Source organism: Panthera pardus, unplaced genomic scaffold (genome assembly GCF_024362965.1).
Source record: "Panthera pardus isolate Hobbes unplaced genomic scaffold, ASM2436296v1 HiC_scaffold_17, whole genome shotgun sequence".
Lineage (NCBI taxonomy): Eukaryota > Metazoa > Chordata > Mammalia > Carnivora > Felidae > Panthera > Panthera pardus.
In genome coordinates this window covers 118,959,605-119,029,772 of record NW_026526732.1, presented here as the reverse complement: position 1 = coordinate 119,029,772, position 70,168 = coordinate 118,959,605, and the positions used below count along the sequence as shown (strand labels likewise).

Here is a 70,168-nt window from a genome sequence, read left to right as displayed (position 1 = left end):
AAACGGTCGCAGCATGACCTAATGGGTTTTTGCCGTTAACATTTTATTAAGGAATATTTCAAATTTGTGTATACGAAAGTAGAAAGAATAGTCTAATGGACCTCTGGCCACAACAATTGTCCCCTTGAGGCCAGTTTCACTGGACATGTTCTTCCAACCACTCCCTGCACACTCCCACCCCCCTTATTCTGAAACAAATCCAAGAATCTAACCTCATCTAGAAATATTTCATACGCATCTCTAAAGGATTAGGATTCTTTTTTTAAAAATAAGGTACAAACAGAGAGGGAGGCAAACCAGAAGAGACTCATAAATACAGAGAACACACTGAGGGTTGCTGGAGGGGAGGAGGGTGGGGGATGGGCTAGATGGGGGATGGGCCTTAAGTTGGGCACTTGTCGGGATGAGCGCTGGGTGTCATAGGTCAGAGACGAATCACTGGGTTCTACTCCTGAAGCCCAGACTACACTGTATGTTAACCCACTTGAATTTAAATACATAAATTAAAAAAAAAAAAATACAACCACTGTTCTGTTATCACATCTAACCGGGAGACAGAAAATCCTTAATATGTTCAAATATCCAGTCAGTGTCCAAATTTGCCCATTACCTCATAACTATTTTTCTTTGTCGTATTTAACATACATTTTGTTTTAGTCTGGATCAAAATTAGACCCATACATTACGACAGGTTGTCATGTCTCTTAAGTCTCTTTGTAAAGTTCTCTTTATCTCTCTGGCAGGTGTGTGTGAGGTTTTTTTGTTTTTTATTGTTTTGTTTTTTTAAGGGAAACTATTTCTCCACTGTCTGGAAAGACTGGAATTTTTCCACAGTCTAGATTTTGCTGTCTATGTCCGCTTGACATTGTTCAACATTTTATTCCATCGCCCTAACAGGCAGCCCTACTTTTATCCCTCCTTGGAAAAGGAGGTAGATGAGGTGAAGGAAAGATCTAGAACTGGCCCTCAAGGACAGCAGATTATATTGAATATGTTCTCCCTTTGAAAAGACAGCTGTCCCTGGTGTTGGGAGGTGTTTCACTTCTTTTTTTTTTTTTCACCACGACTCTGGCAGCCTACGGGGTCACTCTCTAATTTGTCTGGACGGTTGGAAGGATGGCAGTAAATTCCAGAACACAAGCAAACCTGCCTATTTATTTTCCAGAGTGTTAAATATAAACACTCAGACCTTGAGTTTCAAGCAATCAGCATTTGCCCATACAATGTGCACTTTTCTTTGCAATACCATTTGTTTATTTTAAATAACCTATTCGGACTCGCTCACCCGACCCCCACCCCTGCTGGCCATTAACCCAGCTACAGGAAAAAAAAAAAAAGGACAAGAAAAACTGAGATACTTAGTCCATTGCCACATGAGTCCGTTTAGGCTACTTTACAGAATCTCAATGCAAACAACCTGCAACATTGACCCTGAAATGACACAACACAGAAGGCACACCCTCCTGTACCAGGCGTCCCCTCAATTTCCCCTCAATTTCCAAATGGTTTCATTAAAAAGAAATGGGCCAGAATTGTTGAGAAGGAGATGCTGGTCTGTTTCCCTATTTGGGATTTGGTTCAGACCCATGGGCCACACCCTTTAACAATGAGCTGATAGAACATTGACATCCAAAAATTCGGACTGTTGTCCAAACACCCTAGATTTCCTATCCTATTGTGGACCTGTTATCAGTTCAGTTCTATAAAATTCTAGGGAGCTATTTTTTCCTCTCTCCTGAAGCAAGGTCTGGCCATTGAGAGCCTGAAGAGGCATCTGGAAGAGGAGCTTCTCGGAGCACTTCCTAGAAGCTTTTGTTCTGCCCACATCGTGCAGGCTTAACTAAGTCCTCTCCAAGGACCCCATCCTGGGGGCTTCTGTGTCGCCCCATAGGACATGGCTCTTTTTCACCGCCTTCCTCAACACACAGGGTCTCTATTCTCTCTCCTCACTGGGTTGCACTTGGGCTATGGAGTCTTGGTTAGTCAAAGGAAAATAATAGCAGGTCAAGGAACCTGCCCTCATTGTGTTACTTCTAAAACACAAGGCATCTCTTGAATTAGAACACGAGAAAGGGGTGCCTGGGTGGCTCCAGTCGGTTGGGCGGCCGACTTCGGCTCAGGTCATGATCTCACTGGTCGTGGGTTCGAGCCCCACGTCAGGCTCTGTGCTGGCAGCTCGGAGCCTGGAGCCTGCTTCGGATTCGGTGTCTCCCTCTCTCTCTACCCCTCCCCTGCTCATGCTCTGTCTCTCTCTGTCTCTCAATAATAAAAAACGTTAAAGAATTTTTTTTTCAAAATTAAAAAAAAATAATAATAACGCAAGAGAAATGAAAAGAAATGGATTTCTACCAGGATCCAGCTCCTCAGGGGAAGCTGGCTCTGTGAGGAATGTGAGCCCTACCCCAGCCTACCATTGTGCTGGGGACTCATGACCTTTGTGCTCAAGGCCTCCACTCCAGGCAAAATGTACTAACTCAGTACAGTGGTGAATAGCGGTCATGTTCTGAGATTTTATTTTTTTAATGTTTATGTATTTTTGAGAGAGAGAGAGAGAGAGAGAGTGCGCATGTGTAAGTGGGGGAGGGGCAGAGAGAGAGAGACAGGGAGACACAGAATCCGAAGCAGGCTCCAGGCTCTGAGCTGTCAGCACAGAGCCCAACACGGGGCTCGAACTCACCAACCGCGAGAACCTGACCTGAGCTGAAGTCAGACACTTCACCAACCCAGCCACCCAAACACCCTGATGTTCTGAGATTTTAAAAACCTGGAATGAAATTCTACTTCTGCCATTCATGGCCTTTCCGACTTTGGGCAACGTTGCCTCTCAAAATCTCCATGTTCTCACCTGCAAATAAGGAAATTGAGATGTATACTTTACATATATGTAAAAAAAACCTATAGTTTGGGGGATAAACATGAAATAGCAAATCCAGCCTACATCAGTAATATTAGATCCGAAATTTCCTCCCTTCCCCCACTCCCAAAAGGTAATAAAGAAAACTATTTATGAGTCCATAAGATGAATTAGTCTGCCATAGCTTTTCCAAGTGTAGCAGAGCAGAAATGCAACAAATAATAGGTTTGTTGAGCAGGGAGAGGCTGGGGCGCGGAACTGTAGGATCAACCCTCCCTGAGTCTATGGGGATTTTTAACTTAGAGGATGACAAGAAGGGACTACAATGACAAAAACAGAGAGAAAGCCATAGAAAGTGAGGCAGGCAGGGGTGCCTGGGTGGGTCAGTCGGTGAAGCGTCCGACTTCGGCTCAGGTCATGATCTTTCCAGTCCATGAGTTTGAGCCCCGCATCGGGCTCTGTGCTGACAGCTCGGAGCCTGGACCCCGGCTTCGGATTCTGCGTCCCCACGTCTCTCCGCCCCTCCCTCACTCGTGTTCTGTGTTGCTCTGTCTCTCAAAAATAAATAAATGTTAATTTTTTTTTTTTTTTTTTTAAACAGAAAGTGAGGCAGGTAAACTTCAAAGGCAAACATCCTCTGTGTTTTCCAAGCTACTGGCCCCTGCTAGTCTTGGTTCCGTCCCTTAGGTCTGCCTTTCGGGAGACGTTCAAAACTACACACGAGTGAGGAAGAAAAAAATACTCTGGTTGATGTATTATTGCCATTTTGAAGACAATTTAAGATAGAGGTTTCAAAGCTTTCAGCTAGTTTTCCTAGGCCAATGAATCTTTTATATATAACAAGTGAGAACATCAAAATATTATAGGATGAATTGGAACAGCTAGACCTGGTTTCTCTGGGGAAAACAAGCTAGCTCTTCCAAACGATCCAGCCAAACATCTTCGAGAATGAGTCATTCCACCCTGAGAGTACGTAAAGTTGCACCCCTCAGGCAAGTACAGGAGAAGGGAATTAACCTAAATTTATTTCCGTGGAAGTAGAAATATGTTGGAATCCAGTTTTACTGAAATGCTTGAAATACGCCACTTAGTGTGGGTAGTCTCCTTAGAGCTATAGATTGGCTTTATAAAACATCCCACTCTTTATTTTTTATTTTATTTTTTTTTAAGTTTTTTATTTAGACTCCAGTTAGTTAACGCACAGTATAATATTATTTTCAGGTGTACAAGACAGTGATTCAACACTTCCAAACAGCACCCTGTGCCCATCGCAAGTGCCCTCCCCAGTTCCCATCACCTGTTTCACTCGTCTCCCTACCCACCTGCCCTGCGGTAACCATCAGTTTATTCTCTATAGTTAAGAGTCTTGTTTCTTGGTTTGCCTCTCCCTCGCTCATTTTTTTCTCATTTGTTTTGTTTCTTAAATTCCACATGTGAGTGAAATCACACGGTATTTGTCTTTCTCTGAGTAACTTGTTTCACTTAGCATAGTACTCTCTAGCTTCGTCCATGTTGCTGTAAATGGCAAGATTTTGTTCTTTTTTACAGCTGAGTGATATTCCATTAGATATAGATATAGATATAGATATAGATATAGATATAGATATAGATATAGATGATATAGATATAGATGTAGATTCTTTTTCCATTCATCACTCAATGGACACTTGGGCTGTTTCCATAACTGGTGAATGTAAATAATGCTGCTATAAACATCAGGGTGCATGTATCCCTTTGAATTAGTATTTTTGTATTCTTTGGGTAAATATCTAGTAGCATGATTGCTGGGTCTAGGGTGGTTTTAGTTTTAACTTTTTGAGGAAACTCCATACTGTTTTCCACAGTGGATGTACCAGTTTGCACTCCCACCAACAACACATGAAGGTTCCTTTTTCTCCATATCCTCACCAACCCCTATTTTTCCTTGTGTTGTTGATTTTAGCCATTCTGACAGGTGTCAGATGATATGTCATTTTAGTTTTGATTTGCATTTCCGTGATGATGAGTCATGTTGAGCATCTTTTCATGTGTCTCTTGGCCATCTTAATGTCTTCTTTGGAGAAATGTCTGCTCAAGTCTTCTGCCCACTTTTCAATGGCAATCCTCATCTCTGGGTGTTGAGTCGTATCAGTTCTTCATGCATTTTGGATACTAACCTTTTAACAGATAATGTCATTTGCGCTTTTTAGCTGAGGACTCTTCTGTCCATAAACAACTTGTTCAAGGTCAATAGGTCAGCAGGTAGCTTAACCATGAGTCCACCTGTAGCCTGCCAGTTCCAAAATCCGTGCTCTTTATATTGCATTGCTCTGCCTGGCCGTGACAACCAATGAACAGCATATGAAAAAGTGCTCAGTAGGCACCTCCATTCTTTCGTCACAACTTGTAATGCAGCTCGTCATTTTAGTGACTGGTCCCCACCATCATTTAAGGGTCAGAGGTTCTAAAAGCATCCCCTGCGAGGGTAGAGTTAGAGAGGGACACAGCAGTTTCTGAAAGTAATACACACACTCACACACTCACATTTAAATACACAATAAATAGAACACGCATAGGATTCAAGATTCAAGGCTATATGGGAAAGTAAACTATCTAATAGTTCTATATTAAATGGGGAGATAAGTATTATAGGAGTAAACTACATCTAAAAGGTCTATGTTAAAGAGGGTACAGGGGCACCTGGGTGGCTCAGTCAGTTGAGCATCCAACTTCGGCACAGGTCATGATCTCACAGTTCATGAGTTCAAGTCCCAAACTGGGTTCTCTGCTCTCAATACAGAGCTTGCTTTGCATCCTCTGACCCCCTTTCTCTCTGCCCCTCTCCCGCTTGCATTTCTCTCTCTCTCTCTCTCTCTCTCTCTCTCTTTCTCAAAAATAAGCAAAACATTTTAAAAAATAAAGAGGGGACAAGTATCATAGGTCCTCCCTCCCCAAATAGTAAGTAGATATAGTGAGAGAACTGAAATTACAGAAACAGAAGATTGGGAGAAAGAAGTGAAATCGGGAAGAGTTGTTGCATCCGTAAGCAGAGAACAGAAGCCTGGTTAGCAAATTCCAGCTGAGCGTTTTGCACACAGCAGGTACTCAGCAAACCTCCGTAGAATGACTGATTCAACTTGGTCATCCGATTAGCAGTCTTAGTTTACCATGCATGCAATTGACTTGGCCACAGCGGTTGTTTTTTTAGAAGAAAGTTGGCTGACCTGAATGTATACTACTGTGGTCTAGTTAAGGCAACAAATAAGAATAGTAGGTGGAGCCTGCCTGTCAGTGTAGGGTGTTCCGTGTCCCCATTCCTGAGGTGAACTGGAGTCTTTATCAGAGCCCTGAGCCAAGTCCATCCAAAGACATAGCTCAGGACACATCGAGAAGTGTTTTTCAGAGCCTGGCTGCCCGCACCACCAAAGTAAGGAATGAATGTGAAAAATAACCTGTAGATCTTCAAAATCTATCCAGGGTTCTTGTCTGGGAATTGGCATTCTAGGATGGGCTGACCGCCAGAAAGACAAGATCTAGTGCGTCTACTCCTTGGGACACCAGTGCTTGTAGACTACTGTTGTCCTCATTTTTTTTCTTTTTTCTTTTGCAGAACTTTTTTTTTAACTTTATTTTTTCTTTTTAAAAATTTACATCCAAATTAGTTAGTATATAGTGAAGCAATGATTTCAGCAGATTCCTTAATGCCCCTTCCCCATTTAACCCATCCCCCCCTCCCACCACCCCTCCAGCAACCCTCAGTTTGTTCTCCATATTTGTGAGTCTCTTTTGTTTTGTCCCCTTCCCTGTTTTTATGTTATTTTTGTTTCCCTTCCCTTATGTTCATCTGTTTTGTCTCGTAAAGTCCTCACATGAGTGAAGTCATATGAGTTTTGTCTTTCTCTAACTAATTTCACTTACATAATACCCTCCAGTTCCATCCATGTAGCTGCAAATGGCAAGATTTCATTCTTTTTGATTGCCGAGTAATACTCCAATATTCTTCTTTATCCATTCATCCATCGATGGACATTTGGGCTCTTTCCATACTTTGGCTATTGTGGATAGTGGTGCTATAAACATGGGGGGGCATGTGTCCCTTCAAAACAGCACACCGGTATCCCCTTGGATAAATGCCTAGTAGTGCAATTGCTGGGTCGTAGGGTAGTTCTATTTTTAGCTTTTTGGGAAACCTTCATCCTGTTTCCTAGAGTGGCTGCACCAGCTTGCATTCCCACCAACAATGCAAAAGAGATCCTCTTTCTCCACATCCTCGCCAACATCTGTTGTTGCCTGAGTTGTTAATGTTAGCCATTCTGACAGGTGTAAGGTGGTATCTCATTGTGATTTTGATTTGTATTTCCCTGATGATGAGTGATGTTGAGCATTTTTTCATGTGTCGGTTGGCCATCTGGATGTCTTCTTTGGAGAAGTGTCTATTCATGTCTTTTGCCCATTTCTTCACTGGATTATTTGTTTTTGGGGTGTTGAATTTGATAAGTTCTTTGTAGATTTTGGATACTAACCCTTTATCTGACATGTCATTTGCAAATATCTTCTCCCATTCTGTCGGTTGCCTTTTAGTTTTGCTGATTGTTTCCTTCGCTGTGCAGAAGCTTTTTATTGTGATGAGGTCCCAGTAGTTCATTTTTGCTTTTGTTTCCCTTGCCTCCGGAGATGTGTTGAGTAAGAAATTGCTGCACCCAAGATCAAAGAGGTTTTTGCCTGCTTTCTCCTCAAGGATTTTGATGGCTTCCTGTCTTACATTGAGGACTTTCATCCACTTTGAGTTTATTTTTGTGTCTGGTGTAAGAAAGTGGTCCAGGTTATTCTTCTGCATGTCGCTGTCCAGTTGTCCCAGCACCACTTGCTGAAGAGATCTTCTTTACTCCATTGGATATTCTTTCTTGCTTTGTGAAAGATTAGTTGGCCATACGTTTGTGGGTCCATTTCTGGGTTCTCTATTCTATTCCATCGATCTGAGTTTCTGTTCTTGTGCCAGTTCCATACTGTCTTGATGATTACAGCTTTGTGGTGTAGCTTGAAGTCTGGGATTGTGATGTCTTCTGCTTTGGTTTTCTTCTTCAAAATTGCTTTGGCTATTCGGGGTTTTTCCTGGTTCCATACAAATGTTAGGATTATTTGTTCTAGCTCTGTGAAGAATGATGGTGTTACTTTGATAGGGATCGCGTTGAATATGTAGATTGTTTTGGGTAGTATTGACATTTTAACAATATTTTTTCTTCCTATCCAGGAGCATGGAATCTTTTTCCATTACTTTGTGTTTTCTTCAATTTCTTTCATCAGCTTTCTATGGTTTTCAGTGTATAGATTTTTCACCTCTTTGGTTAGATTTATTCCTAGGTATTTTATGGTTTTTTGTGCAACTGTAAATGGGATCGATTCCTTGATTTCTCTTTCTGTCGCTTCATTGTTGGTGTATAGGAATGCAACCGATTTCTGTGCATTGATATTATATCCTGCAACTTTGATGAATTCATAGATCAGTTCTAGCAGTTTTTTGGTGGAATCTTTTGGGTTTTCCATATAGAGTATCATGTCATCTGCGAAGAGTGAAAGTTTGACCTCCTCCTGGCTGATTTGGATGCCTTTTATTTCTTCGTGTTGTCTGATTGCAGAGCTAAGACTTCTAATACTATGTTGAATAACAATGGCGAGAGTGGACATCCCTGTCTTGTTCCTGACCTTAGGGGGAAAGCTCTCAGTTTTTCCCCATTGAGGATGATATTAGCATTGGGTTGCTCATATATGGCTTTTATCATCTCGAGGTATGATCCTTCTCTCTCTACTTTCTTGAGGGTTTTTATCAAGAAAGGATGTTGTATTTTGTCAAATGCTTTCTCTACATCTATTGGGAGGATCATATGGTTCTTGTCCTTTCTTTTACTGATGTGATGAATCATGTTAATTGTTTTGTGGATATTGAACCAGCACTGCATCCCAGGTATAAATCCCACTTGGTCGTGGTGAATCATTTTTTTAATGTATTGTTGGATCCGGTTGGCTAATATCCTGTTGAGGATTTTTGCATCCATGTTTATCAGGGAAATTGGTCTATAGTTCTCCTTTTTAGTGGGGTCTCTGTCTGGTTTTGGAATCAGGGTAATGCTGGGTTCATAGAAAGAGTTTGGAAATTTTCCTTCCATTATTATTTTTTTGGAACAGTTTCAAGAGAATAGGTGTTAACTCTTCCTTAAATGTTTGGTAGAAGTCCCCTGGAAAGCCATCTGGCCCTGGACTCTTGTTTTTTGGCAGATTTTTTTTATTACTAATTCGATTTCCTTACTGGTTACGGGCCTGTTCAAATTTTCTATTTCTCCCTGTTTCAGTTTTGGTAGTGTATATGTTTCTAGGAATTTGTCCATTTCTTCCAGATTGGCATATTCCATTTTATTGGCATAAAATTGCTTATAATATTCTCTTATTATTGTTTTATTTCTGTTGTGTTGGTTGTGATTTCTCCTCTTTCATTCTTGATTTTACTTATTTCGGTCTTTTCCTTTTTCTTCTTGATCAAACTGGCTAGTGGTTTATCAATTTTGTTAATTCTTTCAAAGAACCAGCTTCTGGTTTCATTGATGCAAAACTTATTTTTTAAGCAAGAGATGCTTTCCAAACACGTTTTTTTTCTTAAATTAAAAAAAAAGGTATATACTATAAGAAATCTAATCTATATGCTTGTTTACTTTACTCATCAAACTGATGCCTGGTTGATGGCAGTTGATACTCCACCATCTTCTCATTAAAAACAGGAAATTCTATTTTTCTCACGGTACACAAATTAAAACTTGAAGACATTTGAATTTGGTTTGAAATGTGTTTACCTAAACTTTCAAGTTAGGTCTAAACTAAAATAAGCATTCTGTAAGGCTTGCTTTCAATCTCATGCTTGGTCTTCAGAGCTCCTTGACATACACAATACACCTTTTACTGAAAATCTGGGAAAAGGTGCTACTGAAACCACAAAGAAACAGTCAACTTCCTTTGGGTTCTGCCAATTAACTCTTTAAGACCCTACAAGGGTAATTTGAAGACTAGTTGTCATTCCTGTCGTAAAAACTGGTTGGAACTTTTACCACCACCTAGAGGCCATTGAACTGAACTGCAAAAACAAGGAAAAAAATGTTTATTAAAGTGGCTGTGAACTCCCAGCCTTATCATTTTTTTTTCCATTACTGAATGTTATCGACAAAATATTAGATTCTTGGAAGAAACAAATGATTCGCAGAAAGTAAGTAGTTTCCAATCTCCCACAGAATGGAGAAGACCACCTGGAAAAATAGGTTCTGAGCACGTTCGTGACTTGAATTAAAGTTGTCATGTCCTGTACCAGCAACTATGTTTTGAAGATGTGCGTTCAACATCTGCTCCAAAGTGGCAGTCCTCAATACCATCGTCTCACATCCTAGTGGAGGATAGCTTGGGAGACAAACAGAAATGAGTATGTTGGGATTCAACCTTTTTATGGCTGTAGACTCCTACCACATCATTCTTTATAGGCGAGAACCTAGATCAGGTCCATTCTTGATGTATTTAGGCAAGAGCAGAAGGTGAGGCACAATGCAGATTTAATGTTTCCCATGATTTTATTTCCTTGAAAAAAAAAACCTATTTTTAACGGTTTAGGGAGCAGATAAAAAACCTTCCATCTGAGATCTTCTCTCCCATCTGAGACTTTTGAGGGGAGGAAAAGAAAAAAAAGGAATAAGTTTCTTCTGTGAGCTACTTTAAGAGAATTGTGTCATCTACGATTTATTCTTTGCCTCTGACTCAGGGTTTCGGTTCGTTTTGCATCTGCACAGGCATTAGTCTTAGCTAAGGTTGCTGGCGACTCTGGAGTCACCTCAGGTTTACTGGGGGTTTGATCCCCATCCTCTCTGTGGAACACTGGCAAAAAAATTGTTCTGAGCCATTGGATACCAAGATTCTTCCCACAATCAGATAGGCCTTCTTTGTTTAAGTTCGTTTACTTATTTATTTTAGTAATCTTCACACTCCGCACAGGGCTTGACCTCAAGACCCCAAGATCAAGAGTTGTACACTCTTCAAACCGAGCCAGCCAGGTATCCCTCAGATAAAACTTCTGATGGAGGTTCTGGAATTGACTCCTCTCTGCATTTGAGTTTTAGAATCTGTGGCTTATGGAAAAGACTGTTTTTTAAGCTGTAGGAAATGTCACCAGTCCATAAGTACTTAATAAATAACCATTAGGATCCTCTATGGAGACCAGAGAATCCTGTGGACACCTATCCTCTCTCTCTCTCTCTCTCTCTCGCTCTCTCTCTCTCTAGCCTTCTCTTATTTGTCTGTATCTTCTTGGAAAGAGCTTGTATACATGTCTGGTCCTTCAGATTTTGCACCTGCTGCCCAAGAGATGGGCCCCTGGATCACCTAGCTCTGAGAGCCAATGGGGCTTGCATTCATGAGTCCCTCAGGACTGTAGCAAAGAAGCAAGCAGTTATTAATGGGCACAAGAACAACTCCCCTCCCACATGGCTATAAACCTGGGCCAAGTATAGATAGAACAAGCAAAAATATCCATCTCCAAATTTCTCCTTGGCAGGGGCCTGATTACATATTTTCTTAGATACTGTCTATGGGCTTGGGTTCCAATAATTTTGCACATAGGTACTCACTATGCGCATAGGCTATGTAGAGAGTGAGAATGTAGAGGGCACCTTTGGGACACTGATGGGTCTTGGCATACCCTCAACTACTGGGAAGTACCAAGAACAAAGAAGGCAGTTTGAACAATCACTATCTTGAAAGTGAGACAACCAAGAGCTCAGACCAGGCTAATTGCCAGGGTTCATCTCCTACACAAGACCAAACTGTCAGGACCAGAAGAGATAACTGTTTTCTCTAATGCACAAAACCAATGGAGAGTTAAAGAAAATGAAGAAACAGAGGAATATGTTCCAAATAAAGAACATGACAAAACTCCAGAACAGACCTTAATGAAACATAGATGAGTGATAGACAATTCAAAATAATAATCATAAGGTGCTCACTAAGCTCCAGAGAACAAGGTATGGACAAAGTGAGATTACAACCAAGAGATATAAAATATAAAAATGTACCAAACACTAACCGAATAAGTCAATCATAGAAAGACAAATACCATATGATCTCACTCACGTGGAATTTAAGAAACAAAACAAATAAGCAAAGAAAAAAAGGGGAGAGACAAACCAAGAAATAGATTCTTAACAATAGAGAACAAACTGATGGTTACCAGAGGGGAGGTGGATGGAGGAATGAGTGCAATAGGGGATGGGGATTAAAAAGTATGTTTATCATGATGAAAAATAAAATAAAATAAAATTGATTTTAAAATGTACCAAATGGAAATCTCAGAGCTGATTTATAGAAAAACTCAACAGAGGGGTGCTTGGGTGGCTCAGTTGGTTAAGCATCTGATTTCAGCTCAGGTCATGATCTCACAGTTTGTGGGGTTGAGCCCCATGTTGGGATCTGTGCTGACAGCTCAGAGCCTGGAGACTGCTTCGGATTCTGTGTCTCCCTCTCTCTCTGCCCCTCCCCCATTCATGCTCTGTCTCTCAAAAATAAGTCAAACATTAAGAAATTTTAAAAAATCAATAGAGAGTTTCAACATCAGACTAGATCAAGCAAAGAAAGTATCACTGAACTTGAATACAGGGCAGTGGGATTCATCTACTCAAAGGAGAGGAAAAGAGAGTTAAAACAGCTTAAGGGGTTTATGACACATTATCAACCAGACAAATATATATATTATAGGGGTCCCAAAGAAGAAGAGAGAAAGAGGTAGAAAGTTTATTCAAAGATATAATAGTTGAAAACTTCCCTAGCCTGGGGGAAAGAAACAGATATTCAAATCCAGGAAGCCCAGAGGGTTCCAAATAAAATGAATCCTAACAGACCCACACAAAGACACATTAAGAGTAAATTTGCAAAAATGTGTTACATATATGGGAACCCCCATAAAAATGTCAGCAGAGTGTTCAACAGAAACTTCACAAACCAGAAGGGAGTGGCATGATATATTCAAAGTGCTGAAAGAAAATAGTTGCCAGCCAAGAGTACTCTATCCAGTAAAGTTGTCCCTCAGAATTGAAGGAGAGATAAAGAGTTTTTCAGAGAAGCAAAATCTGAAGCTTGTCACCGTTAGAGCAGTCTGACGATAAATGTTATGGGGGGGGGCGGTTAAGCTGAAACAAAAAGATACAAATTTTAACAAGAAAATACACAAAAGGATAAATCTCACTGGTAAAAGCTAATATATACTGTGTGTCAATTACATCTCAATAGAACTAAGGAAAAAGTAAATATATGATTAAATTCAGAATATTCTAATGTAATGGTGGTGGGTAAATCACTTATAACTCCAATGTGAAGGTTAAAAGACAAGAGAATTAAAAAATAACTATAACTACAATAATTTGTTAATGGATACACCATGTAAAAAGATGTATGTTGTGACCTCAAAGCTATAAAATGAAGGTGGGAATGTATAAATGTAGAGTTCTGTATTCATTTGAAGTCAAGTTATCAGCTTAAAATAGACTGTTATTAATATAAAATGTCTTAGAAAAATAAAATAAAATAAACGGCCATCGGAGGACCATTACAGTGCCAGCTGGTGGTCCAGCCCCTCACCCAGAAAAGCCTATTCTGAACGTTGTTGAGTGTAGCTATGCGCATAGGCTATGTAGAGAGTGAGAATGGAGAGGGCACATATACCTTTTTGTGTCTTACAGATGCTGTGTGTGGTATAACGAAATGACTGTTCCACATCCCATGTGATTTGAGGCTAGTGAGCAAAACTGACAAGTAGACTTTGCAAGAAGCAGTTTTCTTCCCAATTGGATGATTTCAAAATAAACTGCTTACAGATGGTTTTCATTGCACGTAACCGGAAAGTGTCGACTCTTGGCAGATTTGCCCACTTTTGTGTCTGGGACTGTAGTGGGTTATTGAATGGTCTTCCGTGGTTAGAAGCTCTCTCCTTTTATAGCAATGCCAGGGGCAGAGTTGGCTCTAGGGATAGGAGAACATTTCTTCTTTCCACTCAAGAAAAATGTCTTCTACCCAATGTGCTTCTTTGAAATACAAGGACAATACAGTTCACTGAGACATTCTGCTAGTAATTAACTGCCTTGGGGGCCTGGGGTACTCAGATGGGAGCTCAGCATCCTTCTTTCATTTACAGGGAAACCATTCAGACCCCCTTAGATAAAAGCAGCAAGAGTGGCCCCTGGAAAGAATTAGTATTCTTCAGAAACAAGAGCTGAAAGAAACAGGAGGTGTGAGGCATCTCTTTCAAATTAATCAAAATGGGAACAGCAAGGAAAATGCAGTGGGAGAGATTTGGACATGTTCTATGATCACAATGAATCCTCAGCAAGTTATATCCAGATAAAAGGAGGGGAAAAAAGAGAGACAGAGAGTACCACAAGGACCTCAGAGTGTCAAATGAGTCTCAATTGGGTAAGACTTACGTTGATTGGGTTGGAATTATGTGAGGGGGACGGTGTCTTGAGTCACCCTTAATGGTTCTAAGCCTAGACTAGGACAAAACAGAAGTACCAATGTTATTACGGAAAGAGAGATTCTCAGAGAGGTCTCCTCAACCATGGAAAAGCCGGGACAAGCCAGCTTGGGCAGGTTGTTTGACTCAAAGGAAACTTTGCAATCCATGAGGGAAGCCAGAAAGGACAAGGTAGGAAATAGGAAGGCCCCCAGAGAATCCAATGCCTTGGTGCCAGTCTCAAGATGCACAGCCTAATTTAGAAACCCCCTTCCATTTTTTAAAGAGCTGGACTAAAACCCACGGGGGCTTCTGAACAGAAATGCCCAAAAAACTTGATTTTTTTTGGGGGGGGGGTAGATCTGAGGATAGGATGAAGAAGAAAAAAACTCTATAAAAGTACCTTGGACTTTATTATATGAGGAGTTAATATTTCTCTAGGGGTTCAAATGGAGTGTTTGTTCCTCTGTGATGATGGTGATTGGTGGTCAGGATTATTACAACTAATTGTAACCACTGCAGACACAAAGCATCCAACCCAAGGGCTCTGAGGAATTTTGTGTTTTCATCTTATAGGGTTATAGTACTTCAAACTGCACCAGTCCCTAGACACCCCCTTAAAACATATGGTCAGATTCTCTTAAATACTGAGAACAAACTGAGGGTTGATGGGGGGTGGGAGGGACGGGAGGGTGGGTGATGGGCATTGAGGAGGGCACCTGTTGCGATGAGCACTGGGTGTTGTATGGAAACCAATTTGACAATAAATTATATTTAATATAAAAAAACATACAGTCAGAAATGCTGTTTGCATATGCAGAAACAAAGACATACATTGTTAAGTGAGAGATACAGGGACACCCAGAGTGCCATTTGCCTGAGGACGTTGTCTCATGACTTGTCCTGTTAAAATTACCACTGAATATAGCTCTCCCAACCCTCCTCCTTCTGGTAGTTATGTGTTAATGAGGCCCAGCTTTCCTGCAGACTTTTAATGCTGTTTGTTTGGGCCTATGCTAACCTCACATTAATGAAATGGCCTGGTCTTAAGTGTATAGAAGACAGGAATGTCACTGGGCAGGGGGGACGTGCCTGGATAGACGGCCATCTATGTCCATGAGTTCCTATGTCACTGAGAAGACTGGATTCCCTGCCTGGTTTTCCATCTTTAGTATTTAACTGTCCTTTCTAAAAGATCAGCCTCCCTTTTCATGTCCCACCACAGAAACCATGAAGAGCTATAGATTCTTTCAGTTGAAAAAGTGATATAGAATTAAGTGTTCTCAGCTTGACAGCTGTCCTATCTTCCCCGTAGCCCAGATGCTTGGCCAATAATAGTGACCCAAAACTGCACCTCTGTCAGAACTTTCCAACAGGTCCTGACCCTTGGGGAGCCCAAGAAAAGTGTGGTCACTCTGTCCAGTTTCCCATTCTTTTCTGTATTCATAAAAATTAAATTTTAATTGAATTTAGGTGAAATACATTGAATTGAAATATTTAAAATGATGGCTGATTCATGCTTGGGTAATGTTTATTCATGCAACAAAATCCTGCCGCCATGAAGCTCATGGTCAAATAAAGGTCCCTCAGAAAAGATGCCCAAGGGGGTGGAGAAAGCATCTGGAAACCCAAGGAAAATAATGCCCAAACTTTGCAAATAAGAATGACGGGGTCAACCTTATCAGAGCAATAGAGAGGGAGCCATATTGGAGCCAACAAAAAAAATTACATCTAAAATTCAGCAACTCGAAATTGTTTAAATTTTATTTACTGAGGCTTATGTTTCTACACAACCAAAGGCTTTCCAAAAAGAGCTACATCAAAAGGATCTTGGGCAAATGCTTGAAAATAACGAGGCTTTGAAAGCAAAGCACGTATTACGCAGTAGGCTGTTCATTTTGGTTTTGGGTGGAATCATTTCCAGACACACAGACCATCTGAGTTCATAAAACAAATGCTTGAGCTCCAGCAGTACGGCCTTTGAGCAGATGTCACTACTTTATTCGGTCCAGAACATCAACTTGCAAGGAGACAAACAAGGCTGGAGGCCCAACTTCCGGCTTCCTAAGTAAGGCTTTCGGTGGACTCAGAGGTCTCGGGTAGGAAACGGGGCGGAATACCCCTCTGGCCTCAACCTGCCAGCTTGATTCGGAGCCTTTGGCAGCATTGACTGAATCCCGGCACCATCACAAAGCCCAAAGGAACATCAGCTCATTCGGGGCAGACGGCAGAAAGACCAGACGGGAGACCTGCTCTGATACTCTGCTGACTTTCCCCAGCAGAATTTCTGCAGCAGTTAAAACAAAAACGCTTTCCTTTTGCTTGGTGGAAGCGATGTCAGCTTCTGGGAGTCTGACACGTGTGTATATTTTGGAGATGGGGGAGGAGTGACCCTGCACTAATAGTCTTAGAATATTTGGAAAGCCAAGGACACAGACAAATTAAGTCCGAAAGGTCTAGGGCATTTCGTTGGATGTGGTAATCACTTTGGTCTCTTTTTATGAACTCTGGACTCCAGTTAATACGCTGCCCTCTATCTAATCTAAGAACATTCAGACCCAATGAATAAGCTCAATAAATGTTTGATGAAGGAATGAAGGAATGAAGGAATGAACGAATGTTGGCCTTTATTTGGTAGAAACCAGCCAATATTATACGTGCTCAGTGAACGTTTCAGGGAATGTTTTGAGCCATTCTCCTTTTGAAGCTCCATAAGTAATAATCCTAAAATAAACTTATCTTCAAACCCAGCTTGAAGGACCAGTGAAATGAGCCCCAAATAAAAGCACAAGGTCTAGATTAAGTCGCAAACTGAATAATAAGTTCAGCCACTACTACTTATGGGCCATAGCTTGGCAATAAACAGATTGGGCTCTTCTGAGAAACAGGGGTAGCTTCACGACCAGAAGCCTGGGGTCAAGAACCAAAAAGAGTCTGTGTCCCTTCTGCTCAGTCGAAAAGCCCTGCCCTGCTTTCTCCAGAAAACATGTGCCTCTTCTCGTTTCCATTGCTTTCCTCTTGCTGTTTCAAACCCTTGGAGTGCCCTCCCCTAGAATCTCTGCCTGCTGAAACCCGACTCATGCTTCACTGTCCAGCTTTCTCAGAAGCTGCTCCCTTCACGGGTCCTTTCCAGCCTGAAGTGATTTTCGTCTTTTGAGCCTTTGTGATGCCTTTATATCTTAGGATACTTAGGTATTTCTCCGCACTGATGTTAGGAAGCTTGCCTTATCCATCCTACTAGATTGTAAAATCCTGGAGAAAAAAAAAATACACATGTACATATGTGTGTGCATATACCTTATTAATATGTATCAATAATAGTGTAAACCATTATTACAATTATTCAAACCTCCCTTGCCTGCTATAGTCTCAGGAACACAATGGATGTCAAGTTGTCAATGGATATGAATTCGATAAACTAAGCACCCATGGCTGGCACAGGGAAAGACCCAGCCAATAGAAGGGCCAGTCAACGTTCCTCTAAGGATGTCATTTCTTGGAGCCCACTCATGCAATCGGGATGCTAGCAGCCTCCCTGCCCACTGCTGCCCAGAGACCCGATAAACTTCATTCTATGGCCTGAGAGAATCCAAAGGTCTCCTCACAATTTCTGCAAATCCCTTTCTTCCCCCCAAGTTTATTTATTTATTTTGAGAGAGAGTGACAGGGAGAAGCAGGCAGGGAGGGGCAGAGAGAGAGGGAGAGAGAATCCCAAGCAGGCTCCGTGCTGTCAGCACAGAGCCCAACGCGGGGCTTGAACCCACAAACGGCCAGATCATGACCCGAGCTGACACGGAGAGCCGGAAGCTTAACCGACTGAGCCACCCAGGCGCCCCAACTCCTGCACATCCTTGCACCTCATTTCCTCCTGCACTTCTCAGTTTCAACGCTCTCACCTCCAGGACTGCGTCCTCTGTGCACATCAGTTTGTCAAGCTGCCCCTTCTCTCGGTTCGACATGAAGTTTCACCCAAGCACGTATCTCTGATTCTTCTGTAGACTTTATTCACATTGCAGTCCAGGGGCATTCTGGCAAATTCGGACTTCTCTACCACCCCGTCTCCCCTCAACCATCATGCTGGATCATAAAGCCATCCCTCCTCCCTTGCCTTATGCAGACAACTGCCCATGCCAGGTCCCGTGGGGGTCTCACCTACCACCTCAGAGGGCTCATTAAAGTATTTCTTCTAGACCTACATAATACTCTTGCGAAAAGAATTCCAGGGATGTTTTCTCCATTCATTGCCTGGCAATATGCCAAGATAGTATTGGACTATGGTATAAGGAACCTGTTTGTTGTCTTCTGGTTTTCCATTTGCCTAGAACCAGATCAATCTGCCTTGCTCTTTCAGCTTTTTCACTTTGGTCTTTGTTGTTTCCAATTCTCAGCTCCTAGTTCTTGCTTCATTCATTCATTTATCTGGGATACATTTATTACCAGCCTATGACGTGCCAAGTATTTATTTCACAAAAACCAACAACACAGCTTCCCTGTCTCTGGGAACCTGATTAAAACTGAGCCTGACTTACCCATTGGCTCACCTGGTCCAAGGGAAAGAGTTCTAGGTGTTTCCTCTTGCACGATGATTGTCCCTTACTCCAACCTGAGACTCAGTGGCCAAGTTCCAAATTCCTTATGCGTTCAGTAGGCACTTGGGCAACTTGGGGCTTCAGTGTCTCATTTCATAGAAGACATGAGGCTTAACACCAGCTGAATATCAGCCCAGAGGAAATAGCTGAATCCCAACATAACTAGTTGAAAGGAAAAGAAAAGGCTAATTTATTCGATCCTTTTGGAATAGATGAAAATACTCTGAAAACAGCCTTCCTTTCGTGACCTTTGAAGCGTTCCTATTACGATCAAATATTTCTCTTCCTTGAAGATAAATCCTTTCCTTCAAATATCCTTGAAATGTTTGGTCAACATCTAGACCGAAAACACTGTGTACCTTCGGTACTTATCAAAGAAGGAGCCAAAGGTTTTGAAATGCTTATAATATTTTTTATTGCAGCACGATTGACATACACTATTGTATCAGTCCCAGGTACGCGACATAACGATTGGGCATTTATAGGGATTACAAAATGATCGCCATGATAAGTCTAGTCACCATCTGTTACTACATGAAATTATTATAGTATTACTGACTATATTCCCTATGCTGTACTTTACAGCCCTGTGACTGATTTATTTTATAACTGCAAGTTTATAATCCCCTTCACCTCTTTCGCCCATCCCCCCCGCCCCTTCCCCTCTGGCAATGACCTGTAATAGTTTTAAACCACCTGATCAAGATCAAACTTTCTTCCTGATTTCCTGCATTGGTTGAAAGAAGAAAACACGCTTACGTTTAGAAATAGAGTCCTGGCACTGTGGAAGAAAGAACGCACGAGAATTACTAGGTAAGTATTTCCTTTGTACCAAGAGCCATGGTAGGCAGTTGATGGGCTATTTCATTTAATCCCGAGGGAAAGTCCCTTCCCAGTAGCTCGTGTTGCTTTGCTGTCCCCACTTCGGGGATAAGGAGACTGAGGGGGAGAGTGAGTCAGACCCAAAGATCATTCTCTTTACTGATGGTTCATTTTATTTATTTGTTTCTTTTTAAAGTTTATTTATTTATTTTGAGAGAGAGAGAGTGCAGGTGAATGGGGGAGGGGCTGAGAGAGAGAGAGAGAGAGAGAGAGCCCAAGCAGGCTCTGTGCTGTCAGCGCAAAGCCCTGTGCAGGGCTCGAACTCAGAAGCCCAGAGATCATGACTTGAGCCAAAACCAAGGATCAGTCGCTTAACCGATTGAGCCACCCAGGGGCCGCATGCTGTAACTCATTTGAAACAGGGAGTTTATTTCTTTCCTTATAGAATTAACTTCTGAGATCGTGAACCCCCAACCCCCACCGCCAAATGCCGAATTCCAAAGATGCTTTGTCTGCAACTTTTTAACTGTAACTCATAATTTTACAAGTCGCTTCCTTTGTCTGAGGATTATAGTTAAGACACATGTGGTTGTAGAAGAAAATATAATTCTCGCATTTCCTTAGGTAGGGTCAAAGAACTGTAGATGGGGTTGTTGACAATCCTTTACTATCCGACTCTTACTCTATTTCGTGTTAAATGACATCGCTAACCTACAGCTGAAAAAAATGCATCATTTCAAAACTCGAAGAGTTTCTAGAGGTTGTCTGCTTCAGTGTTTCTCAAATGTTGGTTTGTACACAGGCTACATCAGAATCATTTGGTGAGTGTTTTGAAAACACAGATTCCTGGGGGTGCCTGGGTGGCTCGATCAGTTAAGCATCCGACTTCAGCTCAGGTCATGATCTCACCGCGTCGGGCTCTGTGCTGACAGCTCAGAGCCTGGAGCCTGCTTCAGATTCTGTCTCCGACTCTCTCTCTGCCCCTCCCCTGCTCTCTCTCTCTCTCTCTCAAATATAATTAAACATTAAAAAAAAAAAATTTAAATACAGATCCCTGGGCCTTTGCCTTAGGCCTTCTTTTAAAAGCTTCAAGGCAGGATGCCGGGAATCTGAATTTAAAATTTTTTAAATTGATCCTCAGGCATATCTAAATCAGAAAAATCCCCTCCAGCACACCCCCAACACGTCAGCGGGCAGCCTCATGGCAGACACATGCAGGAGAGAATTTACAGCCTCAGAGAAAACTTGTTGTTTAATGGGATCACACTATTGCTTTCTTAACTCAAAATATGACACCTTAAAACTTTCATTCATTAGTTCCCATTTCTGCCCTCTAAAGATACACAGAGCACATGAAATCCCTTAGAACGTGAGCATTCAAATATTCCAAGACAGCTAATACAGTTCCCGTTAGGCTTTTTCTTCTCTGGGCTGACGTCATTCTTTAAATCTTTTTCTTTTTTTTTTTTTAAGTTGATTTATTTTGAGAGGGGGAGGGGCAGAGAGAGAGAGAGAGAGAGAGAGAGGGAGAGAGAGAATCCCAAGCAGGCTCCACACTGTCAGCACAGAGCCCAACGTGGGGCTCTGTCCCACAACTATGAGACCGTGACCTGAGCCGAAACCAGGAGTCAGACGCTTAAATGGCTGAGCTACCCAGGCGCCCCGTAATCTTTTCTTATAAGTCACAAATTCCATAACCTTTTCCTATCAGAAAGACAGTTCATAGAAGATCAAATCTGAGTGACCAAAGTATATAAAAATTAGCTAATACTAGAGCGTGCAAATTAAAATAACAGTGTCATATTTTTTACACCCATCAGAATGGCAAAACTTAAAGAGCAATCTTATTTATTGTTTGTGGCGATGGAGGGAGAAAAGTATTCTTTTATATTTCTGGTGAAAATGTGCAGGCAAACAGACTTTTTTGGAAAACAATCTGGCCACCTGTGCCGAAGTGAAAATATATATACACTTTGCCCCAAGAATCCCACTCCTGACAACGTATCCCATTGAAATAAACTTATGTACCAAAAAAAAAAAAAAAAAAAAAAAAAAAGAAGCCAAGTTTTGGCAAGAGTGTGGAACAATCAAAACTATTATATACTCCTGGTAGATGTATAAATGGATGTAGCCACCTTGAAAACCTGTTTGCCGGTGTCTTGTAAATCTGAACATACGTATGCCCTGGGAGGTGGCAATACCATATTCTGTACGTGCCCACAGAAGCGTGTCATACGTTCACCAGAAGAAACGTATAAGAATGTTGTCTGCGGCACCATTCGTATAAACCCAAGGCCAGAAGCTGCCCCAACATTCATGAGGTGTAGACTGAAGAGGCTAATTGTCATATTGATTTAATAGCATGCTGCACAAGATAAGAATGAGCACATTATAACTCCAGACATCAATGTGCATGGATCTCACAAAAGAAGCCAGGCATGCTAGAGCACGAATGCCTAACCCCATTTATATATAGTTAAAAATAACACAAAATTCAGAGAAATCAGGAGGGTAGATGTTAATGACCACAGGAAAGTATGATGAATGCTTCCTACGAGCAGGCAATATTCTGTTTCTCGACCTGGGTGCCGGTCATATGCGTATGTTAGTTTTTAAAAATTCGTCGAGCTGTATACCTCCTATTTATGCACCAGAGCTTCGTTTTGCAGACAGTCACATGCATAGGATGTTTAAAACATCGTTATTAGAGAAAAGTTATAAATAAAACAGTCAGTAAAATGATCCGTAGAAGGATAGTGAGTAAATTATTATATATCTGCATTATAGATATTATGCAGTCACTAGAATGAGTAAATTGGTGCCATACCAAATGATTTTTAAAGATTTTCATGAGATAATATTGGATACGAAAAGGAAGATGAAAATAATTATATATTTCTCATCCCCTTTTTGCAAAGCAAAAAGTAACCAAAGCAAGAAGTGCATCGTATACATTAAACATTTCATCCTTGGGACAATCCCATAGTATTGGTAGAATTATTATTCTCATTTGTAGATGAAGAAACAGAAGCAAGAAAGACTAAGTGAGTCACTCAAAGTTGCAATGCTGGTACGTGGTGGAAATTGTAGAAGCTAGAAATTCCTTCCATTTCTTTTTTTTTTTTTTTTAACGTTTATTTATTTTTGAGACAGAGAGAGACACAGCATGAACAGGGGAGGGGCAGAGAGAGAGGGAGACACAGAATCGGAAACGGGCTCCAGGCTCCGAGCGGTCAGCCCAGAGCCCGACGCGGGGCTCGAACTCACGGACCGTGAGATCACAACCTGAGCCGAAGTCGGACGCTTAACCGACCGAGCCACCCAGGCGCCCCAGATTCCTTCCATTTCAACATGGAGACGCGTGGAGAACTCTTGCCTTCCATATTGACCCATGAACCAAAATTCTTTCGAAATGGATGCTCCATAAGGTGCAAAGCCAGCTAATATTACATCCGGTGAATGTTTAAATGTCTTTCCACATGACTAATCATAGCTAATGGATGTGGGGCACTTAGCATGAGTCAGGCACAGGCCTAAGTCTTTTACTTACCTTTCCATTAGACGGCCTGACCGCACATGGATAGTTCTGATCACCTCCATCCTAGAGATCAGCACTGAAGCCTGGGCCTTGTCTTCCCCAGCCAGTCCCCTCACCCGCTAGGTGCACCTGTGCTCCTATCCAGGACTTCAGGGAAATCACATCTTCTAAAGTCAACTGATCTCAGTCCATGTCCCATTGTCTTACCAGCTGTGGGAGCTTCAGCAAGTTGGTTAGCTTCCGTGTCAAATTCTATAAATGGGAACCTAGTGGAGTTGTGAGGAACAGCGAGATGAGGAATTTGAATCAGGAGCATCCTATCGGGCACATTTCTAGGCCATCAATAAATGTTAGTGTCCGCTTCACCAAGAAATAGCCTTCCACTGTCCTATTCCAGTTTCATGAGAGTCCGTCATGATGGAGAACTCATCGTTTTCTTTAATTCTTAAACCTGTAGCCGTATTACAGCTTTGCAGCACAAAGATGACTGTTCAAGTTCTTTAGAGTCAATACGAATGCCACTTACTGAGAAGTGCTGTGCGCTAGACCTTGTACTATGTACTCGATAAATCTCATCTAAGTCTCCTGGCTCTAAAAGGCAGTTGATACTCATATAGGTACCCTGCATTCACCCCAGCTGCCTTCCGACGTGCTTTCCTCCGCTTTGGAGGCTGGAAAGCTAAACACTGCATTTTCCAGACTGCCTTGTGTCTGGGGTTCTGTCCGGGATTTTGGATTCCCCCGTCGGATGAGATTTGGAAACTGGGAATGAGATGGGAGGCTCCCACCTGCTGGTTCCATAGGCCGTAGGGTGGTGGAGGCAGGCGCTTTCCACGGGCAGCAGCGGCAGAGGCCCCTGTATCCAGTCTTAGCTACCTGGTGCTAAGAAGCAGGACGCACAGCATTCATTTTACTGGTAGTCATCGTAGCAGGCATGGTGAGACAGCAACGGCCAGCCTCCTAACCTTGGGTGGCTTCCTAACTGTAAGGTCCCCTGGCTCATGAAGGTGGTGTAGCTCAGGGGCTCAGGGCTTCCTGATCCAAGAAGAGGCAGTAGTTCCCTTAGACTTGTTTGTGAGGCGTGGCTTTGGGGCGTCTGCTCCTTCGGGTGTCTCGATCAATCGGTAAGCCTCTTGCTATCTCTTCCTGTGCAAATACGCTAGCATGGATTCTTTTCTCTGCAACTAAACCCTGGCCGACATAGTAGGTGTTGTTCTGGTTAATTCTGTGAGTGTGAGGACAGGCCCAGAAGGGCGAACTTGCTCAACTGATCTTCGGCCTGGTGTATTTATACTCTCTGAAGCGGGAATCGTGACATGGCGCCGTTTTCGGTGAGGACTCTTTGTCGACTTGAAATCCAAGGGGACTCAACTGGGTCTGGTGGTGTAAGGCGTGGAAACTCCTCGCTCTGGACTTCGTTCTCACTGGGAACACGTAGGAAACATGCCCTCAGGGGCAGAAATAATACTCGGTACCTATGTGTTTCAGATGTATCGCCACGGTATTTCCCTTCTGAGAATGTGTCTATCTTACCGCTAACGTGGGAAAATTGACCCACTGGTAAATAACTGTGCCTAGATTAGTGCTCTTGGTTCAGATTTCAGATGTGTCCGATCAATAAATCCTAATTATATTGAATGTCTGTTTCTTTTCATTTCATCCAGGTCAAGCTCAGATCCCGTCTGCTCATTCCTTCCTTCATTCATTCCATGAGCATTGAAAGCCTACAACAGAGCCAGAGCTGTTGGGGTAATAAACAGGCGAGTAAGCCATGTTCCCTACCCTCTAGGAACTCAGCCTTTGGAGAGAGAGCCATATCAATAAACATGCAAAATATGCAAGATGAAGTGTGCTGTCCCGCGGTTACTTCCTGAGTCAGAGGAAGAGAAAACACCGCGTTCTCTCTGGAGGAATCACGGAAGACCTTCCACCCTTAACAGGAGGTAAATACAAAAACGCAAGAACCATTAAGGAGAAGAGTGCTTTCTGCTGCATCAGTTACAGAAGGGAGCATCTGAGGCAAGGCTTGGTTGGTAGCATGTCGGTTTTCTTTTTTAATACAAAGCAGATTTATTCGCATGTCCAGCAATGAGGATTAGAATATTAGATAAAAAGGAAAGCAGTCTTCTGCCCAAGGGAGAAGATCAAGATTCTTAAGGAGCTGACTTTGGGACCTGCTGTAATGAGAAGGACTTGCTACGTTGCCTTCAGAGGTGAAGTCTCTTCCCCTGACATTTCAGCAGGCTTTTCAAACACTGGGCCAACTCTGCTAATTCCTTCTAATAGCCAAGATATTAGTATTAGTATTTGTCTTCGTATTCGTGTTAGTGTTAGTATTAACATTAGTACTCCAATCTGTGTTCTTCATCTGTTATTCCAGGTATCGCGAGAATCGAGGCTTGCATTGTTGGTTTTAATTCATGCTTAGCTCAGACAATGACCTATAAATGTGCATGCTTCGGTAACCCACGTCTCTATAGGCTGATAATTCATTCTAATGGACTTAACTTTTTGGCCTGGGTTTGTGAAGTCACCTACAGGTTTCTTAAATTATTTCTTAAAACGTTTTATTCTGGAAAAATTTAAACTTGCAGAAGAATTTCAAGAATAATATAAAGAACTCCCCTGTCCCTTTTACCCACATTCACCTGTTTTCACCAATTTTTAGTTTTCACCACGGACGCGCACTCGCGTGGACTCTCGTTCTCTGTCTCTGTGTGCACACACGCACACACACACATCAATTTTTTCCTGGCTCATTCGGGAACGCTTTGCAGACATTGTGTCCTTTTACTACTTTTACTGAGTGTGTCTTTTCTAAGGACAAAGCAGTTATCAAATCGGGAAATTGAATATTGACGTAATACTTTAACCTACAGTCTTAGGACAATTTCACCGAGTGTGTTAATAACGTCTTGCAAAGTAATTTTGGTGTGCTATACGGTCCAACAACCCACTGATATTCTTTAGAGGCTCTAGGAAACCAATACCTTATTTTTGAAAACATTTAGCTGTCACGAATTAATTTATTTTTCATGTGGGCTTTACATAAACTTTATTCAAGGATAGACATTTTTTTTTTATAGAGATCAGTCCAGTCTTGAAAGGACCAGGCGTGCGAAGGTGATTTCCCTTATCCATTCACTGCAATGTCAAATTGTTCTTTCAAATGGAGAAAAAAAGGGGGTGGGGGAAGATTTGGAAAGATTTCTGTTTGTTGTAAGCCAGCGGCTCTTTAATAGGTAAAAGAAAACAAACTTGTTTCCCACTTGTCTGTCAAGTTCCTGGCATATGGGCCCTCTGTTTTCTCAATTAGGTGCAGAATCTTGACTGCTGAATGGACATTCTTCAACCTGAGCTGACCATTTGAAATTTAAAATTAGCAATGTAATTATATTTACTGGGCCACTGATTGAAGGGAAATTGCACTCAGCTGATGAATTTGCACGTTGTAAAATGGGTCACGGCAGCAGATGGCCTTCCAAGAAGCAAAAAATAACTTTGGAGTTGGTTGCCCTTCCCCTGGCTTCCTTAGTTGAACCCTGCTGCATGAGAGTTTGAATGCTCAAATCAGGTCAGGGAAATTTGGGGTGTCAGGACACATCATCAAGAGGAGCTATGAGTTATAAAAGAATAACATTTTGATCTTAAAATAAATCTCCATATATTGAATTCTGAATATTAAATTAATGCTAGGCAGGACACCATAAGTAGCTTTTATTTGTTAGGTGCTCACTATCACAGACACTATTCTAGATCATTTACGTGTATTGATTTGTTCAATCGGTACCATAAACCTTTGAGTAATGATTAGTATAGGCTGCATTTTGCAAATGAGAAAACAGATTCACAGGGTAGATTGGCCACGTTCAAAATAAATGCTTTTCTCTCTTGTCAAATGAAATATTTAATTAAAACCCTAGGAGATTGTGTCTATATGAAGCTCTAAAAGTCCAGATTTAGATCCTGTTTTCTATTTTCCATCTGCCACTTTTAAAAAACAAGGGGGAGACACCTTAAAGAAATGACCCATTCCAGGTCTGGTGCAAGACGAGCCTAGAACATCTCGTGATACCAAATACCAAGAAGTGTATCAAAAACTGTGGAGATTGTGTCACATAGAATTGGAAGCTCTTACTGGACAAAGAGGGACACGTTTGAGCAACAATAAGAATGATAATTAAAATAGATTTAAACATGCAGAGTATGTTTATTTAAACACACCCAAAATATCTAAACCGATCAGTTCCTAATAATACCTAATAATACCCAAACAGCAATCCACTGATACTCTTTTTTTTTTAAGTTTATTTATTTATTTTGAAAGGGAGACAAAGTGCGAGTGGGGGAGGGGCAGAGGGAGAGGGAGAGAGAATCCCCAGCAGGCTCTGCGCTGTCACTGCAGTGTCCAACTTGGAGCTCGAACTCCGGAATCGTGAGGGCCTGAGCCGAAGTCAGCCGCTTAACCACCTGAGCCACCCGGGCAGCCCAAAACGCTGATATTTTTTCAAGGCAATAGGGAACCGATGCACTATGTTTGAAAACTGATGAGTAGAGAGAAAAAAATCAAACCTTTCTTCCTGCCTTTCCCATAGGAACTGTGTCTTAGTGTAACCAGGTATTTAACAAGAGGAAGTTTCTTTTTACAGCAGTAATCTAGCTGATAAATGAAGAAGAAATACTAGAAATATATCACAGTTTGAAACTTCTGATGAATTAGTGTCTTTAGGCAATGATCAACCGTGGCCAATGGCAGCAATCAAAGGACACTATCTGCCCCTCGGGGGGAGTATCCACACTACCTATATAATAGTCCTGCCAGAAAAACCAAACAGAAACTGTTCAAACTCCTGTATTTTATAAGAAATACAGAGGGCAGAGGAACATGCCTACTGACACCATGAGGGTGCAATCCAAACTAGAGGAAATTCAGGACCAATGAGCCTTGTTGTTGTTGTTGTTGTTTTATTTTATTTTTTTTTAACGTTTATTTATTTTTGAGACAGAGAGAGACAGAGCATGAACGGGGGAGGGTCAGAGGGAGAGGGAGACAGAATCTGAAACAGGCTCCAGGCTCTGAGCGGTCAGCACAGAGCCTGATGCGGGGCTCGAATTCACGGACCGCGAGATCATGACCTGAGCCGAAGTCGGACGCTTCACCGACTGAGCCACCCAGGCGCCCCTGTTGTTGTTGTTTTAAATGACATTAAGCATTAAAAGTGAGCCTTCATAAAAAGGCTTGAGAAATGATTAATCAATGAGGGGTGTCTGGCTGGCTCAGTCTGTGGAGCATGTGACTCTTGATCTTGGGGTTGTGGGTTTGAGACCCGTGTTGGGTGTAGAGCTTGCTTAAAACTAAGATCTTAAAAAAAAAAAAAAGAAATTATTCACCAATGATAATGTGTAGACCTTTTTGGACCTTATTTTAAACAAACTATAAAACAAAAATCAGAACATTTATAGGCAATCAGGAAAATAGGAACACTGATGATATTATGGATTTATAGGTGGAGTTTTCAGGATATGATGATGATATTGTAATTATGTTTAAAAAGGAGAGTCCTTATCTTTAGAGATACATATTGAAATATTTTCAGATGAAATGATATGATGTCTGAGATTAGCTTCAAAATATTTGTGAGTGGTTGGGGAAATGGGTGATGATACCAACAGAAAAGATAACTAATGACAGTTGTTGAGCTGGGTGAGAAGTACAAGGAATTCATTACATTTTTTCTCACTTTTCATATGTTTGAAATATTCAATAATAGAAGGATATTTTTAAGGTAGCTCATACATATAAAAATGGGCATTTATTTGTGGCAAACAGCCCAAATATTCACCAACTGATGAATGAATAAAGAAAATGTGGGGGCACCTGGCTGGCTCAGTCAGTGGAACATGCAACTCTTGATCTCAAGGTTGTGAGTTTGAGTCCCACGTTGGGGGTAGAGATGCCTTAAAAATAAATCTTTTTTTTTTTTTCAACTTTTTTTTTTTTTTTTAATTTATTTTTGGGACAGAGAGAGACAGAGCATGAATGGGGGAGGGGCAGAGAGAGAGGGAGACACAGAATCGGAAACAGGCTCCAGGCTCCGAGCCATCAGCCCAGAGCCTGACGCGGGGCTCGAACTCACGGACCCTGAGATCGTGACCTGGCTGAAGTCGGACGCCTAACCGACTGCGCCACCCAGGCGCCCCAAAAATAAATCTTTAAGGGGTACCTGGGTGGCTCAGTCAGTTAAGCTTCAGACTTCGGCTCAGGTCATGATCTCGCAGTCTGTGAGTTCGAGCCCTGCATCGGGCTCGGTGCTGACAGCTCAGAACCTAGAGCCTGCTTCAGATTCTGTCTCCCTCTCTCTGCCCCTCCCCTGCTTGTGCTCACTCTCTCCCACTCAAAAATTAATAAACATTAAAAAAAAAATAAAAATAAAAAATAAATCTTTAAAAAAGAAAACGTGGTCTAGCCATGCAATGGGATATTATTAAGCCATATTAAGCCATGAAAAGGAATGAGGTACCAATTGAGGTCACAACAGGGATGAATCTTGAAAGCACCATGCTAAGTGAAAGAAACCGGTCATAAATAATGACATACATCATGATTCCATTTATACAAAATGTGCATGACAGACAAATCCATTAAAGCAGAACGAGCTGGGATGAGGGCAGGAAGGGGGAATGACTGAGAATGGGGATGGTGTTTCTTTTGAGGGTGATGAAACATTTTACATTAATTGTTGTGATGGGTGCATGACTGATGATATGCTAAAAATGGCTAAATTGTGCATTTCAAGTGGGGACATTGCATGGGGTGTGAGTGGTAACTCAATAAAGCTATCTTAAAAAGTCTGACCTGGAGATTCTAGAGACAACTCTCTTTTACAGGCATTTGAGAAGATAGAGGAACATGTTAAATGACACCAGCAAGTTCACAGGCGAGTACAGAGTATAAGACGTTCTGCAAGACAACTAACCCAGATTCTGCAGGAAAGAAAAAAAGAAGGTACACGACTCTGGGTTACAGAAGACCTAAAAGGTGTAATAATCAAATGTGCTGTGTGACATCGCCTGAACGCTAACAAGAATTTTTTTCAACATTATTGGGCAAAGATGATTATGAGCTTGGGATTGAGTGACACGAGAAAAGTGACCGTAAATTTTGTGGGGAGCGATAATGACACTGGGTCTTTCGGAAAATATCCTTATCTTTAGAGAGGTAGAAGAAATATGCAAGGTGTTAGCAATTTGGTTTAAAAGTTGGTTTTGAAAATATTTTAGCCAATAAAAGGGGACAAAGAAGTGAAACAAAAGGGTAAACATTTTTTTGAATTATAGCTGAATCTGGGTGCTGGGTATTCTATTCTTTCTTGCTTGCTCATGTTTGAAGTAGAACATGTAAGAACAATAGAAGAAAAACAGGAAGAGGAGGAGGAGGAGAAGAGAAATTATCATTATCAACATACATTTGGCATTTTATGTATTGGAGACTTTTTTTAAAGTTCAGTTTTGCAATATTTTTAAGTTCAATTCAATATACTTATTTCTTAAGAGCTACTTAAGTACTTGAGACGGTTTTGCGTAACTCTAACCATCAAAGTACCTAGAAAGGAAATAAAATACAAGACATTTAAAAATGGTGGCCTGTTAGAATGATGTATTCTATTGAAATGTTTTAAGTTTCCAGGAGAAAACAAATATTACTGAACGTTCTCTCAAAAGTTATTAGAAATATGAGTTTCGCATAAATAAAATGATAGAATTTCTAAAATAAACTATGATTTTGAAGTTACAATGTTAATAATTGAATATGAATTCTTAGAGGACAAACCAACCTGAACAATCATTTCTGCACACAAAAGCTACCCTTGAGGGCACTAAAAACTCACATCAGTGGTGCCGTTTAAAGAAGAAGAAGAAAATAACAGTGCACCCAACCTTCCTCGTGTTTTTATATTGCTGGATTGAATCTTCATATTTAAAATTTTTTAATGTGTATTTATTTTTGAAAGAGAGAGGGACAGAGACAGGGCGCAAGCAGGGGAGGGGCAGAGAGAGAGGGAGACACAGAATCCAAGGCAGGCTCCCGTCTCCGAGCTGTCAGCACAGAGCCTGACATGGGGCTCAAGGTCACGGAACAGGAGATCATGACCTGAGCCAAGGTCAGATGCTCAGCTGCCTAAGCCACCCAGGTGCCCCGAATCTTCTTTTTTTTTTTAATGTTTATTTATTTTTAAGACAGAGACAGAGACAAAGAGCCAAATGCAGAGGGGCAGAGAGAGAGAGAGGAAGACAGAGGATCCAAGGCAGGTTCCAGGCTCTGAGTGGGCAGCACAGAGCCTTATGTGGGGCTCGAACTCATCAACCACGAGATCAGACCTGAGCCAAAGTCCAACGCTCAACCAACTGAGCCGCCCAGGTGCCCCCTGAATCTTCATATTTTAAATGTATCTTTGTACATGTTGGATGTACAAAGGCCAAAAGAGCAGGGACTTCACTGTGACAGAGCTGTATTTCTCTCTCTCCCCTCATGGTTTAAACAGTCCAGGCGGATGTGGGGCCTTCGTGATGTCATGAACCAGGGTCCATCTTGTCCTACCGACCTCCGTTCATGGCTTCCATCCACGCTGTCAGATGGCTCACACGTCTCACCACAGCCTCCGTACTCCGGCCAGCAGAAAGCAGAAGGAATTTTAAAGGTGTGACCTGATGGGAGAAGACATTCCCTCTCCCAGCATCCTCTTCCTCATTATTTGTTTTTTCCCCTACCAGTTCTAGGTTTGCCCTATTCTTGTTTTTCTAGGTTCTAGAATTGAATCTTTATTTATTTTCAGTCTCTCCTGACTTCTAATGGATAGATTTATATCTACCACTTAAACAGTATCCTGTTTTTAATATGTAGCAATTTTCACTTTGTAAAGAACTCCCAATATTTTAAAATTTCCAGTGATAGTGTTTGTTTAAAGGAATATGTTTCATTTCTAAGATTTTTAATTGATTCTTTTTCATATCTTCCCGTATTATTTATATTTGCCTGATTTTTAGAAATAGCATTTCTTTTTTAATGTGTGTAGTTAGTACAACTTTATATGTATATGAATGTATATATACATACTATATGCAACACAAATTATAGCAAATCCAGACAGAACTTAAAGCAATCTTAGTGTCTAATATTAATAGAATTGTTTAAGTTATTGTTCTCAAATGATAACATAGCATGCAACCATTTAAAAATAACTGTAAGATAACCATATTATATATAGTCCTAATAAAATATTTAGTAGACCTTTACTAAAATAATTAGTGAAATAAAATAATTAGTGAAACAATGTGAAAATAATTCACATTAGAAATATAATTTCTTGGGACACCTGGCTGGTTCATTGGTTAAGCGTCTGACTTGGCTCAGGTCATGATCTCACGGTCTGTGAGGTCAAGCCCCTTGTCCGGCTCTGTGCTGACAACTTGGAGCCTGGCGCCTGCTTCCGATTCTGTGTCTCCCTCTCTCTCTCTCTCTCTCTCTCTCTCTCTCTCTCTCTCTCTCTCTCTCTGCCCCTCCCCGGCTCGCACCTTGTCTCTTTCAAAAACGAACATCTAGAGAAAAGAAATATAATTTCTTATTCTGCTTCATCAATATAATTTCTTTATCTCTCTGAGCGTTCCCCGCATATCCATTGTAAGGTCTTCTTCAGGATATCCTTTACAAATTTATCCAGGATCTATTTACTTTCTGATTGTTAATTTTGGAAGCTATTTTTGTGGTCGTGTTTTTGTTTTTTCAGTTCAGTATGTTTTGGAATTTTGATTTGCAGGCTAATCTTGTCTTTGACTTTTTTCTCACGTTGTTCTTTCTGGGCCGACCCCGCTGTGTCTAAGGAGTTGGCGATTGCCTTCCTCCTCCTTCATTATAGTCTGAATGGGTCTGGCTCGCCCTTTGATGATATTGTTGAAATAGACACAGACAGAAGCTCTCCTTAGTTTCTAATTAAGAGGCTGCGTCTATGCCCATCCACCTCCCAGACATACCATATTTTATACATCATTCCACTGGGCAGCATTTTTCAATACGATTGACCCCTGAATAACATAGCAATTAGACGCACCAACTGCCGTCATCACCCCCAGCACAGTAGAAAATTCGCATATAGCTTTTGACTTCCCCCAAACTTAACTGCTAACAGCCTACTGTTGACTAGAAGCTTACATAAACAGTCCATTAGCACATACTTTATAATTTATATGTATTATATACTGTATTCTTACAATAATGTGAGCTAGAGAAAATAAAAGCTGAAGAAAATCATAAGGAAGAGAAAATACATTTATGGGACTGTACTGTATTTATTTAAAAAAAATCCATGTATAAGTGGACCTGTGAAGTTCAAACCCATGTTGTTCAAGAGTCAACTGTAGATTCTTTTCTTGAGTCAGAGCCCTAGCCTGACTTCAAGCAATGAGTCTATCCCCAGCCTCCCAATTTATGGGAATCATCGATAGAACCACTTACCTTTCAGGAGCCGAACCTTTTTGCTACCCTTTAAGCTTGCGTTCCTGCAGGGCAGTGGCCAGTGACTGCACTTCCTGTTTATTGTTCTGTGTTTTTGTTCTGCCCTTGGTCTATGGAAATGTGTATCTCCATGGAGATGTTGGGACCATAAACATGGCTGACTAAGTAAACAGAAATTTTGTGTCTGCCAAAATCTATTTTCTCAGTTTTCAAGGCACAAAACTAGACTACATTTTTTAACATCCTTTGCAATGAGGTATGGCCATATGACTGAGTTGTGGCTAAGGAATGTGGGCAGAAGTGATACATGACATTTTTAGGCCTGTCTCAAAAAAGCTCCCACATCACGTTCTACGTTCCCCTTTTCTCCTGGTCGTTGGCTGGAAGTGAAAGACTCCTAAGAGATGGGGGAGCCACAAAACAGAAGGAACACGGGCCCCCGAATCACTGCATGGAAGGCAGCTCCCCGATCATCTGGTTGAAATTTACACGAGTGAGAAAGAAATTCTTACCCTACTACCCCACTGAGATCTCAGAGTTTGTCAGGTACAGTGGTCAGCCTTACCTTTCACCATGCACAATGCCTTTCTAATTTTGTGTTTATATTTACATATTTTCAATTTTCTATTTTCTATAGCATCATTACATGTTTGGAAAAGACAAGAGACCTCACAGAGTGAATATACAATGCCGTGTGGGCTGGATTTCCGATCATTCACTTCGAATCAACTCCACATACAACTTTCTGCTGCAGATCAAGACAAGGATCAGTCATACGGAAACGTGAAATGGTATTTGTCTTTGAAAACTCATCGCAACATTTCTCGGGGCGCCTGGGTGGCTCAGTCGGTTAAACGTCCGACTTCAGCTCAGGTCACGATCTCACGGTCCGTGAGTTCGAGCCCCGCGTCGGGCTCTGGGCTGATGGCTCAGAGGCTGGAGCCTGCTTCCGATTCTGTGTCTCCCTCTCTCTCTGCCCCTCCCCCATTCATGCTCTGTCTCTCTCTGTCTCAAAAATAAATAAAAACGTTAAAAAATTTTTTAAGAAAACTCATCGCAACGTTTCTGTGAGTTTCATCTTCACCACTATAGCAATGACACTGCACTTGGACAAAGACATAGCTGTTAGCAGCCTTTGATTCCTTTGCTGTTATCTTAGGAAGTATCAAGTCACAGACTCTTCGACACAACTCTTAACCAGTTTCAAACTAAATCTACCAGTTTCATGGCTAAAGACGTGTTTTTGCCAACCCCCTTTAAATATATGCTGTGGCAGGCCCCCAAGGTACAGTCTGCCTGAATACTGTGGACACTCTGAATGCACACTGAGAATTGTGCTGTTCCATAGCGGAGGAGAGCTGCACTGGCTTATTAAGAATATAAAAGGAGTCATGAGTCACCTTGACCACTCTGACGGTAAGTTCTTCTTGGCGGCTTGAACATAGGCCTGCCCTTCCTTTGACGCCCTGTGGCATCTCAGGAGCATACCAACTATGTCGTCTTGAGACTTCTGTTTAGACATGACAGCAGAAGTAAATGCCTCTCTGCCTGTCAAGTCCGATGCTGTCACAGAGCGTCTTCCCCGGGGGTTCTTTCGAATTCAGACTCTCTCCTCCCAGCCGTCCTCTCACGTGTTTGCTTCAAATTGTTTTTGGCATCACCGCACGGTTTCCTAACAGCAATTTTGCGGACCATTGTACTCTGGGGCGCGACTCCCTTTGTGGGTGCGTCGGCAGTTAAAAGAGAAGATTCTTCCACGCGGTGTTACCGTAGGGAGTTTCCGCGATCTCTTTGCGTTTTTCTCAATAAATTTTGTTTTTTACTTGTTGCACTTCTGTTTCTGTAGAGCTCCCCACGGCCTTCCTGGCCTAATTTTTTGGGCAATCCTTTGTTGTTTTGTTTTGTTTTGTTTTGTTTTGTTTCTGCTGGAGACTCTAACCAGGGCCGGAGAGCTTTAGGGAATCTGTGCTTTCGTGTTCATGTAGACTTTTCTGGGAAGGAGGCCTATACATTTTATTTGAATCTCAAAGGCAACTGGGACCAAAGAGGTTTAAGGACTTTTATTATTGTCAAACTATTTTTTTTTCTCCCTGTAAACATCCCAGGGGTGTGGAGGGGAGGAGGCCCTCAGGGTCAGTCATGTGAGTTTACGACAAACCTTGTGTTTGGTGGGCGTTTCTGTCGACCTTAACAGTAAAAATGTAGCTAGCTCTTTGAACCTCGAGTTTTCTTCAATTTGATAACAATGACAAAAAGTAAGAGCAAGGTTAAAGACTTAAGACTGAAATACAACTCCTGTTCTGTTTTCATCGCAATTAAGCTCTTTGATGTTGAATTAAGTGGGGGTATTAGAGGAATAGACAAGGGTCTTGGCCTGGGGAAGCGCTCTCTGTGAAAAGCCCAGTTGCAACTCTTTAAGAATCCTAATTACAAATTTAAGGTAGAATTGCCATCATTTTATTACATGCATTGTATAAACTTAAAAAGATATAATTGGTCACTAATAAAGGAAAGTGAGAGAAGTTAATGAAGAGATTACAATTCAAAGTAATGGTCTTAATCATCCCTAAGCCTAAGTGTATTAATAGAAAAGAGTTCGTTCCTTTCAAGGAATCTTAACTCGAGATTTTTTTTTTTAACTCAGAGCCCTCTTCTGCCACTAACGTTAGGAGAGGTCACCCCCACCTTCCTCTCTGATGGTTATTCCAGCTTCTCCCGTGGAGTGATATGTTCTCTTGCCATTTCCATGACTTCCTTGGGGTTTGGCCTCACCAAACGTCCTCACGCCTCCGTATTTTTACTTCTTCTCTCTGGGCATTTGTAATCGACCCCCTTAAGTCATCATTACAAAGTGTTTGATCATGTTCGGAGGCCCAGCAGCTGGCTGGGGCTTCCATCCCGCTGCCCACACACCAGCAGCCGTGGGCGAGGCCTCACAGAGCCCAGATGTTTCTTCAAGGTCCGCGTCCTCGCTGGACTCTCCCTGCGGTCAACATCCCTGCAGCTGGCTGCTCTCATTCCCTGTCTCCTCCTCGCGAGCACTGCCACATGGAGATTCCCTGAGTAAATGTGCCGGGGAGACCTCATGGCGGTAGTCGCCCAAGATAATGCGCACCGAGAACGGAGAAGGAAATCCCTCTCAATGAGCCCCAGATTCTATTTTGACCACGCAGTTGGCTCCCTTTCCCCGATCAGATAGTTTATGGGACCTGTTAACCTGTAGTAAGATTGTTTTCCTCTCTTTCCATTCTTTCTACTCATTGGTCTCAGCAGAGCAGCAACATCACCAAAAGTCAGGCAACTTGGAAAGAGGAGGAGAGGCACCAGGCCAGGGAATCCGTGAGGTGGATAGTCAGCCCCTGAATAATCAGGGTCACGTTGTACAGTAAACAGCCGCCCCCCCCCCCCCCCACCTCCCGCCAAAAACTCTCCCGGCTGGAGACCTGAGAGATTCCCTTCTGCACACATCCTGCCCCTCCCCGCAGCCCCACTGAGCATTCAGGACTCCAGACCATTCTTCGGCTCAGACCCACCTCTCCTCACCATGAGCGGATTTTCTGGGCTGGGATGTGAACCCCGCTCACCGGCTCAGACTTTGCCGAAGCACCGCCTCTTGTCCCTCTTGTCGCTCTGAGTTTGCTGCAGTGAGCGGGCTTGACATGTGCTGGCAGAGCCCGGCGGTGGCACTCAGAGACAGGGGCATTTGAAACCACATTTTTTGCCTCATTAGAGCCATTCTACCAATGTTGCTCCCCATGCCATTCAACCTATTTTCAAGCCATTTTCTCAATGGTGCACTTCAGCGAGATCGGGGTGGATTTTGCTACGAACTGGATCGTGTCCAGAAGCCCCGTGAAAGCCAGTTTATTCTCAGGCTCCGGCAAGCCCCTGAATGGCCTCTGCACCCTCGCGGTCTCCCACACAAAGCCGGCCCCGCACGGTTTGCCCACGAAGCAAGATGTTTATTTCATCTTGTTTCTCAAGTTGCCGAAGCCGCAGCGTTGGCCCCAGGGAGGGAGAGGGCTCTGTTTCCCCCCTCGCGGCAAACAGCCACCACAAATATGTACAAACTCAGAGATCTCTTTCGATGTCTTTCCCAGCCCAGCCACTCAGAGGAGTGCTGAAGGCACAGAGAGGCGGAAAGGGCCCAGCAAAACACGCCTGACTGGGAGCTTTCCTCGTTAATTAGGTTGGCTCCAGAATTTGTCGACTCCGAGTCTGAAGAGAAAATAGCTCAGTTGCTTGGCACACTGAAAAAGCAGGGATTTTCTTCTCTGTTCCAGCCTGCAGAAGGGGGCAGGGTGGATGGGGGGAAGGAGCCGGGAGGCTTGTCCAGGTCGTGGCTGCAGTGCTGGCTGCATGCGAGTCCCCATCTGTCCCTCCTGACAGGTTCCTCTGTGGCTGGCCTAGCCCCGGCTAGACATTAGCCCCGGCAGAAAGGGTTCCAGGTTGAAAGTTGCCCCACTTGTCTTTCTTTCCTGGTGTCCCAACTCCCCATCGGGAACAGGGTAGTGACCTGGCCTAGCACATGCCTGATTAGTGCCTGATACGTTTTGTTACTCTGCCGAAATATATTCTGGGAAGTGTGTATCTCTCGATTGGGGTGGTGGGCTGAATACTAAGCATTAACCGCACAGTTAAAGCAGTCAGAGCACCTAATTCAGCCTCCTGTGACGGCAAATAACAGAAATCCAGCTCCTTAGACGGCTGAGACAAAGCTAAGGCCTTAGCCAGGGCAGTTAGGCAAAAATGAAATAAAGGAATGCAGATTAGAAAGGAAGAAGATAAACTATCTCTGTTTTCGGATGATACAATCTGGAAAATAGAACATCCTAAGAAATCCACTGAAAACTTTTTAAATTAAAAAGTGAATTCAACAAATCTGCAGAATAAAAGATCAATATAAAAATCTATTGTATTTCTATGCTGCATCAATGGACAAACCAAAAATGAAATTAAGAAAAGAGTTTCATTTATAATAGCATGAAACAGAATAAAATACTTAGGAAGAAATTTAACAACAACAGCAACAACAAAAGGATAAAACCTGTACTCTGAAGACTAAAAAATGCTGTTGAAAGAAATTAAGAAAGAAATAAAAATGTGGAGAGACCCTTCATGTTCGTGGGTCAAAAGACAACATTGTAAAGATGGCTGTTTTTCCCAAATTGATGTATAGGTTCAATGTGATTCCCATCATATCCCAGCTGACTTCTTTGTAGAAATTGGCAAGCTGGTTCTAAAATTCATATTGAAATCCAAGGACCCAGAGTAGCCAAAGTGATCTTGAAAAAAAGGACAAAGTTGGAGGAGACACCAACTTCAACGTTTATTACAAAGCTACAGTAATCAAGACAGTATGGTACTGGCATAAGGACAGATGTATAGATCAATAGAATTGAGAGTCCAGAAATAAACCCTCATATTTATAGTCGAATGACTTTCATCAAGAATGCCAAGATCATCCAAGACCATTCATTAGGGGAAAAAATTCTTTTCAACATATGATGCTGGGACAATGGATGTACATGCGCAAAAATTTTTTTAATAATTTGGACCCTGACCTCACACCATATACAAATCAGACCAGATCAAAAACCTACCTGTGATAACTAAAACTATAAAACTCTTAGAAGAAAACATCCGTGTAAATTTTTGTGACCTTGGGTTAGGCAATGGTTTCTTTGATGTGACACCAAAAGCATAAGCAATCAAAGAAAAAATAGATAAACTGGACATAATTAAATTTGAAAACTTTTGTGTCCCAAAATATACCAGTGAGAAAGTAAAGAGATAAACCCACAGAATGAAAGAAAATTTTTGTAAATCTTATATCTGGTAGGGGGCTTATATCTAATAACATAAAAAGAATGAATACAACTCAACAACAAAAAAGACCGATAACCCAATTTAAAAAGCAGACAAAGGATGTGAAGAGACATTTCTTCAAAGAAGATCTATGAACAACCAATAAGCACATGAAAATATGCTCAACACGATTAGCCATCAGGAAATACAGACCAAAATCAAAACACAGTTAAATAACACTTAACACCCACCAAGATGGCTACAATAAGAAAGAAAGAAAGAAAGAAAGAAAGAAAGAAAGAAAGAAAGAAGTTCTCAACAAAGTGGAAAAAATTGGATCCCTCATACCCTGCTGGCTGGAATATGAAATAGTACAATTGCTTTGGAAACAGTCTGGCCGCTCCTCAAACATAGAGTTACCATATGATCCAGCAACTCCACTCCCAGGGATATACCCAAGAGAGGTGAAAACACATGTGCACATAAAATTTTATACACCAACATTCACAGCAACATTGTTCATAATAGCAGAAAGGTAGAAACAGCCCAAATGTTCATCAACAAATGTAGTAGTCAGGGTTCTCCAGGGAACAGAACCAAAAGGATGGATGGATGGATAGATAGATGATAGATAGATAGAAGATAAAGAGGGGATTTACTGTAGAAATTGGCTTAGATGGTTCTGGAGCTAGAAAAAAATCCCATAATATGCTGCTTGCAGAGGCTGGAGAACCAGGAAAGCCAGAGGTATCATTCAGTCCAGGGCCAAAGGCTTGAGATCCATGAGGCCTCCGGTATAAGTCCCAGGGTTTGAAGGCTCAAGAACCAGGCACTCTGATGTCCTAAGCAAGGAGAAGATGGGGGGCCCAGCTCAGGAAGAAAGGGAAAATTCGTCTTCCTCTGCCTTTTTGTTCTATTCAGACTCCCAATGAGCTACGTGATGGCTGCCCACGCTAGTAAGGGCAGATCTTCTTGACCCAGTCTACTGACTTCAGATGCTAACATCTTCTGGAAACACTTTCACTGACGCACCCAGAAACAACGCCTCACCGGCCATTTGGCCCTCCCTTAGTCCAGTCATGTTGACACAAAATTAAGCATCAAACGGATAAATAACATAGTATTTCTGTATAATAGAATATTTTTCGGCCTCAAGAAGTCAGAAAAAGAAAGAAAAGTGCTACAACATTGATGATTCTTGAAAACAATACACTCAGTGAAAGAAGTCAATAAGAAAGTTCCATGTATTGTATGACTCCATTTGTATGAAATGCATAGAAGAGGCAAATCAATCGACACAGAAAGTCAATTATTGGTTGCTTAGGGCTGGAAGGGATGGGGTGGGGGAACGGGGAGTGGTGGCTAAGCAGTGAGGGATTTCTTTTTCGGGTAATGAAAATCGCTTAAAATTGATTGTGATGATGGATGCAAAACTCTGTGAATATACCAAAAGCCATTAAATTATATACTTTGAATGGGTGAACCGTATGGTATGTGGATCATATCCCAATAAAAATATCAAAAAAAAGAAAGAAAAGAAATCAACATATGTTTTGCACATGAAACTAATTTATTGTTGTATGTCAACTGTACTTCAATAAAAAATAAAAATTAGAAGGAAAAAAAAAAGAAACCAACAAACAATAGCCGGAGTCTCTGCCCTGTGATTTTTTTAAGTTTGTTTATTTATTTTGAGAGAGAGAGAGAGAGAGAGAGAGAGAGAGAGAGAAAGAGAGAGGAGAGGGGCAGAGAGAGAGAGGCAATCAATAATCCCAGTCAGACTCTGCGCAGTTAGCAGGGTCCGATGCAGGGCTCGAACCCACAAACCCTGAGATCATAACCTGAGCTGAAGTCAAGAGTCTGACACTTAACTGACTGAGCCGCCCAGGCGCCCCGCTGCCCTATGATTCACACTAGAGAGTTAGAGTCCATAGACCATCCCCGCAGGCTTGCATATTTAATGTTTTTATTAAAGGCTCTCTTTTCCTTCAAGAAAACTCTAGAAAGGGCATCTAGAAACCTAAGGGACTAAGCAGAGTGGTGGCAAAGGAACCTCAATCAGTTCAGAAATCCGAAGGCCTCAGATTCTCTGGAGCTCAGGGGAGAGGGACAGGGACCCCAGTGCAGGGCAGTCATTTGAAAGTCCAGGACCCTACAGTGTAACTGGGAAAATGATGAGCTGGTGTTTTAAACTGGAATTGAAGTTTCCGACAGAAAAGCACCACATCACCTCGATCGTCTAACATCAACCTGTCCTTGCAAGGGCTGTGAAGGATGGGGCCACGGGCGGCAAGTATTAGGTCGTCGTGTTTGGAGGTCAAAAATGGCTGCATGTCAGCAACGTCATGGTTCAACCATGGTGTTGTCGATGAGAACAGAGGTGCTAACGGGACGCCCCTGCACCTGAGCCTTTCTGCGCGAGGGCCTGTCTGTCGTTAGACAGTTCTAGCTCACACTTTTGGGTTTGTGCAAGATTCCGGGAGCTCTGGCATGGCAGAAAGCTGACCACAGGTAAACTCACCTGCATGCTTACCCCCGTTCCCAGCCGGAATATCTGCAGCGTTTACAACACTAACAGTACATTCCGGCATAGCCCGGACTCCAAAGGATTAGCTCAACCTCGTGGACAATGTATCCATAACGATCACCCTGACAATGTTCCACGTGGGCGATGGCATTTCTAGAGTTGAAAGAAACCTCGGGATTATCCACCTGATGGCCTCATGTCATTAAGAAGGCAACTGGACAGGTGAGAAGGGCTGCACAGGTGAAGGTCAAGGATGTTGTAAGACCTGTGTAGGCCCCCTCCCACATCACGTAATGAAACATATTAAAGTGTGCTCTCTTCAGATTTAATTCTTACTCTAAAAAGTTGACACGATTTTCATCATTTTGCTTTAAAAGTCATTTGGTTGTCAGGGCGCCTGGGCGGCTCAGTTGGTTGAGTGCCTGACTCTCGATTTCAGCTCAGGCTGTGATCTCACAATTTTGTGAGTTCAAGCCCTGCATGGGGCTCGGCACCGACAGTATAGAGCCTGCTTGGGATTCTCCCTCTCTCCCTCTCTATCTGCCCCTGCCCGGCTTGCACTCTCTCTGCTTCTCTCAAAATAGATAAATAAACTTTAAAAAAAAAAACCCACTTGGCTATGAATAACACATCGTGTATCATTAACAGTGACTTCTCAGTGATTATTGAGGCTGCTTGGGAATTCTTATAACGTGAGAAACTCTAGCCCAAGAAACTCTTTTCAAATTATGGATTTAGAGGGGCACCTGGGTGGCAGTTGTTTAAGCAACCAACTTTGGCTCAGGTAATGATCTCACTGTTCGTGGGTTCGAGCCCCAAGTCGGGCTCTGTGCTGACAGCTCAGAGTCTGAAGCCTTCTTCAGATTCTGTGTCTCCCTCTCTCTCCGCTCCTCCCTCGCTCAAGGTCTGTCTCTCAAAAATAAAATAAACATTTAAAATTTTTTTTAAATCATGGATTTAAAAAATATATCATCTAGGTTACCTGGGTAGCTCATACTGTTAAGCATCTGACTTCCTCTGGCTTAGGCTCAGGTCATGACCTCACGGTTCGTGAGTTCCAGTCCTGCATTGGGTGAGCTGGTGCCCCTCTTTGGGTGAGCCCTGCTTCTCTCTCCCTCTCTGTCTCTGTCCCTCACTCGCTTGCACCCTCTCTCTCTCTCTCTTTCCAAAAAAAATATACATATCTAAAAATTAATGAATCAGACACAACAACATATTTTTTAGAGACACACGTTTTTCTGCTTGGCAATGTTTTCTTTTGAATTTGAGGGTGGTATTCTTTTTTCCAGTTCCAACTTGTTTAGATGTTTTTAAAAAGCTCACGGGCTCCAAAACTGCCCTTCTCTTGCATGAAAGAGAACATGCGTGAGTGAGCTGACTTGCCCAGGAGGCCGCAGTTAGGAGGGGGAGAGCCTGATTTTGTGTTGTTGTTGTCCTTTGTTCTCAAGGCTCAGGCTAGCGGACGTGGACAAAATGCTTGCCGGACTTTACTTCCTGTATGGTTCCCCAGCTCCCCGGAGACTTGAATCTCAAATAAATGTTTCTGTCAGGAGGCTGAGCTCCCAGCTGTGCAAATTGGTCACAGATGTAATTGCATTTGCCCTCTGCCCTGGAGGAAAACACGCCTGTGGTTGGGGGTGTAGACGTCTCAGAATGAAAGACATGACTCCTGACTCTGGGTAATAGCCATGAAGCCCAAAATAAGCTACCATAGAGACAAGGCCACAGTGTTCCAGATGTACAGGACTGTTGCTAGCCAGACTCCTGGCCTGGACAGCCCGTCACCAAACTGGGGCTGCTTCATTGGCCAGCCGGACGTAATTAAGAGCCAAGCTTTTCCACTGGCAGCTCATGCTTCCAAGCATGACTCCGACCTCCCTTGACCCCCTCCCCGATGCCCACAGGACCTCTGCGAACAGCTCCGATTCCAAATTTCTTGAATGGTGGGCAACGACAGCCCAGGACACGAACACTGCCATGTTGCAACTGCTGGAATCGAACGAAAACGAACAGCAACAAGTACGGAGCCCCACCCAGTACCTGAAGATCTTAACACCGATTTGATCTAACCCCACCTCAATTCAGGAGTGTCCGGCACAGAAATCGGACCCGGAAGACCACAGCAGGAGGCAATATGGCCGCGTCAGACCATCTGTTTGGAAATTTGAAGCCCTGGACATAGAAGGCTGTCCGGGTCGGGGGCGCGCCTGGGTGGCTCAGTCGATTAAGCATCTGACTCTTGATTTTGGCTCAAGTCACGATCTCACAGTTTGTGGGTTTGAGCCCCATGTTGGGCTCCACGCTCTCCCCCGCTCACACTCTCTCTCTCTCTCTCTCTCTCTGTCTCTCAAAATAAATAAATATTAAAAAGAAAAAGAAAAGAAAAAAGAAGGTTGTCCAGGATGGAGAGTCAGGGCCAGTCTGTACTTCACTGGGATAGAAAGCAGGAAAAACAGTGCCCGACGATCCCTGGAAATACTGGAAAAGGGTCTTACGTCATGCCGATCTCCCCAGCTAGTTTTCTAGGGATCACGGACCAGACAATTGAGACTTTTGTTCGGGAGCTGCTGGGCAGAAAACCTCCAGGAGACCAAAGATTGGTTTGAATGAACTTTTGAACAAAGTTCAAGGAAACTTCCTCTTTCTGGAGTTTTCACTCATTAGAGAACTGGCCAGTAGATAGGTACTCCAAGCACTGGAACAGAATAGGGTTCTCTGTGCCACCATTGTGAGGGGTCGTGGCTAAGGGTGCTGGGTCTGGGGTCAGTCTGCCTGGGTTTGAATTCCTTCTCTACCATCTATTAAGCTCTTGACTTTGAGGTTTTAATCTCCTTGGCATCTCAATCTCTTCATTTGTAAAACGGGAATAATAAAAGTCCATACTTCATAGAGATGCCAGGAGCCAACATAAAATAATTCATGCAAAGTGCTTTGAAGGGGGGGCGCCTGGGTGGCTCAGTCGGTTAAGCGTCCGACTTCGGCTCAGGTCATGATCTCATGGTCCGTGAGTTCGAGCCCCACGTCGGGGTCTGTGCTGACAGCTCAGAGCCTGGAGCCTGCTTCAGATTCTGTGTCTCCCTCTCTCTCTGACCCTCCCCTGTTCATGCTCTCTCTCTGTCTCAAAAATAAATAAACATTAAAAAAAATTTTAAAAAAAAAAGTGCTTTGAAGGGAACCTTGCATAGAGGGGAGGAGCAGGAAGAGGGGCTCAGGAAAGAAGGGGGGAGAGGGAGGGGAAGAGAGAAACAAGAAATTATTTTTTAAGTTTTATTTATTTATTTAGGTGTTGAGAGAGAGTGTGCACAAGCAGGGAAGGGGCAGAGAGAGAGGGAGAGAGAAAATTCCAAGCAGGCTCTGCACTGTCGGTACAGAACCCCATGCGGGGCTGAAACCCGCAAACTGTGAGACCATAGCCTGAGCTAAAATCAAGAGTCGGACACTTAACCAACTGAGCCACCCAGGCGTCCCAAGAAAACTTTTGTTGAGTGCCCATGCTTTTTATGTTCCAAGCACTTTGCTTTTGCACCATTGACTTCACCCTCACAACAACACTAAGTACGTTGTTATCCTTGTTACAGAAGAGGAAACTGAGATTCAGCAAGATCGTATTAATGTGCCCAATGTCACACCGGCAGTTACGGCAGAGTCTGTATTCAGACTTCTGTCTGTCTGACTCCATAACCCCAACTCTGTGATGTGTTCTCCATGCCTTCCGCCTCCCAACTGGGGTACAGCTCACCTTGGGGGAAAATAACGCAGGTCAGGATCATTTAGGAGAATCTGTTCTGGGTCCCGAACATCCACGAGTACTCTTTTTTTTTTTTTTAATTTTTTTTAACGTTTATTTATTCTTGAGACAGAGAGAAACAGAGCATGAATGGGGGAGGGTCAGAGAGAGGGAGACACAGAATCTGAAACAGGCTCCAGGTTCTGAGCGGTCAGCACAGAGTCCCACGCGGGGCTCGAACTCACGGACCATGAGATCATGACCTGAGCCGAAGTTGGACGCTTAACCGACTGAGCCACCCAGGCGCCCCCCACGAGTACTCTTAAGAGCAAGCCGAGGTCAAGGCCTCCCTTTTGGCCCTGACACTTTTCTCTCTTTGCCAAGGAAAGGCTTCCCTCTTTCGCATGCAGAATCCTATCTAGGGGTGTGGTGCTGAGGCGTAAAACTTGCTGGGGAGGCCAACAGGAAAGGGACAATTTGAATAATTGAATAACTGGGTAATAAATGTTTTACAGTTCCATTTGCAATTCGTTTTCAGCAAAAGTGAAGGGGTATCTACCAGACATGTTAGCTGAGAAGTAGATCACTGAAAGGAATTTCTGGCAAGAGATCACCATGTGATTCTTAGCATATAATTCGGAGTTCAAGAAATGAAGTAATTTGCTATAACAAAAACATATCAGTTCTCATCCAATTAGGTCTACGAACTAGTCTTTTTCAGTGTTTGCACTTACTTATAAAAGTAGGAATAGGAATAGAATGAATGCTTAACCATGTCTCAGAGTTCAAAAATAGGTAAGTAATATTCACTCATAGATCTATGAATTGATTGCGGGCGGGGGGGGGACACTCATGCATACATGAACTTGCAATGAAATTTTACTTTTTCTGTATAGTTATCACTTTCCAAGCACACAAAATGTATAGGTTGATCAATAATATAATAGTAAGTTAATAGCAGCCAAGCCAGATTCATTTTTCACATCTTAACCTTTAGTTACAGAAACTTAAAAAAAATTAATTTTATATTTTTGTGGGGGAAAAAATGTAATAGTGTGCTTAGTAAAATATCCTGAAGTATAAAACGTATGATTATAACAGGATATAATTCTATGAGGAAGTGAAATTGAGAAAGTGAGAATTTCCAGGAGAAGAAGCAGTGATTTAAAATTTATCTTAAAATGTCAATAGTCTGAATACAGCAGACTGGACATTTCTCTTTGTTTGCAACAATTTAAAATTTACAATGAAAATTTTTATTTTTTTTTAATTTTTTTTTTAACGTTTATTTATTTTTGGGACAGAGAGAGACAGAGCATGAACGGGGGAGGGGCAGAGAGAGAGGGAGACACAGAATTGGAAGCAGGCTCCAGGCTCGGAGCCATCAGCCCAGAGCCTGACGCGGGGCTCGAACTCACGGACCCGCGAGATTGTGACCTGAGCTGAAGTCGGACGCTCAACCGACTGAGCCACCCAGGCGCCCCTACAATGAAAATTTTTAGATGTCAGTCTAATGCAAGGAATCAGCTAGTATGTCAAAATTGTGATATGTGAGCAGAAATGTTTGAAAATGACTGATCTATATTCTGTGTGTGTGTGTGTATGTGTGTGTGTGTGTGTGTGTGTGTGTGTGTGTGTGTGATTATTCCATTGAGCCAAATATAGAAGAATCCAAGTCTTATTTTCTAGATTTTGTTCTCTATGGCAGGAATCCCCAGTCTTTTCTTAGTGTTATGGACTGAATTGTGTTCCCCTGAAATGCCTACATTGAACCCCTAAACCCCTATGTGATGATATTTTGAGATAGAGTCTCCAGGAAGGCAATTAAGGTTAAATAAGGTCACACAGATGGCATCTTAACCTGATGGGACTGATGTCATTAGAAGAAGAAGAAGAGATTCTGTGTCTCCCCCTCTCTATACCCCTCCCCTGCTCACGCTCTGTGCCTCTCAGTCTCTCAATAATAAATCAACGTTAAAAAAAATTTTTTAAAAAGACGAGGAAGCGATGCAAAAGATATCTCTCTCCACATGCACACAGAGGAAAGGCCAGGTGAGGACACAGCGGGAAGGTGGCCAACAGCACGACAGGAGGTGGGACCACACTAGAAACCTAGCCTGTCAGCCCCTTGATCTGAGATGTCCAGCCTCCGAACTTGAGAAAATAAATGTCTGAGTGTGGAGGTGATCCCACCCTCTGGTGACTTTATTTGTCAGCTCTGCACACTCTCCTTTATTTCTATATCCTTTAGGACAGCGTGGACATCTGCCCACTACCTCAAATTCCATCCTGTAAGTCCTTCCCTCACCAACTCCCTCAGTTGCTTTGTGGGCATCACGCAGCCTGTGAATATTCTAGAAGCCGTTGGACTGTACACCTTAAAATGGGAGGTTTTATGGGATATGAATGATATCTCAATAAAACAATTAGGTTATATTGAAACAAAATCATCCTTATGAAAGATACAACTAAGAAATAGATTAAAGTACAGAATAATTATTGTCCTGTCGGGATCAAATTTTAATGTTTAGGTAATCAGTGTAAAGAAGCTTTATTATATTTTTTGTCATGTAAAAGGAAAACCCATTAGTAAATAATTAAATGAGGATCGTAGGAACATGGAGGAAATGAAGGGAACAAAGAGTAGGGTGCCTGGCTGGCTCCCTTGGTGGAGCACGTGAATTCTTGATCTTGGAGTCGTAAGTTCGAGCCCCATGTGGAGCATAGAGATTACCTACAAAAATAAATAAATAAAAAGAAAGGAATGAAGGACATTTCTGTAGGGACATGTCTGGGTAAAGGGAAAAAGGGTAGAAGGGTGGAGGAAGAGTGTGAGGGAGCCAGGAGGAAGCTCTCTATCTGGGAGGAAAATAAATGCTGGCCAAATGAATAAAGTTTCCCATTTTTGTATCACAGTAAATGGGAAGTTAACAGCAATTGCTTGCATTAACATTTGAACAAATTTTCACACTGCTGTTCCTGCCAGTGTAGCCAATTTTAAAGACTAAACCATCTTGTTTGGGATAGGAGCTTGCAAATGGAACGAAGAAGAATTCTGAAAACACACGCGGAAGGCATGTGAGGATGAGTGGGCACGTTATAAAGTTGGAACCAGAAAACATGTTGATGGTGTAGTGATTACAATCCCCTAGTTAGCACAAAAAAGGCACACAAGGATTTAATACACCGTGTATTAACAGAATTTTTTGAGCTGAAAAATTCTTGAGAGAACATTATTGATTAATATCCTCAATTAAGAGATGGGAAAATCAAACTCCTCTGCTGGGAAGAGGAAGAACATATACTTTTCCCTATTCCTTCTGCTGAGTACAATGGAAACCTCTGGACATTATATATAAGACAAACATAAGCAAACTCTGAAAGGTGGAGAGAGGAAGGCAGGCTGGGAGGAACCTCAGGACCAAAGGAAGGACACAGTGGTGGCTTCCCTGGGGTTTCTTTCTTCCTCGTGTATCCCAGACTCAGAGCTGAAGAAGTCAGAAACTCTGAAACCTCAACAGACAAAGAGAAGAGAAGGCAGAACAAAAGCCTGCTCTCCCTGGCAAAAGGACCAGGAAGGGGGTGGCCTAGCAAGTCAGAAAATATTTAGATAATAATGGTCTCCTCCAGCCAAACGCCACAGAAAACTCCGTGACCACACCCCCACCATGCCAACAAAGGCCAAGAGGAGACCCTAGACTTCCACGTCCCCCAGACTGTAGCGAGGCACCCCCAAGCCCCCCTCCAACACGTAGGGGTGGTCAGAAAAGGGCAAGTATGGAGCCAGGACTTTCATCCCCACCCATCCGCCAACATTGAGTCCATGGACATATGGAGAGCGTTCTACCCCAGCCGGCACTGATGAAGTACCCCTCTCCCTTCCCACTGGGATGGTATCAGAGGAGGCTCAGTGGAGAGCCAGGACTGTCACCACTACCCAGAGGTAATGAGGCCACCACACCCTCACCCCACCTCCACTATGAGCCAACGCAACTAAATCTTAGAAGTTCTCATCACAAGAAAAAAGATTTATTTTTGCTACTTACGGTAACAGATGTTAACTAGACTTATTGTGGTGATCGTTTCACAATGTATACAAATAGCAAGTCATTATATTGTGTACCGGAAACTAATATAATATTATATGTCAGTTATACAGTAATAAAAGGAATAAAAAAAAAATATCCACCTTGAACAAGAGAGAGGAAATAGACTAAAGAGGTAGGAGGAGGAGGAGAAGGAGGAGGGGGAGGGGGTCGGAGGGAGACGGAGTGTGGAGGGGGGAGAGGAAGAGGGAGAAGAAGAAAAAAGAGAAAAAGAGAAAGGAGGAGGAGAGAAGAGCACCTCAGGGATAATTTAAATGCCCCTGTAACTAGAAGAGAGTCGAATTTGTAATTTAAAAACTCTAAAAGAACAAATCTCCAGGCCCAGAGAGTTTCACTGGAGAATTCGTTTAAACAAGAGCCAACACTAATTCTTCACAATCTGTTCCAGAAAATAGAAGAGGAGGGATCACTTCCCAATTCATTTTATGAAACAAGTATTACCCTGTCAACAAAAGCAAAGACAGTGCAAAAAGAAAAAAACTACAGATAAGTATCCCTCATGAACAGAGATGCAAAAAAATTTAACAAAATACAGGCTTCGCAAATGGAATTTAGCAACATATAAACAGAGCTATAGGACAAGCGGGGCTTAGTCCAAGGATGTCAGGCTTGATTCAATATTCAAAAATTAACCAGTGTCCACCATATTAGCAGGCTAACAAATAAAAACCACATGATTTTGCCAGTCTACGTAGGGAAAAACATTTAACAAGACTCGACACACTCATGATAAAAATACTTTGAAAAATAGGAATGCAGAGGAACTTCCTCAACTTAACTTCTTAAATCTACCAAAAGCTACAGCAAACATTACACTTAATGATGAAAGACTGCTTTCCCCTTTTTTGGATGTCTGCTCTCTCACTTTTATTCAACATAGTGCTGCAAGTTGTAGCCAGTATAATAAAGCAAGAAAAGAAAAGGAATACAGTTTGGAAAGGAAGTAATAAAACATTCCCTATTTGCAGATGACATAATTATCTGTAGAAAATTCCAAGGAATCCACAAAAACATCCCTAGAAGTAATAAGTGAGTTCAGCAAGATTCCAGAATACAAGGTAAACATGCAAAAAATCACATTTCCACATACTAGCAATGAACACATGGACATCAAAATTAAAATACAATACTGTTTATAATCACTCAAAGAACTGAAATACTTAGGTATAAATGTAACAAAATATGTATGGGATTTATATGCTGAAAACTACAAAATGCTGATTAAAAAAATAAAGATCTAACTAAATTCAGAGATATACCATGCTCATGGATTGGAAAACTCACTAAAGTAGCAAAGTCATTTTTCCCAAATTCATATATAGACTTAACACATTTCCTATCAAAATGCAAGCAAGAATCTTTATAGATGTAAGACAAGATTATTCTAAAATTTATATGAAAAGGCAAATACATTAAAATAGCTAAAACAATTTGGAAAAAGAAGAAAGTAGGAGGAACCAGTAACTGATCTCAAGACATTATATAGTTACAGTAATCAAGACCATGTGGTTTTGGGGTGACTACAGTTGAGAATACTGTATCCTATACTTGAAAGTTGCCAAGTGAGTAAATCTTAAAAGTTCTCATCCTACACACACACACACACACACACACGCACAAGTAACTAGGTGAGGTGATGGATGTGTTACCCAAATTTAACACGGTAATCATTTCATAATACATACTTCTATCAAATCATCACGTCATACACTTTAAACTTACACAGTGTTATATGTCAATATCTCAGTATAGTTGGAGGAAAAAAGGAGAAAAGAATAATATGAAAAAGCTAACTAAATTATGGTTTATTAAAAAAAAAAAAGGCTATATGGTATTGGTGAAATATGGGCACATAGATCAATGACACCATAAACAACCCAGAAATAGACTCAAACAAATATGTCCAAGTGATTTTTGACAAATGCAAAAGAGCAATTCAATGAAAGAAAAAGTTTTTTCAACAAACGGTACTGGAGAAATTGGATATCCATGGACAAACAAACTGATCTTTAACCTAAGTCTCCGCACTTTGTATGAAATTAACTCAAAACGGATCTTAGATTTACATGTAAAACATCAAATCATAAAACTTTTAGTTAAAAAACATCGGAGAGGGGTGCCTGGGTGGCTCAGTCGGTTGAGCGTCCGACTTCGGCTCAGGTCATGATCTCGCGGTCTGTGAGTTCGAGCCCCGCGTCGGGCTCTGTGCTGACAGCTCGGAGCCTGGAGCCTGCTTCTGATTCTGTGGCTCCCTCTCTCTCTGCCCCTCCCCCACTCATGCTCTGTCTCTCTCTCTCCATCAAAAATAAATGAACATTAAAAAAAAGATATTAAAAAAAATCAGAGAAAGTCTTCAGGATGTACAGCTAGGTAGAGTGTTCTCAGACTCAACACCAAAAGCATGATTCATAAAAGGAAAAATCGACAAATTGGACTTCATCAAAATTAAAAATTTTGCTCCATGAAGGACCTTGTTATGAGGATGAAGAGACAAACTAGAGACAGGGAGGAAATATTGGCAAACCACGTATTTGACAAAGGATTTATCAAAGAACTCTCCACATTCGGGGCGCCTGGGCAGCTCAGTTGGTTAAACATCCAGCTCTTGGTTTCAGCTCAGGTCATGATCTCACAGCTTCATGGATTTGAGCCCCACATCAGGCTCCACACTAACAGTGCAGAGCCTGCTTGGGATCCTCTCTCTCCCTCTCTCTGTGCTCTTCCCCCACTTGTACCCTCTCTGTCTCTTTCAAAATAAAGAAATGAACTTAAAAAACAAAAAAGAACCTTCCACGTTCAACAGTGAAAAAGAAGAAGATACATAGATGGCCCATAAGCACATGAAAGTGTGTTTGACATCATTAGCCGTTAGGGAAATGCAAAGTAAAACCACAGTGAGATCACTCCACACCCATCAGAATAACTAAAATAACAAATAGTGGCAACAGGAAATGCTGTTGAGGATGCAGAGAAACTTGATTGCTCGTACGTCGACGGTGGGAATGCAAAATGGTCCAGTCACTCTGGAAAACAGTCTGGCTGCCTCTTAAAAAATTAAACATGCAACGATCATATGACCCAGCAACTGTACTCCTGGACATTTGTCCCAGAGAAATGAAAACTTATGTTCATGCACAAACCTACCTACAAATGTTTTTCGTAGTTTTATTGTAAACATCTCACGAACAAAGGAAGTTTAGAAGGCTGATAGGATCTCAATAGCCATAGAGCACTCAACATTAACTGTCTACATGGAGGGTAGACTAGTTGACCGGTAGGCAGGACTTCAAATTTACAATATTATGATTTTGTGTCAAGAGCTCTCTTCCAGGCTTATGAGAGAATATAAAAAGCAAGTGGCCTTGACCTCCAAAAGTCTCACTTGAAAGGCCGGAGCAAACAAGGCTGGAGTTGGGCATACCACTGCAACCGAAGCCCTCTGTGGGAATGGTGATATAGATCAAAATGAACCGAGAGGAGGTCGCCTGAAAATTAGCCGTGTGTCACAGATAACAAGTAGAGTTTCTGTCAAGGCAAATATAAGTTGAGACTTTAAGCGATCATTTCTGGAACCATAGGGATCAAGGATGAGGCTTGTGTTCTGGAGGTGGAAAGGGATGGACAGATCAGACTGAGACGGGCAGAGAGGACAGGCTGGCTGCCTCAAAGTCACTGGGCCATCACCAGGTGGGGTTTCCCTTTTTTGCAGAGCTTGATAGCGCTTTATGGTCATTCTCCAAAATTTCCAACTCCCAGTTCTTTCTTTTGCTTGTGTTGGGAGTATGTTCAAGTTTCTCAGGAAGTATGTATGTAGTGACAATTCCCCACCCACTGTCCCTTCAAATATTCCTGTCTGAAGGAAGGATCATAACCCACCTCTACTTCTGACCCTCGTCTGGTCCTTGTTTCAGATGTTTTCAATGCAATAATCTCTAGAACATTGGGACACGGGGCAAGGGTAGGAGAATGTCAGTGACCTTTAACCCTTTAAAACCTATTTCCCTTCTTTTCTTCCCTACAGTACTCAGTAGATCTATTTCACCAAAATTCTTTTGATCCTTTTACTCCTAGAGAGTTTATTTATTTTGTTTCTTTTTCTTTTTCTTTTTTTAGATCAGTGTTTGCCTTTCCTCCTCAGTAGAATCTAAATTTCCTTGATGACTGCCAGCCATGAGCACGGGGTGGGGCTCACCCTATACGTCTGCCCTATTTGTCTAGTAAATCATATTATGATTCTGGGTGCTTTCCTACTAAGGCAGCTCATCTAGGGCATTGGCTCTACTGAGTCCTTTTCTGATCCTTGCTTGCATTTAGACTTGTGCCCACTGCCCAGCCGTAACAACCTTCATCAATTTCCCGTTAATTTACTAGCATGAACCCGTCATCAACCAATTTCTGTTAAGGATCACACAGTGCCACTGTTGTACAAGGAGAGCACTTCACTAAAACGACCACAAAATATTACTAACGTGTGGACACAACAACAGACGCAGATGATTGCAACTTGGAGCTTCTAAAATACGGTAGTTGGGGTTTTTTTTTTGTTTTGTTTTTATCAAGTGTCAAAGTGCCCTCTAGTGGTGTATACGGCACACTAACCCACAGTGTCTGTTCTCCAGAGCAAAGGGAAGTCAAGTTGCAAAGATACTACTTTGGAAGATACCCATTGGAAGCCTGGCTATCTGAATCCTATTTTCAATTTCTTCCAGAAACCCTAAGGTTCAGGCAGAATGTGATACATCAAGATTGAAGGTAATTAAAAGAAGCCTCTGGCATCCAAGACCAGGAAGAAATAATGAATACCGAGAGGCTATGTAAAATGAAATCGCTTCCATTGTATGCTAAGGATAAGCAATCTTGGCATTTCTTGCCAGCCTGCTCAGAAAAATTGAGCTCTGGTAGCAGTTTTTCAGCCAGGAGTGACACGGCTTGATTGGTTAATGATTTATTGCTTTATTACACACTGACCTAGAGGGAGCATCTCCACTAAGCCACTTTTTCAATTTGGTGACAGATAACCAACCAGGAAGAAATATTCCTGCCTGAATTCTTTGAGAAACATGGGTATTCAAGTTCTTCTTGTACAGGGAACAAGATTGTGCCCTGTTCATTAATACCCTAAAAGCCAGTATAATTTATCTATGGTTGATTAGGAACTTTAAATATGGTAATTGAATTCTTACAAAGGGGCAGCACGGTCTTCTGGAAATCATACTGGCCTGAAAGCACAGAGATACGAACTATTGTATGACCTCTGCCACAAACCAGGTGACTTAAGTCCTATAACATCTCTGGGCCTCAGTTTCTCCTCCAATAAATGAAAGAACCAGATGAAATTTGTTACTTTTTCCAGCTATAAAGTGATCTCATTTATAAAAATCATTTGGCAGAATTTTGAAATAATATGTTTGTGTTTGGGGTGTGTATTTCTCTCATCAACCCCAGGACGCCCTTCCCTGGCCCATTCCTGAACAGAAACCAAGATTCAAAGAACTGGCTAAACTAAGGAGGAGACTAGGACGCTAACCCTGAAGGCCTGCTTTCCTCTCACTGAATCTAGAATACACAGGGGCTGGGGGAAGAGGAAATGAAGGGGTGAGTTACTCTAATGAGAAAGAAACAGCCAGGATGGGTGGGGCTAGGAGATAGCAACGGGGTGACAAAAGAGCTTTCCAGCTTTTGCATATTAGGACCCAAAGAGGAAGGGACTCAAAAAGTCAAGTCTCCTTGCCTGGGGACCCATGCTGACTCACTGCCCATGAACACTCCAGTCCCCGACACAGTAGTCTGTCCTGAATAGAGGTGAGGCATGAGGGGTCACTTTCTCCACCTCTATCCCTGACCATGGAAGGGCTAAAGAGAATGAGCTGGGCACGTCTCCAAGAAGAGGGGTAGCAGGGTCATTTCACGGGCTTGGGAGCCCCAATCTTCTGTGTGCAGGTATACTCAGTAATACTAACAATGGAACCAGAGATCCCGACTGTTGTCAAGCAATCATGTTTCTTTTTTCAGATGGGAAGTAGCTTTGGTTAGGGAATGAGTTTCTGCTCCCGATTAAGTGAATCATCGCCTAAGAATCTAAGGCTCCGTTCATCCCTGAGAACTCTTCCAGATGTGAAATAGAATTATTCTAAGACTCTTTGAAAGCTCAGGTTATTACATGTCAGGCCTGAAATCAAGCTTAACTGTATCGGAATTTTTACTACGCGAGATAGGACGTGAGATGGATAGCTGGCCACCCGAAACGTGGAACTCACTCTTTTCTATGACCGGGCTGCCTGTAGTGAGTGTTTATGGTTTAAGTTGCTCGATGACGTTGTAGAGACAGGGCAGATGACACGAAATAATTTTAATACTAATATAAACATACTAAAAGACTATATTCAATCAAATACACCAGACGCTACAAAAAAAATTCGAGGTATCTTGAATTCGATTAGAGATAGAAGACATAATGCGTCAACAACCCACCCCCAAAAGGGAGGTTGATTCATGACCAAAGAAAAAGTGAGTAAATACACATATTTGTAAATGTTCAGGTTTTCAAGGAAGACTTCCTACAAGGCAGAATTTTCATTTGACGACGTTGTCTTTATGTTTTAAGAGAGGTTGAAAGAAGGCAGAGGAATCAATAGAATCTTCCTGGGGTGGGGGGGGGGGGACAAGGAAGAGGAGCCATTTCCAGGGCAACAAGGGAGAAGAAATGGTACGATGAAGGGAGGCAGCGTTTGGCAGAAGCAGTGATAGAGGCGAGAGAAAACAGTTGCAGGCCAGACCCTCGGCCCAACTGAGACACTGGAAACACGTGACTCAGGTCTCTACAGCTTCTGCTCAAGGCTCCAGACTCCCCTCCTCTCGGAGACAAGAGACTGAGACCTGGGAAGAATAAAATGTATATGAAAGTCTATATTTAATCTTTAACATGTGTGGACATTTCACACTGCTCATTAATTCACCTGAGTTCATTTTCATATAAAACAATATTAACGATAATGTATTATGATAGCTACCATTTTTTAAATGCTGTGTTCCAGGCACAATGATAAAGACCTTATATATATAAATATAATATAATATAAAAATAAATATATGAATAATATACAAATAAATATAATATAAATATTATATTATAATATATGTTAATATAAAGATTAAATAATATAATTATATATTATATATAATTATATAATATATAATTATAATATATTATAGAGTCTTATTATATATATTATATATATTATATAATATATAATTATATATTATATATAATATGATTATTATATATTATTATTATATTATAATTATAATTATAATATATTATATTATATATAATATTATTATATTACTATATATTATTATATATTATATAATATGTAATATAATATATTATATTATATATAAATATATATTTTTTATATGTATATATTAAAAAAATTTTTTAATTTCTTTTTTTTTTATAAAATTTTTTTTTTTAACGTTTATTTATTTTTGGGACAGAGAGAGACAGAACATGAACGGGGGAGGGGCAGAGAGAGAGGGAGACACAGAATCGGAAGCAGGCTCCAGGCTCTGAGCCATCAGCCCAGAGCCCGACGCGGGCTCGAACTCACGGACCGCGAGATCGTGACCTGAGCTGAAGTCAGACGCTTAACCGACTGAGCCACCCAGGCGCCCCATTTTTTTTTAATTTCTAAGAAAATTTGGCTCTGTAACACATATATTCTATTATTTAATCCTCCCAGTAAACCCCTTGATAGAAGTGTAAGTATTATCTACATTTTCATATGAGCAAAGAGAGGCTCAGACAGGACGTGGAACTTGCTTAGCATCCCACAGCTAGCAAGTGACAGAGCTGAGTTTCAGACCCACATGTGTCCTGCCAGCACAATGACCTTGAAAACTGGGACCTTCAGTCAGATAAAGCTGTGAGAGTAATCCAAAATTCAATTAGCTCCCATTTTGGTGTCTGTTAAGAGTAGCATGGTCTTAAGAGGCAGGAAGTTTGTGAGAACCATTTTAAGACTCTATCAAGTTCAAAGGTCTCTCAAGTTGGCCAGAAAAGACGTTTAAAAGTCTTAAGAGAAAAATAATCAGACCGAGGAAGTCGTCTGGATGCAGATGGCAGGCTTCCATGGGTACACCCAGATATCCCCGGGCATGGGAACATATGAGCTACTGACACGTTCTCGTGTGCCCATTATAGACCATGATTAGAGCTCAGGACATTGCATCACAGTCACCCACAGAAATGCTAACAATTGCTGTCTGTTTTACAACCTCGGGCAAGTTGAGGCGCTATCCAAAAAGTTACATGGGAAGTTAACCCTTGACATTGTGTAGGAACATAAAGTTCTCCTAGGAACCATGGCAAGCAAACATATCTAGAAATAATTATTATAGAAGTAATTGCTAAGTTTAAGTGCATTAAAACGTGTTACCTGCCAATATTTAAAATGATTGAGGGAATCAAAACTGTAGTATTAATGTTCTGAGCTAAGCAAAAATGTGTGGATATTTAGTATTCAGGTATTTTTAATTTCTAAAGAAAATTTGGCTCTGTAATTCCAACTTGAAATAGATACTGGAGTGTATTTGTTAAGGTGACGTTTATGAAAAATAAAAACGTCAAAAAGAGCAGTAACTTAAACAAGAAACAAGTTTTCTCGCTTATAATCAAGAAGTCCAGAAGCCACACTCCCAAGGCTGGGATGGGCTCCACGGTGAATGACAGAGACACTGCTCCTTCTGTCTTGTTGTTCTACTGAAGTCACACGGGGAGCGAGACAGACACCATTACATCCTAATTGCAGCCAGCAGGAAACAGGAAGGAAGGAGGACATGTGTCTTACCTTCAGGAACGCTTCCTGGACTTTCAAAAACAACTTCCTTTTTTTACATATTGTATAAGTCAGCTAGGACTGCTATAACAAAGGAATAGCCTCATAGTTCTGGAGGCTGAAATGTCAAGACCACAGTGTCAGCAGGATTGTTTCTTCTGAGGCTTCTGCCCTTGACTCACAGGGGGTCCTCTCTTCTCTGCACCTCCAAATCAACCCACTTTCTCGTAAGGACACCAGCACATTGGATTGGAGCCCACCCTGATGACCTCATTGAACCATAATTACCTCCTTAAAACCCTGTCTCCAAATAAAGTCACTTTCTAAGGTGCTGGGGCTGGGATTTCACCATACGAATCCGTGGGGCAGGGACACGAGTTAGCCCAAAACGGTACTTATAGAAAGGACTTGGTCACATGGCCACATCTCTGTACAAGAGAGGCGGGAAACTGCAGTCTATTTTGTAGCCCATGACACGTAGCCAGATGAAAGTCAAGGACTCTAGTCCCGTGGGGAAAAAGAGAAAATAAATGTTGGGGAACAAGCAGCCTTCATCATACCTGGATTTGTAACTTTAGGTTGAACACTTACTGTGTTTATAGACGATGGTTTAAGAGAACTTCAGATTCACTATGTTTATAAGGTTTGCTGTATTTATATTAGCTGTATTGGAGTAATTTAAGTACTTGGGAAGGTTGTATTTGCTATGATAGAAAACTAGAATACTTGAAAAGGAAGTCACCTTTTTGATTTAATAGATCAAAGGTTAAACTGCTCGTGGGTGTTGAAGTTTGCAGATGGGACCAAGTATAAGTCAAAGTCTCGTGGGGAAATCAGCCCTCCACAATCAACAAAACTTCTTGTCACATATTCTAAAAGTTAAAAGTCTCAGCCAATGAGGAAATTAGTAGGGTTTTACTCCCCCAGATAATATCATAACCCCTGTATCAAAACTCAGTATTCCTCTCCCAAGGAACCGTTAAAATCTCATATAGATCCTAGATACTTTGCTGATGAATACCATATTTCAAATGGATGTTGAAAGTACCCTTTTCAATAATAGCCTTTCTGAAGCTTGCTAACTTATGTCTGAAAAATCACCTGCTGGGCATCAGTACCTTGTTTTCGTTATCTGAACCTCATAAGACACTTCCACCTCCGCTTATCAAAAAGAGGACCTACGTAGGGGCGCCCGGGTGGCTCAGTTGGTTGAATGTCCCACTTTGGCTCGGGTCACGATCTCTCGGTCTGTGAGTTTGAGCCCCGTGTTGGACTCTGTGCTGACAGCTCAGAGCCTGGAGCCTGCTTTGGATTCTGTGTCTCCCACTCTCGCTGCCCTCCCCTGCTCATGCTCTCTCTCAATAAATAAATAATAAACATTAAAAAAACTTTTTTAAAAGAGGACCTAAGAAGGATATGGAATGCTTACTTGTTTAAGAAGGACAGTTCCCTACCAGTTAATTGACATTCTCCACTGAAGAAGATTTAGGCTAAACAGATTCTGGCACAACTCAGATAATCCAGAAATTAAGCTACACAAAAGGTTTCACATGAAATTTCTGGGTCTGGTTTGGCAGGGTGACACCTGGCATTGTCTAGTAATTGAACAAAATTTTGTGTTTTACTTTTATATTCTCTTGATTATATTTTATAGCATTCTTAATTGACTGTGGGAATTTTATATTTGTATATCCCTAAGTCAGTAGATATTTCTATAAACCCAGATGCCTCTGGAGAGATTGGAGTTCTGCACTAGGTTTGTGTAGTTAAAAGAGGGGCACAGATCGGGTGCCTGGGTGGCTCAGTCGGTTGGGTGTCTGACTCTAGATTTCAGATCATGTCAGGATCTCATGGTCATGGAATCAAGCCCCACATTGGACTCTGAGCTGAGCACAGAGCCTGCTTAAGATTTTCTCCCTCTGCCCCTTTTCCCTGCTTATCCACTCTCTCTTTCTCTCTAAAGTTAAAAAAAAAAAGATAATAATAAGGGCATAGATAAATCTGGACACAGGTAAAATCTGACCTATTGGTCAAAGGAGGATTTCAGTCCAAACTTCAAGAACTGAATTTTTACATATTGTTCTTTGCTAATTATGTGCAGTTTAATACTTCTAGGTATGTCCTTCATAGCCCTGCAGGAAATTTTAAAAATTGACTAGGACCGGATAACACTAATTGGGAGAATCATTTAGATATATCCATTGTAAACCTTGGCAGGACATGATATATTAACTTAATAGGATAACGTTGTATTTTATAAAATGAAGAAAACCCAGTAGCTCAGAAAAGAGTGTGGGGTGAATTTTAAATATTTATGAATGGGACTGGCTTTAGTAGAATTTACAAAATAATATTAAATACGTAGAAATACTGGGTTCTTTTTTTTTTTAATTTTTTTAAATGTTTATTTATTTCTGAGACAGAGAGAGACAGAGCATGAGTGGGGAAGGGACAGAGAGAGAGGGAGACACAGAATCCGAAGCAGGTTCCAGGCTCCGAGCTGTCAGTACAGAGCCCGACTTGGGGCTCAAACTCACAAACCGTGAGATCATGACCTGAGCCGAAGTCGGACGCTTAACCAACTGAGCCACCCAGGCACCCCTCTAGAAATGTTTTAAATAGGTGCCAGATTTGGTTTGTTGAAATGGAAGCCACGCATGTATAAATCAAGTCTTGTATTTATAATTATGTATTCTATCATTGTAGCACAAACCAATGATAGTGAGCGGTAACCCTTCTGGATATCCCCAGGTGGTCTGGTGGAGGGGACTCTTCTCTTGAATCTGGTAGCTGATTATCTCCAGCCAGAGAAGAACTGTGAGCGTAGGAGCCAAAAGACTCCACCTCCTAGGAAATAGAACTATGCCCTGTTTGGGTGCTGACTCCCTAACATCCGAAGGGAGCCAAAGTAGCTGGAGTAAACTGTCTACCAGATGAGTAATTAGAGAGCCATCTAGAATGAGTGATTATCTGTGACTCCAGAACAAAATAATTTAATGGAATGTCTTGCATAGGATACACTCTAAAGACAAAAGAATGGTGTAAAAATTCTTGAACGTCAGCCAGCAATTTTATTCTTTGTCTTGTGTTTTTAATTGACACTATTGTTTGTATTTTCTTCAAAACAAATAAGAAATTGTCTTTGTTTTTTTAGGAATAAACATTTTCTTTTTTTTTTTTAACGTTTATTTATGTTTGGGGGGGGGGCAAAGCGCAAGTGGGGGAGAGAATGAGAGAGAGAGGGAGACACAGAATCCGAAGCAGGATCCAGGTTCTGAACTGTCAGCACAGAGCCCGACGCAGGGCTCTAACCCACAAACTGGGAGATCATGACCTGAGCTGAAGTCAGACGGTTAACCGACTAAACCACCCAGGTGTCCCTGAAATAAACATTTTCTATACAAGAGAAAAGAGTGAATAATTTTAAAAGCAAGAATTTAAGAAGAATCAATATGAAAAGATGCCTGTATATACGGTATATACCTACACATATAATTGTATGATGAATAATATGTGTAACTTTTATATAATACATAATATCAATATAAGATACAACATAGTGTTCATATGTAATTTAAAATTTTTTTTTAATTTTTGAGAGAGAGACAGAGCATGAGTGGAGGAGGGACAGAGAGAGAGGGAGGCACAGAATCCAAAGCAGTCTCCAGGCTCTGAGCTGCCAGCACAGAGTCGGACGCGGGGCTCGAATTCACAGACAGCAAGATCATGACCTGAGCTGAAGTCAGATGCTTAAGCGACTGAGCCACCCCGGTGCCCCCTATGTAATTTTTTTAGGTGTCTGAACAGTCCATGAAAAAGATGCTCCACAATGCAAAATTGTACTTAAGATTCGTGACTATGTAACACTCTGTTCCACTACAAAGGCTCTTTGGAGAAATGTTTGATTCCATCTCTGGGGCAGAGATACAGAAATAGGGCTGGAAGATCTCGTATGGGCAAACAGGACAGTTTGCGAAGATAAATGGTCGTATGAAAAGGTCTCACTTGCCAAAGCTGATAGAGTACAAGCCTCAAAAAGAGGATAATGCCTGAGCCCTCTGGTATTCATTAATTTGAATTTCATTCATTTGAAAAAGTACCAGCTCCGTGTGGATATGCATAAAGTGAGAATTGAAAGAAATTAAAAAAAAATTTTTTTTAACGTTTATTTGTTCTTGAGAGAGAGAGCATAAGCAGAGGAGGGGGCAGAGAGAGATTGAGGGACACCGAATCTGAGAGCCTCCTCTCTGTCAGCACAGAGCCCAACGCGGGGCTCGAACTCGCAAGCTATGAGGTCAATGACCTGAGTCGAAGTTGGATGCTTAACTGAGCCACCCAGGCGCCCGAAAAGAAATTTTTTTTAACTTGTAAAAGCAAGTGAATAAAATAGAATACACTTTTACTGAGCCTGGTTGTCAACTTATTTATTATACCAAGAAAGAATACAGGAAGCAGAAAATATAAATATTTCTATTAAAAAGCTTTGTCTGACTGAAAGAGAACATCACTTGACCAGCTGCGTAAGTCATAACCTCAAGTCAGTGAAAATCACATAAAAACACAAAATTTAATTGTATATAATGTTCAATGTCTGAAAGGGCTATGTCTTCTCTTTTCTTAAAAAGGAAAGAATGGGAGGTTCCAGGAGGCCTGGAGGTCTTTAAACTTGGTAGGAACCCATCAAGTTCAAAGGTCTTCCGGTTTACAGGAAAGTACGTTGACATGTCTTAAGTTTATCAAGATGGTTGGGGCTGGAGCCCCCTTCCTATGCCTCCCAAAGGAGACAGAAGAATCAGGTCATGTGTATAACTAAAATCCAGAGTAGAGGAATAAGTGACCACTGTCCTCTTTGGTATAGAACCATCCAGCAACAATAAGAATCAGCACGTTCCATCGGGGTCACTAATGAGAATCCGGCCTTCAAACTTAAGTCTCTCTCAGTAGAGAATGTCAGTTAACCAGTAGAGTCACCATCTTCCTTAAATAAGGTTTGTCTGGTTTTGTTTTTCTGCCCTGGGGATAGTTAGGGTTAAGTATAGTAATGCCTAAGAGAATCAGAACATTAGTCTCAGTATATTTGTGTTGAGAAGGCATATATCTGCATATTTGGCATTTTACGTGCATGTAGTGTGTGAGAGGATTTTTTGCCTAGATGCTAGCCTTTTCACTACAATTTAAAGCCTGTATGTGTGCGATTGATTTAGCCATGTGGGTTGTTTTTGTTTTTGTTTTTTAGTTTACTTATTTTGTGTGCGAGCAGGGGAGGGGCGGAGAGAGAGGGAGAGAGAGAATCCCAAGTAGGATCCATGCTGTCAGCACAGAGCCTGATACGGGGCCGGATTTCACGAAGTGGGAGATCATGGCCTGAGCCAAAACCAAGAGTCAGATGCTTAACCGGCTGAGCCACCCAGGCATCCCAAGCCATAGGGTTTTAAGGTGAAATCATCCCAAGTCATTCTCAGTATTAAAACATCTAAAAGAACTTCAGGTTTACTTCGGTTTGTTGGATTTATAACAATTACTGTGTACTTGGGAAGGCTTTGTCTGGTAAGCCATGTCAACGATGGCTCAAAAGGAAAATGCTTCGGGGGATACAGCTGCTAAAGACGTTTCCCCCACCCAACGTCAGCCCTCAACCTCAGCACCTTGAGATATCCTCATCCAGCCCCTACCTCCCATTTGCAAGACAGGGCCTGTTCTAGAAAAGGCTTCTTGAGCTCCAGCAGGCTGCTTCCTCCATCTGCTCACAAATTCTAGGAATAGCCAGGTAGGATTTTCATGGCCCCTCTGTCCTCCTCCCTGTCCAAGACAATGAAAAACACTCAGTGGCATGCTTGAGCAAAAAGGTGACAAGGGAACAGATCAAAAATGCTTCCTTGTGTGTCGTTTTTCCAATCTAGCAACTTCTCATTACGTGCTTGACCCTCTCTATGCCCCCTTTAATTCAAGGCAGCCAGTTCAATCACCACATGGCACTCAACTGTGAGATTACGATACCTGACCCCCTCCCCACCTTGCAAATTGATTCTCTTAACCTTCCTTGGTCAATAAGATAGTCTCCGGTCTTAGCTGTAACACTTCTAGTCTCTGGATAGCCTGAGGCTTTCCCCTGCAGGAAGGCAACTACTTATTATTACAGCAAAAAACGCTCCAGGAATAGTCTCGCCTGGGAATTACCTTGCTAGGAAATGTCTGTTAACGTGGACTTGGCCCAGAATTCTCATTCTAAAGCACATATTTTCCAACATGTATGCAGTATTGGCCATGTAACTTGTACCAACCTCAGAGTCCTAGTAAGGTAGAAAGGAAAAACAAAAAACGAAGAGCTCAATGCAAAGATTAAGTAAATTTGCTTTAAGTGACCTGAGTCCCTTCTGATGACCATGATGAACAGGGAGCCACAATTCAGCTGACGAGTTGTCATGGATGAGCCATCTCGACTTCGGCCCATAGTCCAGTCTAGCACCCAGAGGGACCCGCTGATGTCATGATCAAAAGTTCCCTGGGCGCCTGGGTGGCTCAGTTGGTTAAGCGTCGGACTCTTGGTTTCAGCTCAGGTCGTGATCTCACAGTGTGTGAGTTCGAGCCCTACCCTGGGCAACGCGGAACCTGCTTGGGATTCTGTCTCCCTCTCTCTGCCCCTCTGTTCACCTCCCCCCTCCCCAAAAAATTCACTTCTGGGGCGCCTGGGTGGCTCCGTTGGTTAAGCATCCAACTTCAGCTCAAGTCATGATCTCACAGTTTGTGGGTTCGAGCCCCGCGTCGGGCTCTGTGCTGACAGCTCGGAGCCCGGAGCCTGCTTCGGATTCTGTGTCTCCCTTACTCTGTCCCTCCCCCACTCACACTCTCTCTCTGTCTCTCTCTCAAAAGTAAGTAAACCTGAAAAAAAGTTTTAAAAAATTTTTAAAAAATTAAAAAAATTCAAGAAAAAAATTCACTTCTCCTCTAAGTTCCTTGGCAGTAAGGGTGTGGGTGCCCAAACATGGTTGTTCCTGCCGGGACGCTGATTCTATGTAAAGGAATTTTGTTTGGAGGGTAGGGACCAGAGGATAACTGCCTCTCTCCAGATAAGCAGAGGCCTATAGATTTTTCTTAATCACCCTCCAGGGCTATGTATTCAACCTCAGCACCCCTGGGGATGGAGGCATCTCATTGCAAGTTTGCTCCGTGATGGAGAACAGACACCAGTACAACCCCAACCGTGTCATAACCAACACTACAAAAGGTGGCTCCCACTGGTCCGCAAATCACGTAAGGGAGGTGGGTTTCCACACCTTGAGGCACCTTCAGCCTAGAAGGTAAAGAGAGCCATCCTGTTCCCTCCTGGCTGAGGGAAGTCCACGGTGAACACTGAAAGCCTTGCACGGAGGCTTCAGGACAAGTGGCACAAACTAGAAAGCCACTGGACAAATATTGGTTAGGAGTCATATCATCTCCACCTCGTAATTTGCTGCTGGGGACCAGGGCGAAGTGCAAAATTAAAGAAGCACTCGCTCTCGGGGGCCGGGGCGCTGACCACACAGATCCCCTCCTTCCCCACCTCTCTCCATGTCTACTGCCTGCAGAGATCCCTGCATTCGGTCCCCAGGGCTGCCGTAGCAGGTGCCACAAACTGAAGGTGGCTTCGGACAACTGACATTTATTCTCTCACAGCTCTGGAGGCTGGAAGTTCAAGATCAAGGGGTCAGTAAGGTTGGTTCCTTCTGAAGCCTCTGAGGGAGAATCTGTGTCGTGCTCCTCCATAGCTCCTGGGGACCGCGGGCAATGCGTCGTATTCTTCGGCTGTAGACGTGTCCCTCCCATCTCTGCCTTCGCCCTCACCTGGCCCTCTCCTTCTGTCTCTGTCTCATCTTACAAGTTCACCAGCTACACTGGATGAAGCCCACCCTCATGATCTTTCTTAACCTGACCACATCTGCAAAGACCCTATTCCCAAAAAAGGTCACATTTATTCACAGCTCCTGCGGGGTTGGGACTTCAATGTATCTTATTAGGGGGACACAATTCAGCGCATAACAATCTCTTACAGGTGAACAAGTCTAATCCTTGGGAAGGCACATCAGTGGCCGACTTCAGTTCTCCATCAGTGAGCGACAAATCACCCCAAAACTTACTTGCCTAAACCTTTTTGTTTGCCCGCAGTTCTGCAGTCTGGGCTGGGTTCCGCTCGGAAGTCCTTCTTCTGTCTTGTCAGTGGTCATTCACACGGCCGCACCCAGCTGGTAGGTCAGACGGGAGCTGGACTCAGCTGGGAAGGCTGGGCTTCCATCTGTCCATTTACTCTCAGGGCTTTGCTTTCTTCGCGTGACCTCCCTGTGGTCTCTGCAGCAGGGGAGTGGACTTTTTAACAGTCCCGAGAGGACGAAAGAGAAGCTGCCACACCTCCGTGAGGCTTAGATCCGGAGGTGGGCACAGCATCATTTCTGTCGCATTCTATGGATTAAAGCAATTTCCAGGGCCAGCCCAGGTTCCAGGAGAAGGGGAAACTCAAGGGCATGAAACCAAGAGGAGTGAGTTATTTGAGGCCACCAGGATTAGCTTGTGATAGGCTGACAAATTATAGGTATAAATCCTATGCACTTCTACATCCAAAAGAGGGACATATGATAGGAAGATTGACCCCTTCCCTTTGGGTCAGCGAACTTCCACATTAAATAGTCTAAAAATCAAAAATTCAGGTAACGGAGAAACAGCCTTAATGTTTTCTTCCTCCAGGAAAATAGCACAATTAAAGGTACCAGATCCAATTCCAATGTCTATATGGTGAGGTGGAGAGGGAGGTGGGGGCAGTTTGCGCCCCACCAGGCAATTCCCATAGGTTAAGGGCAACATCTTACAAGGCCACTTCAGACACCAGTCACAAGAGAGGTTAACACCTGCGCTCTGACCGACCAGTTCTAGAGATTCCAACAACAACCTTCCTTGGATTGGAATGCCATTCTGGAGCGACTCACAGAACTCTGAGAAACATTTCACTTACTAGGTTACCAGTTATTACAAAAGTTATGAGGAGAGGATATTACTCTAACAGTAGAGGGTTTTTTCCCACATATTTTTCAAGTGAATGCTGGTGGGCCAAGTAGTCGTGGTGTTAGTTTTCATTTGGTAAATTTTTTAAATCATATAACAGTTTCACTTGAAATAAGCCAGGAATTACACCTTTTGCAGCCAAACCGATGATTAAAATTTTTAGATATCAGTTACAAACATGCAGAAGGAGGGGCGCCTGGCTGGCTCAGTCGGTAGAACATTTGACTCTTGATCTTGAGGCTGTGAGTTGGAGCCCCCACGCTGGGTGTAGAGGTTACTCGAAACAATACACAGGAGGATGCACAGCTTTATAAAATTTTGGAGCCATGCTTGAAACAAAATTTGAAGGTGACAATTTGTATCTAGCTAGGGCACGGTTTCTATACCTGACACTATTGAAATCTGGGGTCAGATGATTCTTTGTGGCGAGGGGCGTCCTTTGCATTCCAAGGTATTCAGCAACATCCCTGGCCTCTACCTTCCAGATACAACTAGCATTCCACGTTCCCAGTTATGACAACTGGGATTGTCTCTAGACTTTGTCAAATATCCCAGAGGAAGCACAATTGTTCCCGGTAGAGAACCACTGATCTGGGGGTAAATCTACCCCCAAAATGCTTTTCTCGTCTTTCTGCTTCCACTCTGTTCAAAGTTATGAGTTGTCTAGAAAACATTTGCCGCAGCCCTAGAATCTCCTCAGTCCTATGTCCAAGCATAAGGGAAGTGGCCAAGAAACGACAACTTATACCAGAACCCATCAACTAATTTATTTTTCCTGCCTGCCCCTGATATGCATGTGTGTTCACGACCCCTGATAAAATTGAATTCAATTCTGATAAAGAATGAGAAACTTGAGTGAGCATTACTCAGGGCTCTTTCGTGCCTAACTACTTTATGCCAGATATTATAGTAGCTACATGAACACACACACACACACACACACACACACACACACAACAATCCGACATGTCCAGAAGAATAGAAATTTAGATTTCTCGGAGATCAGATCTTACTGATTCTTAACAAACAGGATACTTTTAGTTCTTGAGAAGTGATAGGTAAAGGGGGAAAGATTTCATGGATCAATAGAAGCAAAGATAAAGGCAACTTATTATGGAATGGCCCAGAAGTCAGTCAGCTGGGTAGGAAAAAAAATTAAAAAGGCAACCATCTTGTTTTACACATTCTGCACCTGAACCAGCTTGAGCTGAGTGGTGAGGTCTTCCTTCATTAACACCAGGCAGGCGACATCATAGTCTCGTTCAACGTCTGCAGAAGCCAGATGCTATGTGGCTATTTAGCTGCTTTTTGTCTGACTTTGGGCTTATTTTTCTTGCTGCCTGTTTAACAACTGCAGCCCTGCAAAGACAAGAACGCGGGGCAGAAAGTAAGCTCTTGATTTGGAAAGTGTAGAGAAGCTAATTATTTAGATACCCATAGGATTATGTGAGGAGTCAGGAGACCAGATTTGATTTGAGTTTGTCCCCTCTGGTACTGGAAGGAAAAAACAAACAAACAACTCTGTTCCTTGGGAAACCCGGAGGAGTTCACTGCTTGGTTTCTTACTGTGCTCTGCTTTCGGAAAAGGACCCCTTCCCTCTTAAAACGATAATAAATGGAAACCGGGACGAGAAAAGATGACAACAGCATTGAAATCCTCCCTCCTGCTTGCGTTCTTGCTCCTTTTTGTCCTCCAAATGTTTGTAACCTCCAAGGAATAAAAAGCAAATTAGTTCTTGAGCTGCACGAGAGCTGGAAGGAAAGCTTAACTCTCCCTGCTGGAGACCCAGGCCACCTTGTGGGTGAGGGGCAAGAACGCAACAGGCCTCGCATCCAGCCCATAGCAGACTTTAGAAACCTGGGCAGGGGACCTCCTTTTGCCAAAGCCGTCAAGAACACCAGGCGATGCTTTAGAATGGGGAGAGACAGGGTAAACCATGAGACACAGCACTGAAGAAGACTGAGCTAATGGAATAAACCAGTCTCCCTGCAGTTCAGGTGAGAATTATCACCCAGAGATGAGACGGCATCTTTTATACGAAAAGATCCTAATATTTTAAATAGTTTACCAAACATGCCCCACATACCCCGAGCCTTTGTCATTCTGTTTGCTCCCTCTCCAAAACACACTTCTGCCTAAAATGGGGCTCCTGGCTTCTGTTAAATCCCAGAGACCCAGTCGAGAAGTAGGAATTCCATTGGATTGTTTTTTTGTCTCAAGTTTCTTCGTGGCATTGGAGAGCGTCGCTATGTGAATCAATGAATCAGTAAATGCAGAACGAGATTGTCATCATCAACAATGCGGAGTTAAACG

General features: G+C 42.2%; 1 long non-coding RNA gene across 1 annotated transcript; it reads left to right on the top strand.

Moving 5' to 3' along the window:
• Positions 1–19,650: 19,650 nt before the first annotated feature.
• On the top strand, positions 19,651–31,059 carry LOC109249556 (uncharacterized). The gene is made up of 3 exons (XR_002072625.2): positions 19,651–19,762; positions 24,974–25,252; positions 30,198–31,059. It is a non-coding gene; the product is annotated as an uncharacterized LOC109249556 (long non-coding RNA).
• Positions 31,060–70,168: the final 39,109 nt, after the last annotated feature.